Source organism: Oncorhynchus kisutch, linkage group LG19 (assembly GCF_002021735.2).
Source record: "Oncorhynchus kisutch isolate 150728-3 linkage group LG19, Okis_V2, whole genome shotgun sequence".
In the NCBI taxonomy this organism is placed as follows: domain Eukaryota; kingdom Metazoa; phylum Chordata; class Actinopteri; order Salmoniformes; family Salmonidae; genus Oncorhynchus; species Oncorhynchus kisutch.
Genome location: NC_034192.2, coordinates 27114425 through 27186513, shown reverse-complemented (window position 1 = coordinate 27186513; position 72089 = coordinate 27114425). Strand labels below are relative to the sequence as shown.

The window sequence follows — 72089 nt, the reverse complement described above, 5'->3', positions numbered from 1 at the left end:
AGCCCTTTGAAAGGCTTCCTGAGGCAGGTGCACTAGGAGAGCAGTTAAAAGTACCCGGATCCAGCTGCTAAGGGACGTTCCAGATTAAGCAAGGCCTGGCCATTTTGTTTGTGTTTACCCTACATTTTTGTCACACACACGCCAGCACCCACACACAATCCACCTGTTATGAATATTTGTTAGTGGTGTTAATACTGATTTATTGTGTGGGGTCTTTTTATTTGGTTTTAGAAAGGATGCTGAAACGTTTCTATTGTCAGAGTTTTGGCTGCACACATGTAAATTCTCTTGAATTTGTTGTCCTTGAGCCATTTTGCCACAACTTTGGAAGTATGCTTGGGGTCATTGTCCATTTGGAAGACCCATTTGCGACCAAGCTTTAACTTCCTGACTGATGTCTTGAGATGTTTCTTCAATATATCCAGATAATTTTCCTCCTCATGATGCCATCTATTATGTGAAGTGCACCAGGCCCTCCTGCAGCAAAGCACCCCCACAACATGATGTTGCACTCCACCGTGGTTGGAATGGTGTTCTTTGGCTTGCTAGGCTCTCCCTTATTCCTCCAAACATAACGATGGTCATTATGGCCAAACAGTTCTATTTTTGTTTCATCAGACCAGAGGACATTTCTCCAGAAAGTACGAACTTGTCCACATGTGCAGTTGCAAACCATAGTCTGGCTTTTCTTATGGCGGTTTTGAAGCAGTGGCTTCTTCCTTGCTGAGCAGGCTTTCAGGTTATGTCAACATAGGACTCATTTTACTGTGGATAATATAGAGCGCGTCTCCTTCCTGAGCGGTATGACGGCTGCGTGGTCCCATGGTGTTTATATTTGCATACAATTATTTATACAGATAAACGTGGTACCTTCAGCCGTCTGGAAATTGCTCCCAATGATGAACCAGACTTGTGGAGGTCTACAATAGTTTTTTTGAGATCTTGGCTAATTTCTTTTAATTTTCCCATGATGTCAAGCATAGAGGCACTGAGTTTGAAGGTAGGCTTTGAAATACATCCGCAGGTACACCTCCAATTGACTCAAATGATGTCAATTAGCCTATCAGAAGCTTATAAAGCCATGACATCATTTTCTGGAATTTTCCAAGCTGTTTTAAGGCACAGTCAATTTAGTAGATGTAAACTTCTGATCCACTGGAATTGTGATAGATTATTTCACTTATAATTCAATGTGTCTGTAAACAATTGTTGGAAAAATGTACTTGTGTCATGCACAAAGTAGATGTCCTAACCGACTTGCCAAACTATAGTTTGTTAACAAGAAATTTGGGGAGTGGTTGAAAAACAAGTTTTAATGACTCAAACCTAAGCGTATGTTGTCTACCGACTTCAACTGTATATATCTTTCATAATATTCCCTTAATGTTATTAGCCTACCTCCTCTCTCTCTCTTGTTGCTTCATTCCTTCCTCACGTTCAACAGTTAAATGAAATAAGTTTTGTTGTCCTTGTCTTCATCATTCTAATGACATCCTTGAATAATAATGGACTAGAATAAGTTGCAGAAGGCTTTCACTTTTCTTCACAAAGATTGAATGGTTATAGGTCTGAATAAATATCTGCTATAGCCTACCGTCATCGCGTGTTCCCTCTTCTATCAAGCTGTCCTTGAGTTCTTTTGGCTGCTATATTAACATTCAGTCAGTCTATTGGCATCATTAATTCACAAAATATAAGGCTAATACTGAATTTAATTTATTAGCTGAAGGCTGTAGGCTAGGCCATAAACCAACCTTGAACAGGATGATCTATTTTGGATGCAATTTGAATTGGAGTTGGAGTTGGAGACGATATTCATGTGAAAAGCTGTTTTAAAACTGCAGATGCAATTTAAAAAAGATATATCTTTATAATAAAAAAATAAGGTGACCCCGAAAGCCAGATGGAGATGGATAAATTAGACGTTCATTCAGTCTTTATATGACTGTAGCACAGACTATGCTGCAGCAAATGCAGCCCTGCCTACAGTACCTGTCACAAGAAAAAGGTTACCATGATGAGATAGGTCTAAATGCATTGTGAACTGCGCTCCATACTGAGATGGGCTGTCTGTCCCCACCCTGACCATTGATGATCCATCATCCAGAGGCCATAGAGAGGTCAGATATAGACATCTCGTATAATTTAACAGTTCCCTTTCCACCATGCTGTTCATATAAATAATAAGCTCAGTAACTGGGTTCCCGCCATTCAACCCTAGTACAAAACGTTATGTTTGGGGCAAATTCATCAAATCACTGAGTACCACTCTTCATATTTTCAAGTATGGTGGTGGCTGCATCATGTTATGGGTATGCTTGTCATCGGCAAGGACTAGGGAGTTGTTTAGGATTTTTTTTTTAACAGAATAGAAATAAGCACAGGAAAAATCCTAGAGGAAAACCTGGTTCAGTCTGCTTTCCAACAGACACCGGGAGACAAATTCACCTTCTAGCAGGACGATAACCTAAAACACAAGGCCAAATAAACACTGGAGTTGCTTACCAAGACAACATTGAATGTTCCTGAGGGGCCTAGTTACAATTTTGAATTAAATTGGCTTGAAAATCTATAGCAAAGACTTGGAAATGGCTGACTAGCAATGTTCAACAACCAACTTGAAAGAGCTTGAAGAAGAAAAAAATATATACATTTATATACGCAATAAATCGGAACATCACCCCAAAACCAAAAGAATAATGTTTGGAAAGTTGTTTTGGCATCTACAGGGGAAGAAATAAAGGCGAACTCAACAACAATAGATGGCATGAATGACTATTTTGAGCAAATGGCATAGAGATACAGGATCTCAGACCTTGAATTCCACACAGGGCAAGGGGCACTTCAGTCAGACATCCGCCAAGTGTGCGTCCTAAAGAAGGACCCCAATTCATTGAGCATATTGACATTCAATCAGCCCAGGCTCACAGTGTTTCAGCTCAATCACAACAGTCAGGACACAGTGTGATTCAGACAGCAGCTCACGGAGAGCATACTGCCGCACAAGACTCTAACCCAAGTCTGCAGGCCAATACAGGACAAGGCCCATCTGTGTTGACCAACTCACGTAGAGGGCCACAGGGAGAACAGGCAAGACTTCCAAATTCACAGGACGGTGCTCAGGACATTTCACAGGAAAACCTTCTCATCACCATTCTTCAAAGACAGAATGAAGTTACTGCTATGTTAGTTTAACAGAAACATCATTCCTTTCTGCCACCCAGAGACATTACTGTTTTTGATGGTGACATTTTACAGTACAGGTCCTTCCTTCAGTCATTTGAACAAGGTATAGAGAATAGAGCCCAAACTAGCCAAGACAAACTGCACTTCCTCAAACAATACACCAGAGGGCAGGCTTGAGAGCTAGTGAAGAGCTGCCAACATATGGCTCCAGATAGGGGCTATCAGAAAGCCAAGAGCTTATTAAAGGAGAACTACAGTAATTAATACAAGATTGCCAATGCATACATGGAGAAGGCCTTTAGCTGTCCTAGCATTAAAATCCGAAGACCCCAAGGCAATACAGGCTTATGCGTTATACCTTAGAGGTTGTTGTAATGCAATGGAAGACATGGATGAGATGGATCTGGCCTCCAACTTAAAGAACATCATCCTGAAACTACCCTAAAAGCTCAGGTAGAGGCAGAGGTCGGTTGCATCTGAGTTACAGGAGCAATGCCATGGCAGATGTGCTAGACTCCTTGATCTCAAGTGAGAATAGCCACACATGCGGTGTTCGGTGACATTCAAGATCCTACAGAATACAGAAGCAAGACTCAAAAGGCCACAGTCAAGGCTCATTCACACATCTATTTACAAATCCACAGTGGGTAGCTTTGCCATTAGCATGTCATCACCACAGCAAACACCCCAAACCCAATATATCAGATGTCTGTTCTGTAATGGCAGTCACAAATTGGAGCTGTGTCCACAACTTAGGAAAATGAGTCACAAGAAGAAGATTGGTTTCCTAAATGAAAAGTGAATTTGTTTTGGTTGCTTGTGTCGGCACATGTCAAGAGGTTGCAACAGACCTCTCAAATGCAGTGCATATAACCAAACTCACCCAAGTGTGCTTCATATTGATCAGAAGAACAGCAGAGCAGTCATCAGAAGCGCCAGTGAGCAGTGCATACTGGGTGACCAAGAATGTGTACTTGCTATTGTACCAGTAAAGGACAAGCACAGTAAAGGCAACAGGGTTATCCAGACATATGCCTTCCTAGACCAAGGAAGCACAGCCACATTCTGCACAGAGAGACTGATGACACAGCTTGGCATCACAGGAAGAGGAGCTAACGAGGTGTTGAAGACCATAAATCAAGTGAAAGGAAAGTCGATGCACACTCATGTTATCAGAGGATTGGAAATTTCTGAATTGAAGAAAAACAACTTAATCAAATTACCTGAAGTCTAAAGTCAGAACAACATGCAAGTGAGTACAGAAAAACATCCCCACAGAGAAAGACCTGTCCAAGTGGCCTTATCTGAGTAATGTAAAGAGTTTTGAAAATAATGCACAAGTAGTGACGTTGATAGGAACCAATGCTCCCAAGCTCATGGAACCATAGGAGGTGGTTAACACCATGGGAGGTGGTTAACACCATGGGAGGTAGTTAACACCATGGGAGGTGGTTAACACCATGGGAGGTGGTTAACAGCTGTGAAAATTGACCATGTGCTGTGAGGACCCTACCGGTTGTAGATGGTCCCCTTAGAAGCCATAATAATGAGGACAAGGGTCACTGTCCTACTGTTACAGCTAACAGAATCTCAGTTTCAAATCGGTAAGAGATGTTGATAAGTCAATACAACACAGATGTCAACGAGAAGTCCTACAAGGAGACAAAGGAATTGTCAGTGGAAGACAAAAGGTTTATGAAGATAATGAATGATTCTGTCAAGTTACAGGAGGGCCATTACAGCCTGAGGTTACCTTTCAGGAAGGATGATGTCACCTTACCCGACAACCGCCATGTGGCTGAACAGTGCCTCGCAAACTTGAAATGCAAGTTCAAGAGAAACAAACATTTTCATAAGGAGTATAAAGGTTTCCTCTCTGATGTCATTGATAAGGGGTACGCTGAGAGTGCCAGAAGAGCAACTAGAGCGTACAGATGGTCAAGTGTGGTATATTCCAACCATGGGGTAGATCACCCAAAGAAGGGGACAATCAGAGTCGTTTTTGACTGTGCTGCTACATACAAGAGCATATCACTGAACTCAGAGCTTCTTCAAGGCCAAGATCTGACTAACAGTCTTGTAGGTGGGCTCACACGATTCCGCCAGGAGCCTGTAGCAATGTCTGACGTACAAGCAATGTTTCACCAGGTAAAGGTATCACACAGTGATGTTGACATCCTGAGGTTCCTGTGGTGGCCTGGAGGTGACACTAACCTCTCACCTGTTGAGTATCGCAGGACTGTACATCTGTCTGGAGCTGCCTCATCACCGAGCTGTGCGAGCTACGCATGAAAGAAGACTGCAAAGGAATGTTGTCATCCGGAGGTGGTTGACACAATGATAAAGCATTTTGATGTTGATGACTGCCTGAAATCACTGTCCACTGAAGAGGAGGCAGTGCAACTTGCCAAGGACATCACGGCTACTTGTCATGAAGGAGGATCCCATCTCTCCAAGTGGGTGAGCAATAGTCGAACTGTACTAGCCTCCATCTCAGAAGTTGACAGAGCTAAAGAGGTGAAACAGTTGAATTTGGACAGAGACACACTTCCCGTTGAAAGAGCATTGGGAGTACAATGGTGTGTGGAGAGTGATACATTTACCTTTTAATGTTACCATAAAAGACCAACCCCACACACACGTAGAGGAATTCTATCCATGGTGAGTTCTATCTATGATCCACTGGGCTTCCTTGCTCCCTTCACCCTGCCTGCCAAACTGCTGTTACAGGAGCTATGTAGAAGAAGCTGTGGCTGGATAAGAATATCCCCACGTGTTTCTCTGAAAAGTGGATGAAAGTGATTAGAGATCTTAAAAAAAAAAAAGCAATTTTAAGATTGAAAGATGTATTAAGCCAACTAAGTTGGATCCACTCTCAGATGCCAGTGAGCTGGTTTATGGAACAGTAAGCTATGTGAGACTGATGAATCAAAGGGGTGATGTTCATGATGATGTCTCTTGTCATGGGGAAGGCCAGAATTGCACCTTTGAAGCAGATAACCATCACTCGCGTGTAGCTGGCTGCTGCAGTACTGAGTGTAAAGGTGGACAAGATGCTGCGTACAGAGCTACAGCTGAAGCTGGATGACTCTGTGTTCTGGACAGATAGTCCGTCAGTGCTCGAGTACATACCCAATGAGAATACAAGGTTTCAAACATTTGTGGCCAATAGGATCTCTGTTATCAGAGAGAATACATCCGTATCACAGTGGAGCTATGTGGATACTAGGCAACATCCTGCTGATGATGGCTCAAGAGGACTGAGTGGAAACAAGTTTCTGGAGTGCAAAAGGTGGATCCATGGCCCAATGTTTTTATGGAAACCAGAAGTGCCGTGGCCACTGGAACACATGAATTCAGTTTCCCTCACATTTGATGACCCTGAGATTAGAAATACTGTTGTTGTGTGCAGTGCTACTGTCATTCAGACTGAAAATCCCACCAACAAGCTGTTATCTTATTTCTCAACTTGGATGAAGTTGAAGACTGCAGTGGCTTGGTTCTTGAAAGTGAAAAAAGTGTTACAGTCACTTGTACAGGAAAGAAAATAAATCCAGTTAAATCTCAATCTCACCAGCTAACACACGCTCACAGAACCAGATGGTGAAAGACAAGTTTCAAGCCTACAAGACAACATGCGGTGGTCAAGCTGTAAGTCTGGAAGAACTGTTGAATGAAGAGGAGGCGATCATTCGCTTCACCCAAAGATAAAAGATTTCCTGAGGAGATCTTGACTTTGACGTCCTCTACAGTCAAGAAAGGAAGTAGCATTTATAAGTTGGATCCAGTGCTGATGGATGGAGTTCTTAGAGTCGGAGGACAGCTATGTAAGGTAGCCACGCCTGAAGTCAAGCACCCAGTCATTCTCTCCAAAGACCTTCACATATCTACACTTATCCTCTGCCACCTACATCAACAAACAGGACATGGTGGAAGGAATCACATGCTCTCACTTCTTTGTCAAAGGTATTGGCTCACCAATGCAAACTCCGCAGCAAGGAAGATCACCTCAGAGTGTGTTGTGTGCAGAAGGCAAAGAGGCAAGACTGGTGAGTAGAAGATGGCAGATTTGACACTTGAAAGGATCATACCAGACATCCCATTATTTCCCAATGTAGGTGTGACTTACTTTGGTCCTACAGAAATAAAAACAAGGAAGAGGAAATGTTAAAAGATATGGAGTGATTTATACAATTATGTCCAGTAGAGCAGTATACATTGAAATTGCTTACTCTGTTGACATAGATTTGTGTATATTAACACCATAAGAAGATTTATGTGTTGAAGAGGACAAGTACAACACGTAAGATCTGATAATGGGACTTACTTCATTGGTTCTGAGAGAGAACCCAGAGAAGCTCTACTTGCTTTAAACCAAGCCAAGATCAAAGATGCTCTACTCTACTTCAGGAAGGAATACAGTGGAGTTTCAATCTCCCTGGGGAGTCCCACCACGGAGGAGTTTGGGAAAGGCTCGTTCGGATGATTCACCAGGTGCTCCATTCTGTTCTGTTTACAACAGACACTAGATGAGGAGGGATTGCACACCGTGCTGTGTGAAGTGGAGGCTATTCTAAACAGCTGCCCAATCACCACGTTAACCTAGATCTAGAAGCTCTCACCCCAAATCACATGTTACTGTTAAAGTCAAAGCCTGTCCTACCCCCTAGAATCTTGAAAAAAAAAAAAGAACCTGTACATCAGACGGCGTTGGAAGCAAGTCCAGTACATGGCCGACTTATTTAGGAAGAGATGGACACAGGAGTACCTGTCACTCCTACAGAAAAGACAGAAGACATAGAAAAGTTCAGCACTTTTGTGAAGCATCACAGCACAGTCGAAAGATACATGGCAAATAGAAATCCAAAATGAATGGTGTTAAGAGATAGATGGGAGAGGTTGAATGGAGCTGAAGGGTGGGACTAATAACTAGATAACCGATGTAAAACATACGGGGTCTGTAAAATGTATATAGGTTCAGAAATGTTGCGAAATAGCACAGTTACAAATAGAAATCCAACTGGATGGACATCAGAAATAGAGGAAGGACTAAAAACAAACAAAATATAACTATTGAAAAATAAACTGAAGGTAGAAGCCTAAGTGTTATTGTTTATTAGTTTACTCCAATTGGGGTAAGAGTGGTAAGGGTTTGCGGAAAATAATAAAGGTATACCCTAAAAAAAAGTATGTATATCTATATAGGTATATGTATGGATATAGATACATACATATTTACCAAAAAAAGACATGGGGGATTGGAAATGATGCAGACTATTACATTGATGGAAGCAACAATATTTCTGTAATATTAAGCTGATCCACCCTTAAATAAAAAAATACATAAGTGGGGTAAAATTAAATGCAGCTTAGTGAAGGAGACCCCACGGCACCACATAGTACAAGGATACTTGGAAAGGTTCTTGAGACCAAGCCTGATTCCAATGAGTTAGTACGTGTAGTACGCCTGAAGACAAGAACCAACATTCTAGAAAGACCAATTTCCAAGAAATATACTCCAATAAGGTGCAGTATAAGAAGGGTCCTTCAAGTTAAGCTTTCACACCAAGTCATATTGGGGCCGGCGTGGAGTTGCTAATTGGCAGCGATGCTCCACAGGCCATCAACCCTGTTGATGACTACAGTGTTGGAGATGGACCCTACATCGCTGTAACCCAATTGGTAAGGGTCTCTTGACAGTCCCATAGGAGAAGGTGGTGACAACCCAGGACAGATTGGCTGCCCTGCTGTTACTACCCACCCCACCTACATATGAGACACGCAGGAATGACAAACTGGGTGCTACAGGATGCTGCCATAGACGACCCGTCAACCTACAACTGAGCTTACCATATTATAGGCTGAGCTGGGGCTAAGTGCTAGCAACCTCTGGCCCTGAAAATCATCCCTCCATGAAGACACATGCACACATACATTGTTGGCTCCTTTTTTTTGCATTTGTATAATTGTTTCTTTCCTAAGTCAGAGAATAATTTGGGGTCGGTGTGTAGGAGCCATTTTGGCCTGTTTATGAGTTGTGTATATGTTGTCTGTCACTGGTTATTTTTACTTGTTTTGTACATATGTTGGGGTCATGGGTCACTGGTCTCATGTGCAAAAAGGTAGCACAGGTGACCAGGAAGGGTTAGCACAGGTGAGAGGAGAGGACATAAAGTTCTTACCGTATCACATATATAGCTTATGGAATGCATCTCTCTGCACCTTTTGCATAGGAATGTGTGTTTTGGAGCTATTTATATACACAATAAAAGGGAACTTCACTCCAAAAGAGTAATGTCTGGAAAGCTGACTTTTGTGGACGGGTAATGGACCGCACTCTCCTGTGGCAGTGGCAGTTCATAGTGAATCGCCACGACACACGGTGTTACAAAGCTCTTAGAGACTCACCCAGAAAGCCTCACAGCTGTCATTGTTGTCAAAGGTGACTCTAACATGTATTCACTTAGGGGTGTGAATACTTTATAATTTTCAATACGTTTGTCAAAATAAAACAAAAACGTGTTTTCACTTTGTCGTTACGGGATATTGTGTGTACACGGGTGAGAAGAAAATCAATTGAATCGGTTTTGAATTCAGGCTGTAACGCAACATGTGGAAAAAGTCGAGGGGTATGAATACTTTCAAAAGGCACTGTATTTACTGTTAAGCAGGCGGACAGGCATCGAGGCATTCAGTTACTGTTCTATTGAAAGTTATAATGGGGAAAACGAGTGACCTAAGAGACTTTGAGTGTGGTATGATCGTCAGTGCCAGGCATGCTGGATCCAGTTTCTCAGAAACGGTAACCCTCCCTGGGTTTACTGAGAATTGTGTGACAAAGAAAAAACATCCCGTCAGCAGCAGTCCTGTGGCCGAAAACAGCTCGTTGATGAGAGAGGTCGAAGGAAAATGCCAAGAATCATGCAAGCGAACAGGCAGGCCACAGACAAATAACGGTGCAGTACGGCATCTCGTCGATTCTTCTCACGGATGGGTTATTGCAGGAGACGACAATATTGTTTCACTCCTTTAAGCTAAAAACAAGAAGTGGCTCCAGCGGGCACACAATCATCAACACTGGCCAATGAGAAGAGGAAAAACATTGCCTGGTCCTACGAATCCCAGTTCCTGCTGTGTCACGCTGATGTCCGAGTCAGGATTTGGCATAAGCAGCATGAGATCATGGACCCATCTTGTCTGGTATCAATGGTACAAGCAGGTGGTAGTGGTGTGGGGAATCCTTTCCCGAAACATGTTAGGTCCCTTGATACCAATTGAGCCATGAACATTTCCGACACCTTGTATGATCCATTCCGGGAAGAATTCAGGCTGTTCTGGTGGCAAAAGGGTGTCCAGCCCGGTACTAGATGGGTGTACCTAACAAACTAGCCACTGTGTATAATCTCTAGGAACTCTACTTTTCAGGTGTAAAGTGAAATGTGTCCCTCATTGTGGGGTATTGTTTGTAGATTGATAAGGGAATAAACAATTAAAACCATTTTAGAATAAGGCTGTAACGTAACACAATGTGGAAAAAGGTCAAGGGGTCTGAATACTTTCCGAATGCACTGAATATACAACCACTATCCCAAACATACCCCACCACCCCTTCCCGCTACTTAGGTCCCAACAGAACTTACTCCAGGCAGTTGGCCTGGGAGGCAGGAACACCTTTTCTCAACCCCCCCCCCCCTGTAGTTGTTCTGCACTAAAATCTGGCCAGCCAAACACTTCTGATGCTAAAAAAAAAAAAAAAAAAAAAGATCCACAGAATTTATGAACTAGGCCTTTATTACTCGGAGAAAAATTATCCTTGGTAAGAGCTTGACTGCTGCAGGAATCTTTGCATGGGAATTTCCTGCCATCTCTCACTGGCTAGCCGCAGGGCTGTCCCTGGCCAAAAAGCAACAAGCCCTCGCTGCTAGGTGCCCCCCCCCCAAAAAAAAACTACTAGCTAACTATTAGCAACCTGCAGATAATTGGTTCAAAAGTTGTTTCAAGTATGCTAACGTTACCATTATTCAGCTGGTTTTCAGAGAAACCCAGATTATCTACAGAGTAAGGTTAGCTAATGTTTAACAGTTGTCCCCACTAGGGCAATACACATTTAATTAACTGTTCAATTAAAGATTTAATTGTTTGAAAAGTAAGCAAATAAAAACAAATATTTGAACCCCTTGTTAAAATATTACATGTACTGTTCACATTCCACAAATGCTTATTTAGATTCCCATGATTTGATTCACTGGGATTGAACTGAATCCCATCTATTAAAATAAAAGTGAATCGTTCACATGAATCAGATACAAAATATTTTTTGGGGGTAGGAATGTGAAGCGGGGCATCTGTTTAACAGAAAAATATATATTATACTGCCTAAGTATGCCTATACCTTTCATATTAAATGAATGGCTATGACCATCTTTGATGCACTATTGGCAGTAGGTACAAAGAAGAGTAACAGTTTATCTTAATGTTCTTAAAGAGAGCTGAAAGAAAAAGAAAATGGAATCCCATTTGTTATTTACTACACATTTAATGTACACATGTTCAAAAGGCAATACAAAAATAAAACAAATACATGAAAGAGATTTAATAAATACAAAGAAAACTCTCTCCATCCATGCTTATTCATCCTCCAATCAAAGCTCAAGGCTAGGTTCAAAGTTGATACACTGGACCCTCACTCATACAAGGAATACTGTCAATAACAGTTAAGAAATTAAAACAAATATCATTCAATAATTGGTTGGTTGTACATAGATATATCATGTCAACTGAATTCAATCTTAGGCCATAACTTTTACTAATTTGGCCTAATTCCCAACTGACTTTCACCGCAGCACGTGACTGGAGGGTTTCAGCATCTGTCCAATAAGAAACCCGAAGGTATTAGAAGTCAAAAGATATACTCTGGTTGTTCAAGTGCATTCTGATCCATCAGTGGACGGATGATTCGGTTTGAGACGGCCAGTCTTTACTGAACTATCTGGGGCATCTCGCTCCAGGCTTTGGCCTTCTTTTTGGCCAGGGCCATCCATGGGGGCTCATCCTGGGCTAGGGCTGTAGGTGCGGGGTGAGCCGGGGCTCTCTTCCCCTCCTTCTCAACCACGGCAGGCTTAGAAATCTCAAGAGAACACAACACTATGGACAACGAGCAGAGAACAACATCTTTAGTGACACAATCACTCAGCATTGTCCTAAAGACACTGTAGGTGTGAAAAGTCCTACAACCAACAAAATGTTATCAAAATGGACTGAAATATTGGACTGAAATATTTTTGAAGTCTTAGGCATTCTCAGATACAGAACATTTTCAACAGGAACATTTTATTTGCATGTTTCTTCCACATGGGGGCAGCAGTGTATCAATCACACTCAGTCTTTTGAGAGAACAATGAAAACACTTTATAAGAAAGTGATGTGTGTGTGTGTGTGTGTTTGTGTGTGGTAGCAGAGTGGGATACTAAGGAGTCAAACCTTTTACAGGAGGTCCCGGAGGCTTGGCTTGGTCTTTGTTGACAGGACTCGTCAATGTAGGAATGGAACCTTTTCTGTTTGTCTCCCCCTGGAAATAGATGGAATTAACTGCTTATTCAGTCCAACATGTATAACCAAGTAAATCGCCCTTACACAACTTCAGTCTCATAAATTCTAGATATTGCATCAAAAGGTGGACCCTGTCGTGATAGCAGAATAAATGCTAACAAGAGCTAAGGACTGGATGGATGGTTGATTGACAAGTCAACTGTTTCTCTATGAAACAGTGGCTTCTCGTTAAGCAAAAGAACACAAAACAATATGCACCATCCCTACCTTCTCTGCAGGGACCTTCTTCTCAGTAGTTTCCTCCAATGAGTTCTCTTTGAAGATTCTTTGCTTTTGTCTGGCCACTGAGATCCAGCTTGGTGATTCAGATCCCCCGCTAGATCCAACACTAGGCACTCGACCCACAGACAGATCTGAAACAGAAGAACACAGGAGAATGTCTTCAAATGGTGCGAAATATGGTAGGAGTGGCCTGGTAATTTCATTTGGCAGAATCTTTTTGTTTAGAGTGGAAATGTAAGAGAGGTACGAACCAATGAAAGACAAATGCCGAAAACCAATAGCATTCAAATACAGCCAAGAGGGCACAACAAAGCCTATTCCCCCTCAGGAGCCTAAAAAGATTTGGCATGGGTCCTCAGAACCTCAAAATGTTCTACAGCTGCACCATCTGGTTGCATCACTGCCTGATATGGCAACTGCTCAGCCTCTGACCGAAAGGCACTACAAAGTGTAGTGCGTACGGCCCAGTACAACAATGGGGCCAAGCTTCCTGCCATCCAGGACCTCTATACCAAGCGGTGTCAGAGGAAGGCCTTAACAATTGTCAACGTCTCCAGCCACCCTAGTCAGACTGTTCTCTCGGCTACCGAACAGCAAGCAGTACCGGCGCGCCAAATCTAGGTTCAAGAGGCTTCTCAACATCTTCTACCCCCAAGCCATAAGACTCCTGAACACCTAATCAAAATGGCTACCCAGACTATTTGCGCACCCCCCTCTCTTTTACACCACTGCTACTCTCCGTTGTAATCATCTATGCATAGTCACTTTAATAACGCGACCTACATGTACATATTACCTCAACTGACCGGTAACCCCCCCCCCCCCCCTCTTTAATTACTTGCTACTTTTATTTCTTATCCATATTTTTTATAACTGCATTGTTGGCCAGGGGCTCATAAGTAAGCATTTCAATGTAAGGACTACACCGGTTGTATTCGGCGCATGTGACTAATAACATTTGATTTAGAGGAATCTCTCCTTGGTGTTTATAGGTCTCTTTTTAGATATCTCAATAAGTCTGCTCTCAACCGTACTCATGGACCCGTTTCAGTGTGAATTGTTAGTCCAGCAGGAGTCCAAATCCCTAAAACATACATAGACTAAATGTTTTGTCATTTGAAGACTATTGAGCTCAACATTGTGAAATATATATAAACAAGAGGTGGCATTGTGAGTGAAGGATAGGCCATATATATATCACACGTCTGTAAACACTGACTGGTGTGATGGTGACTAAGACTGTTTTAGTACCTGGTGTTCTCTTGGGCTTGACGATACCGTCCAGCTCGGAGGGCTTTCTGAGCAGGGCAGATTTGCTTTGTGGCTGAGGTTCAGTGAGCGAGGACCTCTGTGGTTCTATGGGAAGTGAGTGTGCTGGGGATGAGGGGGGAGTTTCACTCTCTGATCCTAAGCGCAACATACCCACAGAGGTCTTTCTCAGCCTAACACCAAACGGATTCTCAGGGGTCCCTTCCTCCTGGGCTGCAGGAACGGCAGGTGGAGTGTCTTTTGAGGAATGTGTGGGTGCTGTGGTGCTCTGTGTTCTGCTGGGACAAGCAGGGACTTCAGCCACCACAGGGCTAAGTGGCTCCACTCTACTTGGGGGATCTGTTTTTGCTGTAACCCCTGCTTCCACAGCCCCAGACACAGTGACAGAGGGGGAGGTAGCAGGGGAGGGAGATGTAGAAGGGGAGGTTGGCTCGTTGGTGTCCAACCTTTGCCAGGTGGGGGAAATTGTGAACCTTGCGCTGCTCTGTTCAGAGCCACAAGATGGCTTCCCATGATCCTCTGTTGCAGTTGGTCCACTACAGGGCTCCTGGGGGCTCTGCTCTGGGCCAGAAGCTGCACTGGGACTGGTTATACTGTACTGGTCAGTCGTTACACTGGGCTCTTCCTGGTCCTGTGTGGCATGTGTAGGGGACTCAGGCTGGTCTGGGGAATCTGGAGGAGGTGTACTGCTATTTGGCAGCTGGGAGACACAGACTGGTTCCCTAACTGTTTGGTCAGGCAGCTCAGTGGGGCACTCAGGGCTCTCACAAGCTCTCTCAGTGTCTGTGTCATTGTCTGGAACCTGCTGTGCATCATCCTCCACAGAGGTTGGCGTTACATCCTCTGGCTCCAATAAGGCTGTTTGCACTGGCACCTCTGAGATTGGCTCTGTTTTTTCCTCCTCCCTCCACACATCTTTCTTTTTTTCCTCTGCCTCGTCTTGGACAACCTCTGCTTCCTCTATTACCGCCTTTTCCTCTAACCTCGCTGTCTCCTCCCCATCTTCTTTTCCCTCTTTTTCCATATAAACTGAAGGAATGTCCTGATCTTCTTTTGTTAAGTATCCAGGGTTGATTTCATCTTGATCCTCCTCTTCCTCCTTTGGTTTGAAATGTTCTACCACATACTCCTCCTCAGACGCATAAGGCTCATCCTCCTCCTCTTGGGACTCTGCTGGGCAGTCAGGTCCATCACTGGGGAGACAGGCTTCTTCCTGTTGGGTCGGATCTGAATGAAGGGACAGAGGCTCAGGCTCATCAGCCAGCTCATCCATCCAGCTCTCAGAGTCTAAACCCTTAACATTCACCTCCTCGAGGGGCACAGCCTCCAGCCCCAGGACAGACGCCAGGGGACACTTGAGGGAGCGCAGCACCTCCTGGAGTAGAGAGCCACCCTCCTCAGCCACCTCACACCCATTAGGGGCCAGGAGGAAGTCATCGTAGTCTCTAGTAGGGGGCTCCAGAGAGTCCAGGGAGCCAGGCAGGGGTGCAGTCTTGGTCAGAGCCTTAGCCTGGCCTGAGAGACATTCCTCAGAATCAGACTCATTCTGTATGGAAGGGGATGAGGAAGAGACATCCTGAGACACTTCTGGTTGGTCCCCATGCTCATCCTCCTCCTTATCTGGGGCTGATCGCTCGGCCTGCTGGGATACCACGGCCCCATCGGTCTGCTCCTTCTCGGCAGCAACAGCCTGCTCACATTTCACATCTAGAACACACAACTACGTCTGAGCAGAGCCACTATAAGCAAGTCACTATAGCGTTATTATGACAACCATGCTTACTCAATACCATGAAACATAATCTTTCCAATATTGCATCAATATTTTGTGTAATGCTACTGTAATAAGGATAATTTATATTACCTTCCTCCTGGTCCTCCTCCACAGATTCTGGAATGACAACACTCCGTCTTTCCTCTTGGAATGACTCTCCCTCAGCCCTGCCATCAACCCTCTGAGCAACAGAAATATGGCAGAGATGAGTCATAATGTAATCTTAATGATACAGTTGATTGTAAAGACAAATTATCTGTCAAGCTTCAGTCATATCGGACATGTTTTACAAAGATCTGGTAGACTCATGAGCCATGCAAGTTGACGGCAGGCTGGCGCGTTGTGGTTGGGCTAGATGGGCTGGACACTTGGCTCATGGGATGGATTTTGATGGGGTTCTGCTTTGGTGATCAAAGGGGACTTGGGCTGGGTATGGAATAGAAGGGGGTGGGTTTGGTGTGTGTTGGCCAGGGGAGTCAGGGAGAGGGGTTGGTTGTGCTAGAAGGGGATGGGTATGTACGTTTGATGTCGGAAGTTTACATGCACTTAGGTTGGAGTCATTAAAACTCATTTTTCAACCACTCCACAAATCTCTTGTTGACAAACTATAGTTTTGGCAAGTAGGTTAGGGAATCTACTTTATGCATGCCAAGGCCACAGAATTTTTTTTTTTAAAGTAGACCTCCACAAGTCTGGTTCATCCTTGGGAGCAATTTCCAAACGCCTGAAGGTACCACGTTCATCTGTACAAACAATAGTACGCAAGTATAAACACCATGGGACCACGCAGCAGTCTTACTGCTCAGGAAGGAGACACATTGTGTAAAAGTATCTATGTCCACAGTAAAACAAGTCGTATATCGACATAATCTGAATGGCCACTCAGCAAGGAAGTAGTAACTGCTTCAAATCCGCCATAATAAAAAGCCAGACTACGGTTTGCAAATGCACATGGGGACAAAGATCGTAGTTTTTGGAGAAATGTCCTCTGGTCTGATGAAACAAAAATAGAACTGTTTGGCCATAATGACCATCGTTATGTTTGGAGGAAAAATGGGGAGGGTTGCAAGCCGAAGAACACCATCCCAACCATGAAGCACGGGGGTGGCAGCATCATGTTGTGGGGGTGCTTTGCTGCAGGAGGGCCTTGTGCACTTCAAAAATAGATGGAATCATGAGGTGCAACATCTTAAGACATCAGTCAGGAAGTTAAAGCTTAGTCACAAATGGGTCTTCCAAATGGACAATGACCACAAGCATACTTCATAAGTTGTGGCAAAATGGCTTAAGGACAACAAAGGTATTGGAGTGGGAAAAGCCCTGACCTCAATATTACAGAAAATTTGTGGGCAGAACTGAAAAAGTGTGAGAGCAAGGAGGCCTACAAACCTGACTCAGTTACACCAGCTCTGCCAGGAGGAAAGGGCCAACATTCACCCAACTTATTGTGGGAAGCTTGTGGAAGGCTACCCGAAACATTTGACCCAAGTTTAAATTGTTTAAAGTCACCAAATACTAATTGAATGTATGTAAACTTCTGAACCACTGGGAATGTGATGAAATAAATAAAAGCTAAAATAAATAATTCTCTAGTATTATTCTGACATTCCACATTCTTTAAATAAAGAGCTAATCCTAACTGACCTAAAACAGGGAACTTTTACTAGGATTAAATGTCAGGAATTGTGAAAAACTGAGTTTAAATGCATTTGGCTAAGGTGTATGTAAACTTCTGCCTTCAACTGTACATCTTACAGTGGTGGGTTTCCTCATCTTGGAGCAGGCCTTGTGTCGGACGGCCAGGCGGTGGCGAGCGGCGGTGTTGTCCAGGCAGCCCATGGGACTGGCAGGCTGGCTGAAGTCTACAGGCAGGGGGATCAGGGGACTGACCGATCTTGAGCTCGCCTCACAGGACATCTACACACACACACACATTATATATATATATATATATATATATATATATATATATAAAAATAAGAGAAAGAGAGAAAGGCCATTTTAACACAGTAAATAATATAATGATTACAAACTCTTACAATCTCAATGTCTTCAGACATCTGTCCACATGTCACATTACTCTCTGCTGAAGCCAGGTACCAGCTAAACAGATTCAAAAATGCTGAATTGTAGCTCAAATATAGTTTCTCCTGACACAGATTAACCATATCCTAAGATATGGGGGTGAGTTTCCTACTCAAGACAAAAGGAAAAGCTATAAGAAATGGAGAAGAGGGAGGACTGACTGTCTGTTCAGCTGGATAAACAATGTCAGGGACGCCATTATAAAGACCTCCTAGCAGCGTCGAGCGTCAGTAAAAATGTCCCAGGCAGACCAATGTCCTGGCATTTTTCTGCCTGGCTCCCACTGACATTAGCTGAACAAATACAGGCCTCCACTCTCAGTGCTCTGGAATGTAGGTAGGTTTCCTCTACTGTTTCTGACAGCAATTCCACCTCGGACTTAACAGCTTGCTTTCATACTAGAAATGGATTCTTATGATAAATAGCTATTTGTCATATACAATATAGATTTTACACAAACATTGACATTTTAGCAAATAGGATTGCTGCTATTATGGGTATCAAAATGTATTTGCCCTGTGTAACCAGAGACAGGTTGTCATAAGTGAAACTACCTCTGTTTGTATTGTATCCAGCAGAGTGGAATATAATAATATATATATATATATATATATATATATATATATATATATATATATATATATATATATATATACATATACACATACACACACAAATTTACTGAATATATACAGTAAATTAATGTATTGCGTTTGTTCTAATGCCAGAGCTCGCCTCCTGACTGAGTGGTGTAATATCCCCATTTGCAGAAGACAGCCTGACTGCCAGAGAACACCAATGGAATGCATTCAGACCACACGGGAGGACCCCCACCCACCTTCCTCTCTGAGTCAAACAATACATCCTGCAGAAACAGACCAGCAGAATGAAATGCAGCTTTATTACTGTCAGGTCATCATCTTCAGCTGAGGATTTGTGGTGGGATTCTCAGTGGTGCTTGCAGCTGGGAGACAAAGCAAGTGTACTGCCACCCCTTCCCATTTCAAAAGAGGTCAAACCAAAAGCACGCTGCCATTTATGGCTCGAAAAACAATCTCTAGCTTGTTACAGCTCCGGGCCCAGCTGAAGGCATGACAAGCGAGGCAAAACACAAGCGCGTGACAACTATTTGGAATTTAGAGAATAAACAAGTGCATCTGTGTGTGTGTGCCTGCGTTATGTTTGTCATTCAGGACGAACAGTCAGAAACTACTGAAAAATCACACATGGTAAGATGGTACACCAGTTCCTATGGGAACCCCCCCCCCCCATATCTTCCTGTCATCCCACGAGGCAGCAGTTGGAATGCTGAGTGGAGTGATTTACTCTCTGCAGGTTGTCCATTTTATTCTGACCCTTTTTTGGTGGAAAAGATAGCTCAAGAGAAAGGAAAAAAACAGTATACTATCATATATACAAAAACAATAGAAGCTACTATTGAACGTGCTATCAGAGGGCTGTGTAAGCCTTTTTAAGTCAATCAAATGCCAATTGTGGTTTTCCTTTTTTAGGACATTCCTTTCACAACTTCAGACGATTATTTGGAGTCCCTTGGCAGATTCCTTTCAATCAAATTCAATTGAGAAAAGCTTAAAAGATTCAATCAGCATTCATAGAAACTAGCCAAGTCTCTATTCATTCCAATGGTCCCATTATGTCGAGTGTGAGCGTGCCAGCTGCGATAATAACACCAACATACGTGCTGAGGCAGATACACTTCACACAGCATTATTCCACTGACGGTCTTGTTTACGTTAACGCATGAATAAGTTGCAGTAATTACATTTGATCATGAGACTTTTGCCAAATCATTCACAGAGAGGCAGAAAAGAGAAGTATCTAAGTATCCTAAATTCTGATGTGTATAACAAACCACTGTGTACATGTATGGTGTAAATATGGCCAACAACGCATGTAGCTGCTCTGAGCCTCAGTCGCATATGGTATGAAGCTCAACAATGCCTCCATCCTGACTCACTCCTATTGCTTAACACTGCATCTGACACGGAAGCTTTCATTTCTTGAAGAGTACAAGCTTCATCGGAAGACACACAGCTTTATACATCATCAAGGCAGATGTACTCCAAGACGTCAACACGTGTAATACATCTGGGGAACATTTATCCTTAAAATCAAATGACAATACAACCCAGTCATCTTGATCTATTTCTTCCACATCATACGATAGAGCCTCCTCTCTGCCTCTTTGGGCTAATGGCGCATTCTGATTGGTCATGGCGGTCAAATGACAAGGAGGATCATTCAATGTGTCCACTGAATAGGAAGCACATGACTATATTAACAAAATAGCATGGAAAGCGGGATATTACCTGGTCTTCATCGCTGTCTGTTCCCTCCAGACTCAGGGAGCTGTTCCTCTGTACCAGTTTGGGAGGAGAGAGACAGGATGAGTGACGGCGCAGTTATAAAAGGGTGATAGACAGCAATAGATCTGTAGACATAAGCACGAGTCATCCTCACGGTAGCTTTCATGAAACATGAATGTGTGGTATGTGCAGGTATCGGATGTGACAGGCATCATGTGACTGCAGTCACATAGTACATGCCACACAATTATAATAGGTACTGAAGACCAGAACTAGCTATGTAGCGAATTTGGTCCAATGATTGCAAACATGAAGTTGACCCCATGAACACGATGCCAGTCCTCACTGCATAATGATGCGTACCCTGTGGGACACCCCAGCCAGGACGGCGTGCAGGGTGGAGTACTCTGGTGGGCTGCAGGGAAGGCCGTCATCCTCAGACAGAGTCCCTGCGTCATCCCCCTTCACACACAGAGACGGAGGAGAGCCTAGCCGGATGGCCTGTTTCAGCTGGAGCTGCAGGACAACATACTTATCAACCTTGATTTTGCAATGTATTAATGTAAAACTTCTACAAATATGACTCGTGTGCAGCAATAGAGTACTAAAGATTGGTTTTTCACTTTCAGATCACATGTTCTGAGAGCATGCTACCCTACCTAGTGGTTGAGAACTCGTCAAAGTAGAATGATCAGTGAAAGTGAGTTAAGCAACAAATCGGTCCATACTAGCTGAAAAACAGACTTTGCGTGGTGAAAGAAAGCAGTATCACAGATAGTGTCCATTCAGTGTGTGTATCTGAATGAGCTCAGCTGCTCTCAAGGACAGTCTCAAGTCTGTCTCCTTCCAACAAAAGGTATTAGAAACCCTATCCTTCTCCAAATGGACTTATTATAGACTGAACACCACCAGCCAAACATCTGTCATCTCCTCCATTTTAGCATGTTGTTGTGCCTAGTCAACACTGTTGTGCATCAGTCCGCTGTATGTATTAGCATGCGCGTACACGCCGGCCCGTTGTGGCAGTCTGCCCAGAACACTCCAGGTAGTAAGACCTAAGGATGAGCCTTAGCTAGCTAGCGCCCAGTCTACCCGGCTTATGACCAGACTGGCTAATTTTATACCCAGGTTCTACGGACAGAGTGCCAAAGCTAATACCGATTTAAGAGAGCTGAATATCAGATACTAACACGAGCCACGGAGACACATTGTTTTCACTTGTTGTGGGTGTATGATATTGGACTATAGGTACAAAATCCAGAATTACAGCCAGTCCAAGTATGGAACATAGGCTTAACTACCCACCTGTAGAGACTTGACTTTTCCATGGATGTTATCCTGAAAGGCTCCCAGATCCTCGTTTACCTCTGACAGGGGCAAATCGGAGACAAAGACACTGTCATGTGACAGAGCCTTATTTCCCATGTAGATTTTTGACCTTGCAAAAAAAACAAAAAAAACAATTGAGTGAGATTTCATGTTCAAATGACAAATCAAATCATTTGGGGCCTCATTTACAAACACTACCACAAAACGTGCAGCACCTGTTCACGCAAAAGTTGGCATATATAAAAGAAATGTACTTGATGTGAGAACATGCTTAACTTCCCACACACCTTAGACCATATATGCACACAATTTTTGACGGTTGAAGCACTGCCTTGCCAGCAGGCAAGAAGTATTTTGTGCAAATGGGGGAAATGACATGCTTATTCATAAAATCCAAAAGACATGATGCAGTTATTTGCCGTTAGTGAGAATAGCAAAAAAATCTATTTTTTTTTCCTGATTATCTTTTTCCATGATCAATGCAGAATAAGTTCCTCACATTTCTGACTGAAATGGGTTCATACTCCCGAAGTAGCTAATACAACAAATGAAGATCCAATTTAAATGAGAGTTGGGATGAATTGTAACTACTTCACAGTAGTAAATAGATTAGCTATTTCGGTTATATTGGCTACAATAGAACGTAAAAATTTTAAAAAAAAAGTTGCCTATGGTAAGAACAGACAGTTCACCATACAATTTAAAATGCCTCGAGTAGGCCTAGATAATGTTTCAGAATTCGCGGGCAGTGCCGCATAGTTAGGTTGGGGGAAACAGTCAATGCAAAACATTGTTAAATAAAATGTTCAGCAAACAAATTTGCCATCAATTTTTTTTCCCCTTCAGAACTAGTCACAGACCTTTGCTGAATACTACAGCGATAGTATTCTGGCAACACACCTTAAATGCTATGGCCTATTTCCAAAAGTTTAAACTCAAACTGCAAATAAGGCCGTTATTGTCACCATAAAAAAAGATCACATGAGCATTTTCCAGGTGGCACTATAATGCTTGTTCACAATGCGCAATGTTTACGGCAGGTCTGATTTATAACAGGAAACACACGGATGTATGGCGTGATCAATATTTTTTGACGTATGCAGTCTTTTCAGAAATGGCACACATACACTTAGTGTGAAACTTAGAGGTTATAAATGAGGCCCCAGAGCTCTCCCCTAAGTAGCAGTCAGGCAGTGGCTGGGTCATCCATCCAATCATGTAGGAATACATCTAATAACATTTGTAGAAAAACCTAAAGGAGCAGTAATGACAAGTCACTAGCTCTAGTAATGTCCCAAATGGAACCCTACTACCAATATGGTGCACTACTTTTGAAACGGAACACCATGGATCCTGATCAAAAGTAGTGCACTGAATTGGGGAGCCATTTAGTACTCGATCCATGTCTCTGGGGAAGTTGTCTGCAGCAGGTAGCCTATGAGGCTGCATGTTTAATGAAGTAAAATTCGCTAGACTCTAAAATTAGCGGACAAGACTTGATTTATTATTCAGGTGACTAAGTGGTAGGCAGAACGTTAATTCCCAGCGGACCACTCTATTAGGACAAATATGTGCCTTTAATGTTGTAAACATACAGAGGAGAAATTCAGTGACACATTTGTTCTTTGTTAAGGATAACATTTCTTGTATTTTCTCATTTAACTGTAAGATGTAAATATTGTGTTTATTGTTCCTGAAGGCTGTTGCCATAGTGATGACCAAAAGATACCTGTGAGAAAAATATAAATCTTACCCAGAGCCCTCGTCTTTCTCAGACCGGATGAGGAATGCTGGTTCAGGGGCATTGACATTGTCACTGGACTGGCTCGACTTCAACCCATTGTCCCCGGCAGGAGTTGCAGCCTCTTTTCTCTTCTTCTTAGCAAAAAAGTTCTTGAAGGTCTGGAACTTGGACTTCTTCTTGCCTACAATGAAGATAGATATCATGGTTAAACATCTCCAGTTTACAATGGGAGCTAATTCCCTAACCATTTGTCTTTTCACTAGCAAACAAATAAGACTACCTAATGAAAGCTTTTAAACGAACATCTACTCCCTCATGTGAGCTCAAGTAAAGTGAGAGTAATTTACCATGTGTTGGTCAAAAACCCACGTACCTTTGCATTACCAAGTGAGAGGGGTAGTAAAACACTTCAACAGTTCCATTAAAAATGTAGCACCCGTTTAAAATCTCAACACCTCTTTTTAACTAAAAACTGTCCCGAACCCCAAATCTTGAGAATAATACAAGGCAGAGATCTTAACTGTTTGTTGAGGTGCAAAATCACAATACAGCAGACACTATTTTAGATTCAATATGACATTACGCCAAAATAGCAGAAGGTGAAACGGTGCAGCAGAAAGGCCAATTATCAAAGAGGTCAAGTTAGTTGGATCCATACAAATGTTGCCAATATTTGAGAAGGGATGACTACAACATGAACAATCCTAGGATGGAGACCTTTAGCAGCTAGGAATACAATTGTCTGATTAAAGAGCAAGCACTGCCTTGGAGAAGTGAAGGTTGGTAGTAGTGACTATATTTATATATAAAGCCACACAATCCTGTGGCTCACATGCTCTGGAAAACACTTGAGATCCAATTACAGACAAGGCCTTGAGCTGGCATCATCACACACACTTTGAATTGGGCCATTCAGTATGGCTGAAGTCAACAAATCAAGGGAAAACTCAAGTCCAGTAGGAGAGGGATTTAAAACTACAGATTTATGAATGTATATACTGTAGTAGCTGAACATGTAAGCGGAGACAAAGATATTTTGTGCAGAGTTTTTTTTTTAACCAACAGGCCAAATTTGGGCTTCGATGGGAAGATGGGACACATAAATAAACAAATAGACAAGAAACTCCCACTAAATATTCTCATTGATCTAGTGAGCACTGCCGTACCTAACAACTAATTACTCTCCTTGAGTTGATGTTAATTCTATTACAAACTGTAACCCTTTGGAAGAGGCATGGCCAAGACCCCTCTAATTCCACGGACATATTACACACGGGGCTTCTAATCTTGACTGCAGCTTAACCCCCTCCCCCTGACTATCAGGGTATGCCACATTATCCCCTGGCCCGGCACACCTCCAGCCATTGACAAATTATTTACTTTAATGGACTTCGCCCTCCACTTTAGAAGTTCAATCCGATAGAGGAGATTGTCAGTGTGACCTATTGCTGAAGGGAAGGGCTAATCCACATCCCAGCTAGCCCTCCAGAGACGGGGCCGAGCCTGACCTTGCAGTCCCTGACTTCCTCGTTCCCAGAGCACACACATCACAGTAGGGTTGAAGGGTTGGCGGATGGACATTTTTACAATGTTCTTTAGGGGTGGTGAGATGTATTATATTTTACTTAATTTCCTGCCAATAAAACTGTAATAATATCGCTTTCTTAAGCTTGGCCTGATCCTCCCTGAAGGCCAATGCTTTCTGAGAGAGCTAACAGCACACAGGTCTAGAAGAAACAAGAATACCTTTGCATAGATCATGTGGAGGGATTCTCACAATGATAATTGTATCACTTCAACTTACAATGAACCCCAAGGCTTCTCAGACATGGATCTATGCCTCTGAGGATATATGTAAACTGTGTGGACAATGAGTCATTTTGCCATTCCCTCCCTACAGACTAGATACTGTAAATCTGATCAGATAGGAAACTCTAGTCTGTGGTAGTGCTATTTACCAATGGCAAGATAATAGTGAAAATCCCCTTTAAAAGGGCTATCAAAGCCAGTTAGTGTGGGTTTACCTGTGCACTCTGTGGGGTCTGCAGGATCCTGTTTAGTCATCACATCTGATGGTCCAGAGGCCATGATGCTGCAGTCACTGCTGTGAGGGAGAGACAGGCATTTACTATGGAGACAGAGGGAAAGACTTAACTATATTACAGAGGGAAGCCTTCCAGGGATTTAGGATACTAATAAGACCATTGTCTATATGGACTGACTACAATAACACAGATTCAAATCAGGCACTGCATTTTATTCATCCCCATTTACTGTAACTCAGCTGTGTGAATCTCCTGCGATGGTAACAACCATTTTCATAACCCTGCTCTCTATTTGAGAAGAGATCAGGGAGGGGCTACCAGTCTCTCTCTACCACAACGCCCTACACGTCACCGCCCTGCCGTGGCACAGGAAGAGGCTGAGATAAGCAGCCTGTGCCTGGCTGGGGCAGATTACTGGAGGGGCCTGTCTGGAGGCTGGAGATCGCTCTGGTCTGGAGCACCCAGCAGGATAGCCTCAGACGCACCACAAGGAAGTCAAAGGGTCAGTGACAGCCAGTCCCAGCCCCTGGCCCCACAGAATGACAAAACAGGATGTTGAGGCAATTTGGAATTCGACCACACGTGCAAAACTAGTTACTCCATTAATAAAGATGATTCAAATGCAATTACCTCCTCTGCCAATTTTATTAAGGGCATGATGAGGGGTTAGAGCTTATGAGAATGGCTGTGCTTTGTGCAAGTCAATATCCCTGGTTCGGGGGCAGTCTTAAATAAAGGTCTTCAAATGCAATTACTTAGGAGTAACTTGTTAATTTCCACATGAACTTAAGTCTGGATGCGATGATTATAAAAACAAGGAATATCAACAGACAGTGAACGAAAGGGAGAGAAGTTACAATACTAACACTTTCAATCACACTCAGCCACATAGTACAAATACCCGAGGAGGTCTGAGAATAAATGGGTGGTTGACGTGCCACTGCTTTTTTTCACTTCAATGTGCCAAAAACATGAATAACTTACTTTAAATTTGTGAAAACTCAATTTTATGGTTATGAAGACACTGCGTTGTTTGGATCATCTAGACTCATACCATGAATACAATTTTTACAATGTTCTTTAACGAAATGTGACGCGTTTGTGTGTGTGATAAAATTCAAATATAAATTAAGAAAAATAAGCAAAACCCTTCTCTCCAATATGTGGCATGTTAACACAGATGTCTATTCGTGAGAATATTTCCCAAGTCCATCCATACTCAATTCTCTGAACAAATGTAGTTGATTATTAAAACCTTTATTTATGTCCACCGGTGTGGTGCAATATTGTGATATTAAAACAAGCTATTATCTGAAAGCCATTGAGGTTGAAGGATCCTTGCCCAAACAGGAAGTGCAGAAGACATGACTGGAGCACATGGCATGATCTGAGGGTGAGTTTTTGATTATGAATGTATCAATATATAGGACTTTTTTGATCCTCCCACATTAGTGTCCGTTTTATTTTCATTTGGTGCAACACCTTTTACATGAAAAAGCTTGAAATCATTCACCTGTATGACATAATATGAACATATTTTAGTGGGTACAGTAGTGGAATGCTAGCTAAACTCCAAGGCCCCAGATTGCCCAAACATCCTTTGGTGTGATGTTATGTCCGCTGGTGTGACACAAAAATGACACGGTCAAAAAATATGAACCCAGTATGGAACAATTTCAAAGATTTTACTGAGTTACAGTTCATAAGGAAATCAGACAATTGAAATAAATTAATTAGGCCCTAATCTATGGATTTCGCATGACTGGGAAAACAGATATGCATCCGTTGGTCACAGATACCTTAAAAAAAAAAGTAGGGGAATGGATCAGAAAACCAGTCAGTATCTGGCATGACCACCATTTGCCTCACAGCGCAATTTTTTTTTTTTTATAAAATAAAAAAATGCTCACAACCTCAACATAATCTTGTAATAAATCATGTGGAAATTGAGCAAATTGAGATGACTAAACGGCTTGGAGTAACCCTAGATTGTAAACTGTCATGGTCAAAACATGTTGATACACAGTATTATTTTTCAACATAATTAAAAAGGTTAACTAGTCAAGTTGGTTTAGAACAAATTCGTATTTACAATGATGGCCTACCCCGGCCAAACCCAGAGAACACTTGGCCAATTGTGTGCCACCCAATCACGGCCGGATGTGATACAGCCTGGATTCAAACCAGGGACTGTAGTGAAACCTCTTGCACTGAGATGCAGTGCCTTAGACCGCTGTGCCACTCGGGAGCCCAGTAGCTAAGATGGGGAGCAGTAAGTCCATAATAAAGCACTACTTTGCCTTAACACCATCAACACCTTGACTGTCAAACCTTAACTACTGTTCAGTTGTGTGGTCAGGTGCCACAAAAAAAGGACTTAGGAAAATTGCAATTGGCTCAGAACAGGGCAGCACAGCCAGCCCTTTGATGTAAACAGAGAGCTAGTATTAATAATATGCATGTCAATCCATCCTGGCTCAAAGTGGAGGAGAGATGAACTTCATCACTACTTGTATTTATGAGAGGTATTGACATGAATGCACCAAGCTGTCTGTTTGAACTACTGGCATACAGATTGAACACCCATGCATACCCTACAAGACATGTCACAAGAGGTCTCTTCACAGTCAAAGTCCAGAACAGTCTATGGGAGGCACACAGTACTACATAGAACTCTATTTCACATCAAGTAACTGATGCAAGCAGTAAACTTAGATTTAAAAAAACAGTAGGGACTGTGAAACAACAGACACATGCACACACAGATTTAGTACTGTAGATGTGTGGTAGTGGTGGAGTAGGGACCTAAAGGGCACACAGTGTGTTGTGACATCTGTGAATTTATTGTAAATGTAAAAAAAATTAAGTTGTATAAACTGCCTTAATTTTGCTGGACCCGAGGAAGAGTAATGGGGATCCATAATAAATACAATCTCCTTCGCATAGAGTTGAGCAGGCTGCTGATTGTGGCCTGTGGAATGTTGTCCCACTTCTCTTCAATGGTGGTGCGAAGTTGCTGGATATTGGCGGGAACTGGAACAAGCTGCTGTACCCATAGAGCCAGAGCATCCCAAACATGCTCAATGGGTCACATGTCTGGTGAGTATGCAACCCATGGAAGAACTGGGACATTCAGTTTCCAAGAATTGTGTACAGATCCTTGCGTGAATTATCATGCTGAAACGTGGGGATGGCGGGAGATGAAATGGCACAACAATGGGCCTCAGGATCGTCACGTATCTCTGTGCATTCAAATTGCCATCGTTAGGTTCCCCAGTTTCTGTGTTGTGGGTTTGTATGTATATGCGTTTCAGGAAATGGCTTCCTGGATTCCAAAGCAGCTGATTGGTCAGCCCATCACTAATTGGAGCTCTGACCCCACCCTCTTGTCAGGGGATACAGCTGTCCTCAATTACCAACTCCTTCTGCAGCTTGAAAAGCCAGTGTTTATTAGGGGCGCCAGGTGGTGCTAAGAAAAGTAACCAGTGGGTAAGCAGGTAAGGTAGGAGAGGGGGAACTTACTTTCTTTGCTTCTGTCTAGCTCCTTTTCCTTCACAAGGTGGAAGAATAAATTCCCTGTAAATGGTACATATTCTCTGCCTCGGTCATCCTTACCCGCACACCTTTTTTCACTCCACGGAGAGTTGTAGCAGGGTGTTGCGTTCCCTCCAACAGGCGTACATCAATAAAATGCATGTTTTGTCCATAGCCTATGCCTACCCATACCATAACCCCGCCACCATGGGGCACTTCGTTCACAACATTGACAAACTGCTCACCCACACGATGCCATACACGTGGTCTGTGGCTGTGAGGCCGGTGGGAGGTACTGCCAAATTCTCTAAAACTACGCTGAAGGTGACTTATGGAAGAGAAATTACCATTCCTTTCTCTGGCAACAGCTCTGGTGGACATTCCTGCAGTCAGCTTGCCAATTGCACACTCAACTTGAGACATCTGTGGCAAAACAATTGCATATTTTAGGGTGGCCTTTTGCCCCCAGCACAAGGTGCACCTGTGTAATTACCATGCTATATTTAAATCAGCTTTTTAATATGCCACACCTGTCAGGTGGGCAGATTATTTTGGCAAAGGAGAAACGCTCACTAACGGGGATGCAAACAAATTTGTGCATAAAATTGGAGAGGAGCTTTGTACATATGGAACGTCTCTGGGATCTTTAATTTCAGTTCATGCAACACGGGCCCAACATGTTGCGTTAATATTTTTGTTCAGTACAAATCAAGATCCTGGGTACATTGTTAGATAACAGGCAAAAAGAAAACAAGTGTCTGCTTAAGACGAGATGTGGAGTGCAGACAAAACATGAAGATACAGGGAGAGAAATGCTGAGAAAAGAGGATGTCCAGAGACGCAAAAAGTAAACAGAAAATATGAAAAAAAGCTTGATATTAACATAGTCCTAATCAGCGGTGAAAGTAAGTCGGGAACGGTCCGGTAGGAACGCTATTATTCCCGCATGTCAGTCAGATGAAAAATGACCGAACTCATGTGGTGTGGTTCAATGATAAAACAAATTGCCATTGCAGAGATGAGTGGCCGAGACCGAAACGCGCACGGACAGCAGTATATGCATCAATTCAGGTTACAAGACTTGGGTAGACCTAATGAATGATGACAAATCAACAAATGTCATTCATAACACTTTTTGGTGTTTTGTAAGTAATGTCTTTTTGCATATATCAAATGGCACTGTATGGATGCCGTAATTATTTTAGAATGGAGTAGCTTAATAGTTGGAATAGTAACTGAAGTCTGGACACTGAATGTAGGCCTTACATAGGCTATTATGCCATTAACCGCTGCAGAATTAAGTGTTCCTCACAGTACAATTATAGACCAAATGTTAGTCTCGTAAACAGGTGTGGAGAAATATTATTTCTTTCAGCATCTTGAGAGAATGAATAAAGACCTTTTGTGTAGAATAAACATGTAATTTCATTCAGCGACATAAAAGCTGACTATTTAATTTAACCACAAAATATATATATAAAAATAACACACACACACACACACACACACACCCCTACCTCAAAACTAGACGTTGAACGGACGTCTTTGCCCAGTGGGTAGTATCTCTAGACATCTGCGTTGCCAACCACAATTTTCAAATGTTGCCTAGGGGTCTGGTTTGAGACTACTCAAATACTGTAGATTCACCTAACAGGTAGATGTTGATAGTTTTAACTATAAGATACAGTACGCGTTTACACAAGCAGTAGTTTGTAAACAAATATACTTCATAAACATTGCTAAGTCAGCTTTGATTGAATCCTGAAAGCCCTCTAACAACCATTAATACTGTCCATCAAGATATCAAAATCATTTGATGGCCATTGTTATCTACATATTACTAATAATTTGACCGGGTAGGTCATTTTGTGCTCAAGGTCCTAAACGATATCTTAACCGCCATCGATAAGAAACATTACTGTGCAGCCGTATTCATTGATCTGGCCAAGGCTTTCGACTCTGTCAATCACCACATCCTCATCGGCAGACTCGACAGCCTTGGTTTCTCAAATGATTGCCTCGCCTGGTTCACCAACTACTTCTCTGATAGAGTTCAGTGTGTCAAATCGGAGGGTCTGCTGTCCGGACCTCTGGCATCTCTATGGGGGTGCCACAGGGTTCAATTCTTGGACCGACTCTCTTCTCTGTATACATCAATGAGGTCGCTCTTGCTGCTGGTGAGTCTCTGATCCACCTCTACGCAGACGACACCATTCTGTATACTTCCGGCCCTTCTTTGGACACTGTGTTAACAACCCTCCAGGCAAGCTTCAATGCCATTCAACTCTCCTTCCGTGGCCTCCAATTGCTCTTAAATACAAGTAAAACTAAATGCATGCTCTTCAACCGATCGCTACCTGCACCTACCCGCCTGTCCAACATCACTACTCTGGACGGCTCTGACTTAGAATACGTGGACAACTACAAATACTTAGGTGTCTGGTTAGACTGTAAACTCTCCTTCCAGACCCATATCAAACATCTCCAATCCAAAGTTAAATCTAGAATTGGCTTCCTATTTCGCAACAAAGCATCCTTCACTCATGCTGCCAAACATACCCTTGTAAAACTGACCATCCTACCAATCCTCGACTTTGGCGATGTCATTTACAAAATAGCCTCCAATACCCTACTCAACAAATTGGATGCAGTCTATCACAGTGCAATCCGTTTTGTCACCAAAGCCCCATATACTACCCACCATTGCGACCTGTATGCTCTCGTTGGCTGGCCCTCGCTTCATACTCGTCGCCAAACCCACTGGCTCCATGTCATCTACAAGACCCTGCTAGGCAAAGTCCCCCCTTATCTCAGCTCGCTGGTCACCATAGCATCTCCCACCTGTGGCACACGCTCCAGCAGGTATATCTCTCTAGTCACCCCCAGAACCAATTCTTTCTTTGGCCGCCTCTCCTTCCAGTTCTCTGCTGCCAATGACTGGAACGAACTATAAAAATCTCTGAAACTGGAAACACTTATCTTCCTCCCTAGCTTTAAGCACCAACTGTCAGAGCAGCTCACAGATTACTGCACCTGTACATAGCCCACCTATAATTTAGCCCAAACAACTACCTCTTTCCCAACTGTATTTAATTTTATTTATTTATTTATTTAGCTCCTTTGCACCCCATTATTTTTATTTCTATTTTGCACATTCTTCCATTGCAAAACTACCATTCCAGTGTTTTACTTGCTATATTGTATTTACTTTGCCACCATGGCCTTTTTGCCTTTACCTCCCTTCCCACCTCATTTGCTCACATTGTATATAGACTTGTTTATACTGTATGTCTGTTTTACTCCATGTCGTTGTATCTGTCGAACTGCTTTGCTTTATCTTGGCCAGGTCGCAATTGTAAATGAGAACTTGTTCTCAACTTGCCTACCTGGTTAAATAAAAAAAATAAAAATAAATTACAAAAACGACCCAGTGAACGTTTGATAAAGCACATTTCTATAACTGCAAAGTGTTTAGAGCTTCACTATTCCATTGTCATCGCTCAAAGCCCCTCTCTGCCAGTGTGTGGCCTATCCCTCCAATGAGATGAGGAATGATAAAGAGCAGGATGATGTTAATGTAGGTCATCCTGTAGCGAGGAGCCGCTAGGAGCAGGGATACTGGCTAATGACATTACGGCAGGATAGGAGGTGGTTATGATCAATACCAGCACTTCATCATCAGGCCTCTCTGCCTGCTCACACACACACACACACAACACAAACTGAAATACTATCAGAAACATGTTGGATCCATTTCCACAGCTTTTAATTTCCTTAAAACCGGTCACTCATTTGGAAAGCTCCCTGGTCACCAAATGTCCTTGCTCTGTGAAAGAAGCAGAAATAAAGACAACTATCGATGTCCACTAGATTGCTGATGATGCATTGATCAATCTATCGATTTCTGACATTCTAGTGAGCAAGGCTTTATTTAGTATTCTAGACAAGCATCAAGTAATAACAGAAGAGAACATATTATTATAGCCAAGTTGATTAGCCTACTATATGTCAATAATGATCAGAAAAATATCTAGTGCATTCAGAAAGTAGTCAGACGCCTTCACTATTTCCACATTGTTACAGCTATATTCTAAAATGAATTAAACTGTTTTTTCCCCTGTCAAAAATCTACACACAATACCCTATAACGACAATGGGCTAATTAGGGTTATCACATTTACATAAGTATTCAGATCCTTTACTCAGTACTTTGTTGAAGCGCCATTGGCAGCGACTACAGCCTCGGGTCTTCTTGGGTATTACACTACAAGCTTGGCACACCTGTATTTGGAGAGTTTCTCCCATTCTTCTCAGCAGATACTCTCAAACTGTCAGGTGGAATGGGGAGCATCGCTGCACAGCCATTTTCAGGTCTCTCCAGAGATATTCGATCAGGTTCAAGTCCAGGCTCTGGCTAGGCCATGCAAGAACATTCAGACTTGTTCCGAAGCCCCCCCCTGCAATGTCTTGACTGTGTACGTAAGGTTATTGTCCTGTTGAAAGGTGAACCTTCAACCCAGTCTGGGGTCCTAACCTGCTCCAGAAAGCTTTGCGTCAAGGATCTCCCTGTACTCTGCTCCATTCATCTCTCGATCCTGACTAGTCTCACAGTCCCTGCCGCTGAAAAAAACATTCCCACAGCATGATGCTACCCCCACCATAGGGATGGTATTGGCCAGGTGATGAGCGGTGCCCGGTTTCCTCCAGACGTGACGCTTGGCATTCAGGCCAAGGAGTTCAATCTTGGTTTCATTAGACCAGAGAATCTTGTTTCTGATGGTCTAAGAGTACTTTAGGTACCTTTTGGCAATCCACAATCCTGTCTCAGAGCTCTATGGACAATTCCTTCAACCTCATGACTTGGTTTTTGATCTGACATGCACTCTCAACTATGGGACCTTAGACCGGTGAGTGCGCACACGCGCCTTTCCAAATCATGTCCAATCAATTGAATTTACCACAGGTTAACTCCAATGACATTGTAGAAACATCAAGGATAATCAATGGAAACAGGATGCACTGGAGCGCAATTGCGTGGTCTCATAACTAAGGGTCTGAATAATTATTTACATAAAAGGTTTGTTTTAGATTTTTAAAACAAATCGAAACCAGTTTTCCCTTCGTTATGGGATCGTGTGTGTAGATTGAGGGATTTTTTGGGGATTGAATCCATTTTAGAATAAGGCTGTAATGTAATACTTTCCGAATGTACTGTAGATTGGGCTTAAAACCATTTTATTTCTGCAACGGGCGACTTTGCGCCGTCCCTGAGTAATGTGCACAGGTAGCCTACAGTACAGCCTTTTGAAGTAATTGTTTGACAATCAGGTAACATGACTGGTTGTGTTAATGCAACTTTATGCCAGTACATTTTAAAAGGTTAAAGACAAATCTTACCATTAGGCCCATAGACAGCCTATTACATCATTAGGGACTATTTGTATAATTCTATGATTATGCCCATAAAAATTAAAAATTGTGCACACACATAGGAGGTCCCCATAATGGGAAGAAATGAAATCTTTCACCCCTGATCCTAATTGAGTATTTTGAGAATGTATATTTTTTTTCTTATAGATATCTAAAGCAGAAATCCAGGGGGGAAATTGAAAGATTTAGAATGAAGTCTTTGCGACCATCACAAAGAGAAAAGCTTTGGGAGAAATGGAAAGAGGTATAGAGAAAAGAGAAGTTTAGAACTATTTAACTCACTTCAGTAAAATATTAAGATGAATAAATTCAAGAATAAATTTTTTTTTTAAAGAGCATTAGCATGATTTACATGTTCACTTTTTAAGCATTGTTAACAGGTGATTGTTTGAACACCAGAAATGTTTTCACTTCATACCTGTTTTTATTTAACTAGGCAAGTCAGTTAAGAACACATTGTTATTTACCATAACAGCCTACCCCGGCTGACGCTGTGCGCCGCCCTATGGGGCTCTCAATCACGGCTGGATGTGATGAGGCATGGATTCGAACCAGGCACTGCAGTGACGCCTCTTAGCACAGTACCTTAGACCGCTGGCCACTCGGGAGTTGCTTAATGTTCTTGTTTTTTGGGTGTGTTTTACAACAGTTTATATTTTGTGAAATACACTTTTTTTTGTGCAAAATTCTGACTGATTCTTTTCTTTCATCCTGTGTCAAGACATGTCCTTTGGTGTGACATTAGAAATGGTATAATTATATATTTTCCCTGCATGGAAAAACATAAATCATAATGGAACATGTGGCAAGTGATCTCAGGAAATCTGCCCCATGAGCAGATTTGTAAAGTCTGTCCAAATTAAAATGTAAACCCCCCTAATTCTAAATGTGATACATTTTATGAGCACCACCAACACAGTGAATGGGAAATTGATTCAAAGGGAACTCCCTTTGCTGAATGTGTAATCCTAAAGTAAAGCTGCGTTTGGTTAATTACCTATGTCAAGTTCTATGTATGAAATGGGTCATATCATTAAGTACCAGAGGCCACTCTGGAAGTTAAGCAAATTCAAAAAAAGGTTAGTTGAGATACTTTTAATAATGATTTCATAGGATCCCCATTAGCGACAGCTAGTCCTACTGGGGTTCAACACATAACGAAAGACCTTAGACAAAAGGCTTTACAATTTTAAACATGTAGCGTGCGTGTGCACTGTATGTAACTGATAGAGGCAGTGGGAAAGTACTCAGACCTTCACTTTTCCACACTCTTATGTTAGCCTTATTCTAAAATTGAGGAACATTTATAATTTTATACATTTTCCTCAATCTCTACACAATGCCCCATAAAGACAAAGCTTAAACAGATTTCCAAATTGCTTAAAAATAAAGATAACTTACATAAGTATTCAGACTCTTTGCTACGTGACTCGAAATGGAGCTCGGGTGCATCTGGTTTCCATTGATCATCCTTGAGCTGTTTCTACAACTTGGTTGGAGTCCACCTGTGGCACATTCAAGTGATTGGACATGATTTGGAAAGGCAATGCATGTCAGAGCAAAAACCAAGCCATGAGGTTGAAGGAATTGTCCGTAGAGCTCCGAGACAGGATTGTGTCAAGGCACATATGAGGAAGGGTACCAAAACATTTCTGCAGCATTGAAGGTCTCCAAGAATAGTGGTCTCCATCATTCTTAAATGGAAGAAGTTTGGAACCACCAAGACTCTTCCTAGAGCTGGCCAAACTGAGCAAATCAGGGGAGAAGGTCAGGGAGGTGACCAAGAACCTCAAAGCACCAGAGTTTCTCTGTGAAGATGGGAGAGCCTTCCAGAAGGACATCCATCTCTGCAGCACTCCACCAATCAGGCCTTTGAGGTAGAGCGGCCAGACGGAAGCCACTCCTCAGTAAGGCACATGACAGCCCGCATGGAGTTCGCCAAAAAGGCACCTAAAGACTCAGAGCATGAGAAAGATTCTCTGGTCTGATGAAACCAAGATTAAACTGGCCTGACTGCAAAGCGTCACACCTGGAGGAAACCTGGCACAATTACTTCGGTGAAGCACGGTGGTGGCAGCATCATGCTGTGGGGATGTTTTTCAGTGGCAGGGACTGGGAGACTAGTCAGGATCGAGGCAAAGATGAACGGAGCAAGGTACAAAGAGATCCTTGATGAAAACCTGCCCCAGAGCGCTCAGGACCTCAGACTAGGGGCGAAGGTTCATTCTTCCAACAGGACAACAACCAAGCACAAAGCCAATACAACACAGGAGTGGCTTCGGGACAAGTTTCCGAATGTCCTTGAGTGGCCCAGCCAGAATATCTCTGGAGAGACCTGAAAATAGCTGTGCAGCAACACTCCCCATCCAACCTGACAGAGCTTAAGGGGATCTGCAGAGAAGAATGGGAGAAACTCACCAAATACAGGTGTGCCAGGTGTTATTACCCAAGACTTGAGGCTGTAATCGCTGTCAAAGGTGCTTCAAACTACTGAGTAAAGAGTTTCAATACTTATGTAAATGTGATATTTTTAATAGTTGCAAAAATGTCAACCTGTTTTTGCTTCTTCATTATGGGGTATTGTGTACAGTAGATTGATGAGGGAAAAAAACGATTTAATCAATTTTAGAATAAGGCTGTAACATAACAAAAAACGTGGCAAAAGTCAAGTGGTCTGAATACATTCCAAATGCACTGTACATGTCAGTACATACACACAAAAAGTAGGTCACATTGATGCGCTACATGAGATGGGAGTTCCAGTCAATCATGGCTCTGTATAATACTGTACGTTTCTTTGGATTCGTTCTGAACCCGGGACTGCGAAAAGACCCTTGGTGGCATGTCTGGTGTCTAAATTGACTACGCAAACAATTTGGAATTTCCAACACATTTCTTATAATAAGTGATGATAAGAGTTGTGGAACGACTGACATGCATATTATTGATATTAGCCCTCTAATTACAATAAAGAATAAAACGTGCCGCTCGGTTCTAGGCCAGCTGCAGCTTAACTAGGTTCATCTTTGCAGTACTTGACCATATGACTGGATAAAAATTAAGATTAAAAACTAGAGCCTGCAGGACTTGCTTTGTGGAGTCAAAAAAGCATAACATGTCTTTATCACGGACAGACCTCACCCCATCTTTACAACCATTGAATCAATACGTTTTGACCATGACAGTTTACAATCTAAGGTAAAGTTAAGTAATTTAGTCTCCTCAACTTGCTCAACGGTTACACCTTTTATTACCAGATTCAGCTGGGGTCTTGAACTTAGGGAATGATTTGTACCAGATACAATGCTCTTAGTTTTAGTGATGTTCAGGACCAGTTTATAACTGGCCACCCATTCTAAAACTGACTGCAACATTTTGTTTAGGGTTGCAGTGAATTCACTAGCTGTGGTTGATGACTCGTATAGTGTTGCATAATCAGCTGTTAGAATGGTAAAGTGGCCTTTACTGGTTCTTGGGAAGTGGAAGGACTTTAGCTTCCCTCCAGGCCAGAGGACAAACACTATAGGAGTGGCTATAAATTCAGCTACCATCCTTTGTAGCTTTCCATCCAAGTTGTCAATGCCAGGAGGTTCCTCATTATTGATCGATAACAATAAATTTGTCCACCTATCCCATACAAAATTCTACCTTTAAAATTGCATTTCTTTCATTATTTGTTTTATGCACAAATAAGTACTCCAAGGTTTCCCCCATCATTCTTCCTGTCACTGATCTTGGCTTCATACAGTTTCTTCTTCTTTGTTGAGTTTACTCACAATTTCTCAATTTGACCAACAAATATTTTTAACAGTCACAACAAAATCTTTTGTATGATCTCTAATTCGCTATTTTAGGCCCAGATTTTGGAAACCTGGCTTTTTTTATTTAACCTTTATTTAACCAGGCAAGTCAGTTAAGAATAAATTCTTATTTTCAATGACGGCCTAGGAACAGTGGGTTAACTGCCTGTTCAGGGGCAGAACGACAGATTTGTACCTTGCCAGCTCGGGGGTTGAACTTGCAACCTTCCGGTTACTAGTCCAACACTCTAACCACTAGGCTACCCTGCCACCCCTGGATAGTAATGTTGAATTTAAACAATTATCAGAATCTACACATACTGCATATTTGAGAAAACACTGTAAGGAGTATATTGACACAAAGATGTCTGTATCATGTACGGTTCACAGATCATAGGGCCTTACGGGAGACATGTATAGGTCTAAAAAGGGCCTAAAATGACTTCATTCGTCATGATTGGTGATAGAAATGTAAAAAGCATGTCAAACATCCTTCCTCCCAATGAAGTTTATATGTAAGAATTGCCTGAACAATTGGAGATCCCAAAAATATTTTCCACTCCCGCGGGTGTGGAATCGGCCGGTTGAAAAATTCCACAGCGTTCGTCAGGCGACAAAAGCAGCAGAGTCGTTGACTTTAACACATGAGAGCAGAGAGAGGCAGAGAGAAATCTGATCTAATGAGCCTGACTTCTGGACAACAGCCATCTTTACCATTACTCTCCCATCTGATACTGCCTATTCATTTCCTCTGTCATACTCTGAGGAAATGTTCCAATCGCTGCTTCACAGATGAATAAAGCTTCAAAAGAGCGAGGCATTATTACCTAGGTGGACAATGTGACTGACAAAAACCAACAACACAAAGAGATGTACATTTACAACACAAACACCACCCACAGTTGATTTAGACTACATGATAAATTAGATTGGTCTAGTCTATACAGGTCCACACAGGCCAAAGGGAATCATAAGTTGTACTTATGACCAACTGCATTCTGGGCGGAATATGCCACCTGGGGTTGTCACAGTTAGCCTATGGACCATAACCTCCCAGGGTTTGACCACGTGACCAACCAGTCACAAACTACTCAATGGGGCAGCATGGTTCTGGGGCAGCAGATTTCAACTGGGCTAACGGACTGACCTTGGACTGCCTCCAATACTGGCCAGCAGCGATGACGTCCGCCGTTTCATGTTTTAACTTTTCAGGGGGAGTTGAAAGGGAGGAGAGAGAGAGAGAGTTGGTGGAAAGGAGCAGCATTAAATGATAGAAACAAGACTGTTAGATAAACAAGCCATTACTTAGAAGATGGAAAAAGCATTTGAACACAGGCAGTTATGGGGAATTTAAACAGAGGAGTCTGCCAATTCCATATAGGGACACAGCCAGGTTTGAGTATTGTTTTTGTACTGGAGCTTGCCTATTTCAAAGTCAGATGTGAGGAGTCACCTATGTTACGCAATCAAGGATTAGAGGATAGCAACTAGCAAGGTTTATGAGACAGACAACACGTCGATTACAACTTCACACACTCTTCAGCAGAGTCAGTAGAGAGCCATCTGGTTTTCGCATCCAGACTCTAAATCCACATTTGCTGAACATATCGTGCGATTGAAGCCTTATAGTGTCCTTTGAAACTGTTTTCTAGTCAACATCCAGGATACTTCTAATATTTGTGGAATAGGAAGTAAAGTCCAATGCAGCAGTTCTCAAAATCAAATAATTCCTGGGTAACAATTAAGTATCTTACTGTGATTGTTTTCAATAAATATATTTTTTAAAGGTAAAAGATCTAAGCAAAGAGCAATTTCTCAAGGAAGAGTTTTGCTACGACTGTATGGGAGTGGTCTGAGTGGAGAAGGCAAAACTGAAAATGAGCTGTTATTGGTTTAGGACTTATTGGTCTATTAACTCATTTACCGGCGATGTCGCCAGGCTGGCCAAAACAGGCAGACATTTCAGGCAGTCTATTCAAACAGAAACACACACATTAGGAGGGGCTTTCCCACTGTGCCACAATTTCAATGAAATTATGCCGAGCCAAAGCGGAATAGACATTGTGCACAGGGTTATCATAATTTCACATTACTTCTCAAAACCTCAGCGTGGAAATATTATATATATAAAACACAGGAAATTCATGTTTGACTACTGGAACTGCAACAAACCTAACGCAATGACAAATCTTAGCGCACCGCAACAAAAAGAAAATACTAGGCTCCCGTAAATTGTATTGAATTTGTCACTCTCTCAATAAGCAAGATATAGCCTAGGCCCACCGTTGACGTGGTTGTTACATGACTGAATCATTTGAATATGTTAGGCGGAGCGGTCTTTGGTAACCGGACAAGAGAAGGTCTTTGGAAATGGGGTTGGATACAAGATGAATGGAGTGCTCACTGCAGGTAGGCCTTTTGTAAATCGTAAATAATGCAAAAGCATGACGGCAAAACCTCACGAGTAGACCTTTTATAGATTACTTTTCAGTCACTGTGGAATTGCTCCGGCGTCTCAGATTTTTCACTTAAAATGTATGTACACTGAATATTTGACAAAAACATTTAAAAAATAAACATTTACTGGAAGAACTGTGCCGATGTAAAGTTTGACAGAATTTCGGTAAAATCTCACTCAGTTTATATGCTCCAAATTAAGATTCAAAGATGTCAGCTTTGACATGCCACAGTGAGTTTGAAAAAATAAATAAAAAATTGGTTATTGAACTACAGGAAGTGGATTTACACATGGTAACATAATACACAAATGTGTAATTACGGATATGTCATTCTCTTCATGGTGATGCATCCCAAAATGAGGTACACTAAGGTAGAAATATGCAATATTCTTTGCATATTCAGGTATTATTCCACAAATTGGCTATTATTTTAATGCACACCTTCAAACTTGGATGGTCTAGACCAAATCTACACAATAATTGTTCCCATTTGTCAAAACTTGAACAGATTTCCAAAATAACTGGTGATTTTAGTCTTTGACCAAAAACAAGTCCCATTTTCATTATGCAAAAAACTTTGGGTGGGGCAAAACAATCACTCGGGGCTGGTTTGGATCTGTAATATAGAATTATCCGTCTGTGGAACCAGTGCCAACCATCAACTGGGTTAAAGAATTGATTACATTATCTTAATTAGGGATGGGCTACAACACATTTCCACAGTTATGTTGAACACATCCCCTGAAACTGCAAGGCCTTCATGCCTATTTTTTTTTTTTAAAGGTAAAAATAAAATACTCCATGTGAATATAGTTACTGAACGGTAGTGCCAAGCAATGACACTGGGCGTTTTGTTTGGTAGTTTATACTTTACTTTCAACTGGTGAGAAAGTTCTCTGGCAGTCTAAATTATACACAGCCAGTGGAGTACTGAGGACAGATATAGATTGTGTGCAAGTAAAGTTAGTGGTGTGTGTACTAGGCCAGTAGCTCAACATAAAATGTTCATACTGAATGCAATGCGGGCAAACGGATCCCAATCATTTTCCTCGCGTCCATTTTCAGCCCTGGGCAGGAAACCATCTATTCCACAGAACTGAACTGTGTTTGTATCATGTCAAGAGGGCCACAACAACCAAACAGGATATCCAATAAAACATAGTAAGAGACGTACAGTAACCAGGACATTCCAAACAAGGCTACTGCAGGGCAAAGCTGCCTGGAAGGAAGAACTACTATAGTATTTCCAATGGGTGGAATTTTAGGATATCATGAAAGGAAGTGTTGTCTATTTTATTGAGGTTGAACCCAACTTTATTTGCTATGTTGAGTGAACAGTTTAAAAAAAATGGGTGGAGCCCCCATACGAGGCTGTATTTCTAAAGTGGTGGGTCAGCTCGTCACAGCACAGTTCTTCTTTACCAAAGTAATTTCAGCTGTTGAGTAAAACCTCACACCTTAATGTTTGTCTAGAACCAGAGGCACAAAACCATGGAATACTCTTTACTTCCAGTGCTAAACTAAAAAGGAGTGACCAAGTCGGACTACGAAATGGGTATCATGAATTTACAAGTTGCATCAAGGGTGCAGTCACACAATTAGACACCTGCCAACAAAAGGGTTAGCCTACACATCTGCCCCAAATTACAAGGCGTACGGCAAGAAAGACATTGTGTGCACAAGCATTAATCTAGTTTGTTAATCCAACAGGGAGAAAATAACAACAACATTAGGTGATAGCACAGATCAAAACAGCCCTTCTTACTGACTTGGGAGTATTAGCATTAAACCAGATCAATCTGGAAATGGTAAGAAGGCGTCAACTGTCCAGAGAAGACTGCGTAAAAGAGCACCATGTGAAAGAGTGCAGGTGTCCCACACATCTTAGCCGAGTTGTTTACTTTAGGATGGTATGTTGTGTACTCTACTGTGCTTGGTATCCATACTGTATATGGTCTCAATTTCTAAGTCAGTTTGTGTACAAGGTGTCACCTGAAAGCCAGTACTTAGCCAGACTGCTGCTAAGGGGAACTTAGTTGGGACAGCTGACACCATGAAATGGGTGTTTGGGTTGTGGGGTTGGAAGGATGTGAATAAACCGCGGCAGTCAGTTACTCACTCTGGGGGAGAATAACTGATCCCTTTCAGGCGTAGTTACTGTTAAGTGAGTCAGTTCACAAGGTTAACAAAAGGGCTGCCTGGCTCTCATTTTTTTTCAATGAACTAAGCAAGTGGTCAATAAAGCTTTTATTGTCTTAAATGTCATGAGACCGAAGGATAAAGGGTTTCCACTAGTTTCTACAGCCACAAAGTCAAAACTGGCTATATCATGAAAACAAAAATGAGCTTTTTGGTCTGAATTTAAGGTTAGGCATACGGTTAGCAGTGTGGTTAAGTTTAGGGTTAAAAATACAATTTTAAAAAGACACATTTTACAAATAGGCAGGGTTTAAGACTTTGTGGATGTAGAAGCAAGTGACGACTGGATTAAAGGGAGAGATCGTTCTCTGACACTGCAAACAAACAGCCCATTTACAGATGATTCACAATCCAGTCCACGCTACAGTTTCAAATTAACCATTTATTCATATGCTAGGACTTGCAAAACCAATGCACGCCTACTGTGTCCTAATATTAGGATTAGTAAAATAATTATAGCCCTTATCTAAGACACATGTACAACCAATGATTATGTTCCATTCAGACAAATGCTCTGGCGATCGATATGTTTGATATCCTGCCAGGGTCTGATATATCTAACCAGAAAAGCAGAGCACACTTACTTCTTCCCCCGCAAACATCCGTAAAATCCAGCCATGGTTTCTAGATGGGAATGCTCAAGCAAAATAAATGGCAGCAGATTCGCTCTTTAGTACATCCTTTACCAGCTTGTCTGAGTGCTGGCATGTGGAAGTCCCTGTGCATGCTCCAACTGCAATGTTGAAGGCCACCAGTCCACTACACAAACACCCGCCTTCTTAATGCACATGAATTAAGACAGAACAGCAGAAAGGGCAGCTGGTGGCAAGACAAAGATACAGTGCTATCTTTGAGTGGAGGCTGCCTGCCCTCCCAGTGACTAGCCTACAGTGGGAGGATACGAGTGTGAACTAACAGCCCGCCCCACGCTGCTCTTCCCACCCCCATCCACCTCCCACTCCCTCCCCGTTACATAGCTTAATCCTGAGCGGCAGCCTGCAGCTATTGTCTCAATCAGGCAGCTTACTTCCAGCTGATCTGACCCGTGTCTCTGATAATTAGCTAGGGGCGTCGTGGGGATTGTCCTGGCTGGGAACTCACTCATCCCCCATCAGAAAAACAAAAATACCCTAACAAACAGTGCCACCTTGCCATTGAGCCGGAGTCAACAGGTGTCTAAATCTCAACCTCTAGGTTCAACCTTTGTCAGTCATGTTGGGATGTCAAGTCATATGACTAAGGATGACGAAGTAGAAAATCAATATGGGCTATTAATGAACAGGTTTGATAATAGGCCTAGTTCTCAGATAAGTATGTTATTACAGAATGCCAACATGCAAAACAATACAAATGTGAATTGAACAACTACAAAGTCAGAGGAGCCTGAAAGTTAACTAAATAAACATCCCTATGTGAGATCCGGGAAAATATTTGGTAAAGCTCGATCAGCATTCAACCATACAAAATGCCAGATCTGCTCGGAACAAACCAAGTGGCCCATTTTCCTGGGAATAAAGAATGTGTTCATGTAAACAATCAACTCAAACTCTTAACTCCAGACCTTGGAGGCTCCTTTTCAAAATGAAACATTTCCCTCGACCTAAAAGTGTAAACACAGTAGAAGACTGTGTACACAGACAGTGATCACAGCACTTCTACCCAAATAACTTCTTTTTTTTGGGGGGGGGGGGGGATTATCAGTCTGTTAAAGACACTTTCCGGAGATTTGAAAACTACCTCATTTTTTAAACCGCCCGTTTTGGACTCGACGTGTGAATCAAATCAAAAGCTCATACATGCATAAACGATCTACAGTCCTCTCCCAGTGGACAAATGCACCGAATCCTTACATTCTATCCTGCCATCATTTAGTGTATGAGACCTACATGCTCGTTCCCGACGTGTTATGAATTATGAACACGCTCTCTGAAGCAAGTGGGATGAGTGGCTGCATGCGCTTACCATTACAAGAGCAAAAAATACATTGAATGCGTCGATCAAAACATCTGATGCATTCACAACAACACACATATTAAAGCAAACTTTTACCCACTTTTTAGACAAGAACATATCGGCCTACCTTTCTGTTGTGTCAACCATCCAGCCATCCAAATAAAATAATTTAACGTGTCCACCTTTTGTACTTATACACGTTCACGCAGATATTCCATGATGTGGGGTAATAATCAAACACTGCAGTTGATTGTCTGCGATCATCATTCATCACGTAAGCAAATGCTATATATAACCAATGAATGACTTTCAAGGAGTAGGACATTTGACGCTAATATATATAGGTAACTGCCAAAATAAAGGAAACACGTGTGTAAAAGAGAGCAGGTGCTTCCACACGGGTGTTGTTCCTGAGTTAATTAAGCAATTAACATCCCATCGTGCTTAGGGTAATGTATAAAATGCCCAGTTTCCCATTATGTTGGCTACCATGGCTAGAAGAAGAGACCGCTGTAATTTTGAAAGAGGGGTCTGAAAGGAGCTCGCGTGTTTTTTTCTTGTGAGGATCGGAACATTTGACCAGCTGTGGCAATTTTTAGTCCCCACAATGTCAAACGCTATTTGTAGGTGGTTTGAAACTGTTCTGGAGGCCCAACAGCCTCCAGAACAGTGTTTCCTTTATTTTTGGCAGTTACCTGTAAGTAGGCATAACTTTTCCATTGTATAAAATTACATTATCACAATCGCTTGCTTGCCGAACTAGCCACAACCGAACATTAGGAAAATGTTGATTGTCACGTGGAATGATGTACAATGAGGTTGCAAAGTTAGTGGGAGGCGGGATCAGATCGTCACAGCATTGTCAAATGGGGTTGCGGGGTGAGCAAAGAGACAGTGCGCTGCAGGGGGCTCGAGAGCCGTTTCGCCACGACGTTGTATACAATTTATAGGGTCTCTTTTTGTTTCTTGGGCGCTACTTTCGGGAGTACTGGCTAAAAAGTATACAAAACTTCCAGAAAACCTCTTTGTAAAAAAAAAAAAGGGTCCAATGGTCTCAATATCAAACTATTTCTGGTTAACAATTAAGTACATTACTGTGAATGTTTTAAATTAAAATGGTCAAAAACAAAAACAGTTTCTTAGCAAACAGAGAATTTTGCTAGGACTGTCAGGGAGTGGTCTGAAGAATCATGTTTTTGAGTGCACTGGGCCTTTTAAGATGTCTACTGTACACCAATTGCAATCACAAGCAGCTTTCATCTTAGTATTCAAACATCCAGACAGACTACATCAGAGTAGAATCTCACGCATGAGACATCTACATTCATACAAACTATGTGGACTCATTTGAAAAACATTATCATATATCCCTCTGGTTTTTAAAGATGGGAGGAATGTCGGTCAGTTTTCCTCCTTGAATTTTTTGGGGGTATTTCCTGAAACATTTTTTTTTTCACTGGCCCTACAGAATCTCTTACTTGCTTGGCTCATAACGGAGAAAGTATAGAAACCCCTGATAAGGAGAGTATGTACATTGGAGTTAATTTATGAGAACTTGCAAAACAAATGTAAGGAGTGCTCAGTGCTTGAAAACACACCGATTGTCATGAACTTTGTGGTTCACCAAAATACTGTAGGGTAAAAGAACATGCTGTTTTCAACTCTAGATAGTTACTTATAGAAACCTGAATTCTGACGAGTTAAATCTGTGCCCATGATTGAGCAAGAGGCCCCTTTTCCCCTGTTCTCTCGAATCCCTCAACAGTTTGCTCTGACTCAAGTTTCTTTAGTCAACTCCTGCAGAGCTCTGTTTCTTTTCTTTACAAAGCGCTTGGAATTCCTGCTCACATCTGGAACACATCTTCTGCGAGCAGTGAGCTCTCTGGCCCAACTCTAATTAAGGCCATGTATGCAGAACTGTAAATAACCCAAAAATTATACCCCAGAGCTGAGCTAGGGAGCACCCCTAGCTGGGTGCGAGGGTGAGGCTGAATGTGTCACAGATAGACAGGGATGTGTATACAGCAAAAACAACACAGTCCTCCTCTCTGCCTGCCTTTGGTTATCTTCTCATGGTGCTGGAAACCTTTCAGGGCTGACCCTTGAAATGACCCACTCTGTTCTCACACTCTCCACATGAAAAGGGATCCTGCTGGGTTTTACTGCTTGATAAAACTGCTAAAGGGCCCTCTAGTCTGCCATTTACCTACAGTTGGGACCATTTTCATAAGGCATTTCTTACACTGCAAATCATTTGCTGCAGAGTATGTGTGGGTGGTGAGGGCATGCGAGAATACATGTATCTGAAGGATTTAATTGCATGGTGATAATCAAATAATTGTGACTTTAATTTTTTAAGTGTTTTGCTCTTCGACGTATCCTCATTTCCCAGTTGGCCCATTTAAAACATGTAATTAGTGCTATGACTCAATCTGGTTCATCCTACTGGTCAGCTGTGTCTGGTTTACAAGGCTAAGGACAACTGTGACCACTATACTAACCACTGTTAGACTTTGTGACATTATGCTTGGATATAATGCTATGCATTATTGTAAAAAAACAACAACAACACTAATGGTCAAGAACAATTCAGAAATTGGTTGCATTCAATTTGTACAATAACCTGCTATAATAATCCAAAGGGCACTGGGAGACTAAATTTGAGCACGTTTATCCTTTGATGTCACTATATAATTCCATCATTATAAAGAGATATACAATGGTATATTTATTCAAGATTTGCAGATATTTGTAATAACAAAACTGGACTGGACACACCATGCATCATCAGATGACTTTTTAAAAGCGCTAGGATGGAATTTCAATGTATTTGTCATAAGAGTGCCACCCAGTTCTACTGACATGCGTATAGGTACAGTATTTAGGTATTCTATAGGTATAGATATTTTCTTTATAAAGAAAAACTCCAGGTAGGAGCTCGTGCATTTGGTGACTAAAACATCTGCAGACAGATTTGACTATTTCCTTTGTTTTTACTCCACACATTGGCTCAAGTCAACCCCTTTCTACGCTGCACCAAACCAGGGATATAAAGTATATTGATTGATGTGCATCAAATAAGGAATTATGTAAAGTTATTGATGCACATAGCATACCAGATAGCTGCTGGGAATAAGCAACTGATGTGGACAAAATATTGACTATCTTAACCACAGCCTATTGAAAAAGTGTAAAAACAATCACCATTATCCTTATGTGTTGTCAAAGAGGATAAGACAATTATAGCCTGCAGGCCTTTGAAAATCGGAATAAATGTTTAAGAAAGCAATAGCTAATTGTCTTTAAACACTAAATATAAGTAAAATATATTTGTAAACAAAATCAATTCAAGAAGAGGATGAGTCACATTATGCTAAAGATAACACATCGGATTATGTGGGAGTTCCTTCAAGTGAGAGGTATAATTCAACAACATCGTATCCGTAATAAAGAGGAGCAGTTTAAGGTAACTTCTTCCAAGAAAAGTTGGAGGCCACCACCATCTGAATTCAACATTTTTTTTGCTAACCCTAAAAGCAACATAGAAAAAGCTACTGGTGCGAACCATTTGGAATCTTATCAAACAATATGTCTATGTAAGTTCGTCATGAAAGAAAGTGATACTTACAAACTGAGTTAGGCGCTATATTTTAAAGTATGCAGACATCCATCAATGAAGTCAAAAATACGTCGGTGATTTGTGGTGATTAGATCTCGCCCATTGAAGTGTCTTTCTTCAACTAGCCTTCAGAAGCACTAGAGTACCGCGCATGCTTTCTCTGCGAGGAAGTAACACAATTGTGTTCACCAGTTGACTCACTGAGACGTTGCCGTCAAAGATCTATAGATAAAGATCAACTTTAAATTCAAGCTAACATTGATGGTGTATTTTTAACAACTCCATTTAGGTATGCTTTGCTTTATATGCTCAGTGTATGGTGTAGGATACTTCTGATCCCTCTGAAAAATGAACCACCTGATTGGATACAATATTGCTGTCCTTGACCAAAACCCTTAAAATAATGAAACCAATTTTACAACTACAGGAGTCGGATCAATGATACACCATTGGCTTTGTGTTATAGCTCAATTCCATTGTAATTTCTGTAACAACATGTATCTTTCAAAACGATTTTCTGGTCAAATACCTTCATTTTATGTCCATAGATTAAGTCAAATCTTTTGGGGGGGGGGGGGGGAATTTGAGAATTGAGGGGGAAATCTGTGGGCAGCAATGCTCTCTAGTGGTAGCTTTTTTAACGTATTAGAACAGGTATTCACAAACTGGCGTACTCAATGCCGTCTGGGGTACGCCAGATGAAAATGTGAAAAATAGAAAAACATTTTTTCTTCACATTTTCAAACAGGCCATTTATATTTTCTAACGTTGCTATTCATTTGGGATAGGTTTTGTTCTCGCCTGAGTAGCCTCGTTTCACTGCCAAAAATAAAATAAAACCATCTAGTGTTCATCGTAATAATAACATAGTATAAAATACTGGTAATTAGCCTAGTCAAATAATGAACATCCAATCACATTAACCGTTATTCTCTCATGGGAATTCCACGAATGGTCCGTATGTAGCCAAACGTAGCTGCTGCTTATTCCGTTTGCTCGAAAATGGATAAATGTTTTTTTTTTTTTAAGTAAGACCCGCGTCCACAGAGACACATACCAGCTCTACTGCTACTACCAGCAGTACTACACTTGCAACTGTCGACGACACAAGTTGTTCTGCTTCCACAAGCACATCAGATGCTAGCATCAGTAATTCTACATTTGTTGTTAGCCCAGCTAGTATGGACACTGACAGATGTGAATCTGATGCAGGCGAAGAGCTTACTGCCCCCTTACCCGGGAAAGCACTGAACTGCAAACAGGGACGCTGGACCATCGAAGAGGCATAAATATGATGAGAACTACATTGGGAGTAGTGCCTTTCCTCAGCCACAGTGTGTTATATGTGCAAAAGTACTATCTCACAACTCGATTAAACCTTCACAATTGCGCAGACATTTAGAAACAAAACATGCCAATTTGAAAAATAGGCCCCAAGAGTTTTTAAAGCGAGTATTAAGATGACTTTTGAGTAGTAAGACATGTATAAAAGCAACATATACAATGAATTAGAAGGGTCTAGAAGCGTCTTATATGGTGAGCTACCGAGTGACTAGGACAGGCAAGCCCCATACTATTGTGGAGGACTTAATTCTTCCTGCTGTCGCGGATATGGCTGGGACAATGCTGGGGGAAAAGGCCAAAAAACGATTGAGACAATGTCTTCATCAAACAACACTTTCAGGAAGCATCGGTGACATGGTTTTGTAACAATTACTGCTTCACATACAAGCAAGTTAATTATATGCGTTACAGCTGAATGAGTCAACAGATGTGATGGGCCTGGCACAGCTCCTAGGCTGGCTCCTGGTATATATCCGTTACGTTTATGGGGGGTCAATTAAGGAAGACATCCTCTTCTGGAAACCAGGACAACAGGAGAGGATACAGCTTTGTGACATCAAATGGACTTTGGTGGTCAAGATGTGTTGGTATCTGTACTGATGGTGCAAATGCCATGACCGGAAGAAATAGTGGAGTGGTAACGCACGTGCAAGCAGTTGCTCCAGACGCCACTTGGGTACACTGCATCATGCACTGAGAGGCTCTTGCTGCCAAGGGAATGCCTAACAGCTTGAAAGACATTTTGGACATTATGTAACGCTTTTACAACATACAGAAGTGTGCTGGTTATCAAGGGGCAAAGTATTGACACGGTTTTTTTTTAAATTGAAAGATGAGCTTACTTGTCTGACCGCTTGCATGATGACGAGTTTCTCACACGACTGGCCTATCTGGGTGATGTTTTTTCTCGCCTGAGTGGTCTGAATCTAGGATTACAGGGTCTCGCCGCAATGATATTCAATGTGCGGGAAAAAATTGAGGTCTGCATTAACAAGGACAAAACACAGGTCTTTCCATCATTGTATGATTTTTTTTGTGTGCAAAGGAACTCAGGGGTGGCAGGGTAGCCTAGTGGTTATAGCATTGGACTAGTAACCGAAAGGTTGCAAGTTCAAATCCCCGAGCTGACAAGGTACAAAATCTGTTGTTCTGCCCCTGAACAGGCAGTTAACCCACTGTTCCTAGGCCGTCATTGAAAATAAGAATTTGTTCTTAACTGACTTGCCTAGTAAAATAAAGGTAAAATTAAAAATTAAAAAAATTAAAAAGTTTACGGAATGTGTCAAATGTGATATAGCGTAGCACCTGAGTGAGTTGGGTGCGCAATTAAGCCGGTACTTTCCCGAAACGGTTGACACAAACAACTGGATTCGTTATCCCTTTCCCTGCCGCCAGTCCACTTACCGATATCTGAACAAGAGAGCCTCTTTGAAATTGCAACAAGCGGTTCTGTGAAAATTGAATTTAATCAAAAGCCACTGCCAGATTATCAGGGTATCCTGCCTTGGCAAATCGCACTGTTAAGACACTGATGACCTTTGCAACCACGTACCTATGTGAGAGTGGATTCTCGGCCCTCCCTAGCATGAAAACGAAATACAGGCAGACTGTGTGTGGAAAATGATTTAAGACTGAGACTCTCTCCAATACAACCCAACATTGCAGAGTTATATGCATCCTTTCAAGCACACCCTTCTCATTAACCTGTGGTTAGTTATTTACCATTTTCGATGAATAATTAAGGGTTTATATGTAAGATGGTTAAAATTATTATTATTATATTATTATTTGTGGCCTGGTCCTATAAGAGCTCTTTGTCACTTCCCACGATCCGGGTTGTGCCAAAAACTCACACTCTCATTCTTATGTTTAATAAATGTATCATATAAGTGTGTGTGTGTGGCAGGCTTACAATGATGGCAAAAAAAAAACATTTGAGAGTGCGCTGACCCTGGTGCTAGAGGGGGTACACAGCTGGAGGTTGAATGTTTGAAGGGGTACTGGACTATAAAAAGTTAGGGAACCACTGCATTAGAGTATGTTTGCTTAAAATATAAACAATAATGTTGACCAGTGACCACACAATGACATTTCATTTCATGTATTTAGAAAATATAATGTATTTCACTGCTTTGATTTATTCAGAAAATAGAAGACATTTTACTGCTTTGATTTATTCCAAAACACGTACTGAATATTTTCACCATAGGTAGAATCAAAGACTGGAGTATATAATGAAGAGAGTCTTCAATAACCCTGTCTTTTGAACCATTGAGATCTGGCAACAACATCATTGGAATAGTCACCCCCAGTGGTGCCCACGTCCATTCGCTCATAGGTGCGGACATTTTTGTCCCCAGCATTGTAGGCTGAAATTCCCCCTGAAAAGATGTACAATATGTTTTTGCCGTGGTATCCATGCATTTGCATACATAACAAACATGTAACTCCTCGCTTCTATCAAACTACAGAGTTTAAAGGTGGGTGAGCAATACGGCACCTTTCAGCTGGTGCTCCTTGGGCCACGCAGGGAATTTAGCCTGGATCCTTCGGATAAACTCATTGAGAATCTCACTGCCTTGACTGATATGCTCCTCACTGTCCCATGTCCCCACTATCTTGTGGTAGCGCTTGTCAACCTATGAAAATATATTTTTTTGAAATAAATCACACCACTTCTATTGCATTGTAAAAATAGCCTATAGTACAATCTAAAAGAGGAAGGGGAAGATGCTATTAAACTTCTCAGATTTCAACAGAAATCCCCTTGGTAAGTTCTGCTTCCTCTTTCTCACACACAATCAACGATACATGTACACAAATCTTGTGCCAACTAACTGCCAACCAACCTGCATGAGCCCAAATCCATTTCCATGATCTCCCCAGCCATGGTCCAGCACTGCCCCAGCCCGGGACTCTCTGGAGATGATGCCAGCGATGATAGCTGGGTCCAGGCCATGCTTCTGCCCCACCCTGGTGATGAGCTTCTTGTACTTGTTCATCCTCACCAGGTCATGCTCAGCCAGTTTATGAGAGGCATCCACCCCTTTAGAGGATTAGGATTGATAGTAAAATAAATATAAAATATTAACTTTGCATGTAATTTCTTTCCTATAAAATTATATAGAGTCGATGGATGTATTATTATTGATTATTGGAAGGTTCTGAATACCGGTCAATCACATACCTTGGACAGTTAGCTTGTCTTGTCTAGCGGTTATCTCTGAGGCCCCACTGGTGTCAACCTTTGTAATATCTCCAAAACAAGAGGCTAAAGTCAAGAATGTAATGAATCCACCAATTCCAACTCCAACTCCAACTCCTACCCGAATTAGACAAATACAGATACCATAGGTTACTTTAGCTGGTGCCCTTCTAAAATAATCTATGTGAAATAAATATAGTTTTATGATTACAAATGATCATACAGTTGAACAGAGCTCACCCATGTTGATGTCTATCGCTTGGTGATTTCCTGTAAATGAAAGTTCCTCAGACTGATCTATTGCACGTGACAGTTGTGGTTGAGCAATGTGGGGACTGACGCGGAAAGTGCAGAAGAAATATCAGCTCCCTGAGAAAAAGAAGCACGAGATTGAGTTTTCCCTGTTTCCCTTTACTGTGGCAATTGTGATCGAATCAATGCAGTATTATCCACTTTCAATGCAACATTCCCGAAACAAAACGAACTATGCAAGAGATGTTGTTGTAGGCAGAAGACATCGGAATACAGTATGATTATATTGCGCACGACTCAGCCCATACTCTACACAGACCAGTGCAACATAACTATAACCAATCAGAACTGCAGTAGACTTATATGGATCTGTGTCATTTACTTTGAACTGGACTGTGTTTAGAGATGAGGTTGTGAGTAGATGCGCTTGTTTTGAGATCATAGCAAGAGCTGCATGTAGCCAGGTGTGCACATTTTGTTCATATCCTTTGCTGGTTAGTGAGTTATTAGCCCAGTTAAAGATAATTTGTAGTCAGCAAAAGAGGAGTGATTGCTTCATACAAAAGTACAAAATGTATACATTTGTAGACATCTTAGAAAAGCAAGTCGGGTAAAGAGCTTTTTTTTAAAGGGGCAGTGTTGTGTTTTGACACAGGCTTGAATAAGCTAAGTAGCCAATAGTCAGAGGACACCATCATTTGTCTGATTCTCTAATAATGGTATGAGGATAATAATGCATTTTCATTTGTAAAGTATTTTCTTGCATCAAACAACACAATAACTTTTCAGTCACCTCCTTGTCTGAAGGACAAGTGGATAAACAGGTTCATGTCAAGGCCTGCAAGTTTTTTTCAAACATGTCATGGAATGTAGGCCTATATTGAACACCACACATTGGCTGCTGCTGTAGGCTGAATGATAGAGCAGCTATTTCCATGTTAGAATGTTATGGAATGCATTTTCTATACTTTTTTTTTAGCGGTAGGCCACACTGGCACTGTAGGACTACATTATGATCAAATAGCTACAGTAGTCTACTTGGCCACAGTTAAAACTGTATTTTAAAGCGGGTACAGAATTTTCACAACGTTCAAGTTTGCACTCAGCAGACCTGACATTTGCTCAGTGCTGAAGAAAATTAGAGGGAACATTGGTTGTGAGGTTGCTGCCGGGAAATGGATGGAGGGGAGCCAACTGCATTTGACATAAATAGGAGAAGCAAACACAATGGATGAGTTGTAGATGTGTGTGACACTGAGTTCTTAGTGCATTCGGAAGTATTCAGACCCCTTCACTTTTTCTACATTTTCTTACATTACAGCCTTATTCTAAAAAAGGATTAAATATGTTTTCCCCTCATAAATCTACACAAAATAAACCATAATGACAAAGCAACAACTATTTTTTAGCTGCTCAGCTATTTTCAGGTCTCTCTAGAGATGTTCGATCGGGTTCAAGTCCAGGGCTCTCACTGGGCCACTCAAGGATATTCAGAGGCTTGTCCTGAAGCCACTCCTGCATTGTCTTGGCTGTGTGCTTACGGTCGTGGTCCTGTTGGGAGGTGAACCTTCGCCCCAGTCTGAGGCCCTGAGGGCTCTGGAGCAGGTTTTTATCAAGGTTCTCTCTGTACTTTGCTGACCATTGGGTTCTTGGTCACCTCCCTGACCAAAGCCTTTCTCCCCCGATTGCTCAGTTTGACAAGGCGGCCAGCTCTAGGAAGAGGCTTAGTGGTTTACAACTTCTCCACTGTGTTCTCTGGGACTTTTAATGCTGCATACATTTGTTGGTACCCTTCCCCAGATCTGTGCCTTGACACTGTCTCAGAGCTCTATGGACAATTCCTTTAACCTCATGACTTGGTTTTTCTTCTGACATGCACTGTCAACTGTGGGACCTTAGAAAGACAGTTGTGTGCCTTTCCAAATTACTTCAATTTAATTTGTCAGTGTATTGTGATGTTGAATCAACGTGGAAAATACGATGGATTTGAAAAAAGCCATCAACCAGTACAGTTTTCATCTCATTTCAACCAACGTTGTAAACATTGAAATTAGCGAAAAACTTAAACTTAAATACATTTTTTAAACATGACTAACAGGTTGTTCCATCAATCTAATTTCAACATAATCATCAGAACTGTGTATATGTTGAAATTGCGTTGAATTCCACATTGAAACTAAAATAATATTTTTCATCCTATATTCAATAAACATAGTTTTCTATGTGTTCACAGTTTTCCGTGTGTTCTTCATACACACAGAAAACTGTTGAGTGTGAAAAACCCAGCAGTGTTGAGCGTGAAAAACCCAGCAGTGTTGCAATTCTTGACACAAACCGGTGCGCCTGTCACCTACTACCATTCCACATTCAAAGGCATTTCAATCTTTTGTTTTGGTCATTCACCCTCTGAATGGCATACAGTACATACACAATCCAAGTCTCAATTGTCTCAAGGCTTAAAAATACTTATTTAACCTGTTTCATCCCCTTCAGCTACACTGATTGAAGTGGATTTAACAAGTGACAATCAATAAGGGATCATAGCTTTTTCCTGAATTAATCTGGTCTATCTGTCATGGAAAGCGCAGGTGTTCCTAATGTTTTGTACCCTACTTTAATGTAGCATTAAGACTTCCCTTCACTGGAACTAAGGGGCCTAGCCCGAACCATGAAAAACAACCCAAGACCATTATTCCTCCTCCGCCAAAATGTACAGTTGGCACTATGCATTCGGGCAGGTAGCGTTCTCCTGACATCCGCCAAACACAGATTTGTCCATTCCCACTGCTCCAGAGTCCAATGGCGGCAAGCTTTACACCGCTCCAGCCGACGCTTAGCATTGCGCATGGTGATCTTAGGCTTGTGTGCGACTGCTCGGCCATGGAAACCCATTTCATGAAGCTCCCGGCAAATAGTTATTGTGCTGACTTGGCTTCCAGAGGCAGTTTTGAACTCGGTAGTGAGTGTTGCAACTGAGGACAGACTATTTTTCAACGCTACGTGTGGAAAAATACGCTACGTGTGGAAAAATACGCTACGTGTATCTTTATAATTGAGGGATGAGGACAAACTTTGACCCTGCTTTTCTGTTAGACAAAGTGCACAGTTGGTTGCCAGACTGATCCCCTGCTCATGAATGGATGCCGTGACCTACCAAAAGGAGCAAAGATGGGTGTCATAACATGTCCAGCAATGTGATTGCAATGATTTATCGACCTCCAAAAATAATTTAATTCACTGATCACTTGCTATTTTCACAGCCTGTCAAGCATAGAATATAGTGTGTCATGCGACACAAGTACCTTTGTGAGTCCTCACGCTATCATGAGTTCTCTGATAGTGACCGAGTTACTGCCCTGGTGACACAGACAGCTTCATCAACAACGACGGGTAATGCGTGTTATGAAATGTGAAAAGTTGTATTAAAAAATAACCGGTTTGATAAACTAATAAGCTAATTCCCCAACCAAGCAGATACAACTTTCAGAGTAATTTCGGTTGTGAAGTGCATTAACAAAAAACTTTGTCCTTTCTTTCGAACAAAATGCATATTACCACTTGGCTGTCTATTATATCACTCTGTCACATACCACCGTCCGCCCACCCGCCTGTCCGTCCGACCAACCGACCAGTATCTTTAATGAGCGGCCAGGAGCTTATCTACGCTGCTATACCCTTCAAAGGACTCAGGTTAAGTCTGACCTGTTCAAACTTCAACATAGTATATGTTTGTGTGTTAGATATCACCTATCCCTAACTGCCATGCTTGCAAATATGCAGAGTGGATCTCAGTAATGTATTGGATTGGATTTGCCCCAAACATACCCCTTTTTATTCAAGACAAAAAGGCCAAAGGCAATTTTTTTGGCAAACAGGCTTCCTTCTTTTCACTGTCAATTAGGTTTGTATTGTGGAGTAACTACAATGTTGTTGATCCATCCTCAGTTTTCTCATATCACAGCCATTAAACTCTGTTTGAAATCACTATTTCCCTCATGGTAAAATCCCTGAGTTTGTTCCTTCCTCTCCGGCAACTGAGTTAGGAAGGACACCTGTATCTTTGTAGTGACTGGGTGTATTGATACACCATCCAAAGTGTAATTAATAACTTCACCATGCTCAAAGGGATATTCAATATTTGGGGCGGCAGGTAGGCTAGTGGTTAGAGTGTTGGGCCAGTAAACAAAAGGTTGCTGGATCAAATCCCCAAGGTAAGAATCTGTTATTCTTCTCCTGAACAAGGCAGTTAACCCACTGTTCCCCGGTAGGCTGTCATTGTAAGTAAGAATTTGTTCTTAACTGATTTGCCGAGATAAAAAAAATATGTTTTTTTTGTGTATATTTTTTTACCCAAACACCAACAGGTGACCTTCTTTTGAAAGCATTGGAAAACCTCCCTGGTCTTTGTAGTTGTATCTGTGTTTGAAATCCACTCCCACCTTACAGATAATTGTACTGTATGTGTGGGATACAGAGATGAGGTAGTCATATTTTTTTTTAAATTAAACAATATTATTGCACACAGATAGAGTCCATGCCACTTATTATGTGACTTATTAAGCACATTTTTACTCCTGAACTTATTTAGGCTTGCCATAACAAAGGGTTTGAATACTTATTGTCTCAAGACATTTCAACGTTTCATTTTAAATTATTTGTCAAAGAAATAAAACATAATTCCACTCTGACATTATGGGGTTTGTTTGAATTATTATTTTTATTTTATTTAAATTTTATTTAACTAGGCCAGTCAGTTAAGAACAAATTATTATTTACAATGACGGCCTACTCCGGCCAAACCCAAGATGCTGGGCCAATTGTGCGTCACCCTATGGAACTCCCAATCACAGCTGGATGTGATACAGCGTGTATTGTGTGTATAACAGTGACAAAAAGGTCAATTTAATACATTTTTAATCCAGGCTTTAGCACAACAAAATGTAGGAAAAGTCAAGGGTTGTGAATACTTTCTGAAGGTATTGTAGAGCCATGTCATCGTGGAATGCTCTGCCATCATAGGTTACCCAGGCAAAAAGCGAGTTTAGCTTTAAAAAAAATATATTGCATCACAGTACCTCTCATCTTTCTAAATATTTAATTGAACTGTACTGTGTATAAGAATATGAATACAGTACCTTCTGAAAGTATTCACACCCTTTGACCTTTTCCACATTTTGTTATATTACAGTAAAACTATTTTGCAAATGCGTAACATATAATACGAATTGTAATTCGTAACATATGCGAATTGTAATTCGTAACATATCATACAAAATGGGTAACGGACAACCACAGATTAATACATATCATACTAAATGGAATTTCTTGGGTTTACGTACAGAATAATACGAAATGCTCTGAGAGCAGGTTGTTTTACATGGAAATGACCTTAATTGATCCTTGGCAGTGGTAGCTAATATATTTTGTTTGCTCATCTGTCACTGACAAACATTTAGCATGCAATAATGTAGCCTAAATCAAGTGCATTATTTTGCTCTTGATTCGCTTAGTAGCCTTATTTAAATATAAGCTATCCACCATTGAGTTGTGAAAGCGCATTCTGTTTTATCCCCTAATGTAACTTAGCCTACTTCAATATAATCAATCATTCATTCATGTCATTACGAGTCATTCATGCCTTTAAGAACAATCAAGCATTTTATTCTGAAATTAAATAACAAATGGAATCTTGAATAATTAAACAATAAATAAAGAACTATATTTTCTTCCAAACAACTATTTAAATAATCACTCAAAACTGCCGTGTTTTGAATGCATGTTTGATTAGGAAAATATTTGGATCAGTTAGTTTACAAGGTCCAGCAAGGCACATTAGCAGGCCAGTCATAGGTTGTATTTTGGTAGGATGTATCGGTGTTAACAGATGCTATTGGAATATGAGCTTCTCCTGATGCTGAGATGTGCTGACTGCGTGGTCTTGTGGATCATTATTCTCCTGAGAGCACTCCACTCCAGCCTATTCATATTGCAATTTGAAATATTTCAGGCAAACGAACAAGAAATCAAAGGAAATTGATATATATTTGGGAATGCGGCCGAAAGGTTTTTGGATCTCCTGGGCCCAGTTTTTCAAATGTTAGCTATCCGTATTTTGGCTTTTGGATAGGATTAAATGTATAGAAATATAATATAATTTAATCCTATCCGATGGCCGAAATCTGGATAGATAATTTTGGAATACTTTCTAAAGATGTTCTTCCCTCTAAATCAAATCAAAATCAAATCAAATGTATTTATATGGCCCTTCGTACATCAGCTGATATCTCAAAGTGCTGTACAGAAACCCAGCCTAAAACCCCAAACAGCAAGCAATGCAGGTGTAGAAGCACGGTGGCTAGGAAAAACTCCCTAGAATTACCAAAACCTAGGAAGAAATCTAGAGAGGAACCAGGCTATGTGGGGTGGCCAGTCCTCTTCTGGCTGTGCCGGGTGGAGATTATAACAGAACATGGCCAAGATGTTAAAATGTTCATAAATGATCAGCATGGTCCAATAATAATAAGGCAGAACAGTTGAAACTGGAGCAGCAGCACGGCCAGGTGGACTGGGGACAGCAAGGAGTCATCATGTCAGGTAGTCCTGAGGCATGGTCCTAGGGCTCAGGTCCTCCGAGAGAGAGAAAGAAAGAGAGAACACACTTAAATTCACACAGGACACCGAATAGGACAGGAGAAGTACTCCAGATATAACAAACTGACCCTAGCCCCCCGACACATAAACTACTGCAGCATAAATACTGGAGGCTGAGACAGGAGGGGTCAGGAGACACTGAGGCCCCATCCGACGACACCCCCGGACAGGGCCAAACAGGAAGGATATAACCCCACCCACTTTGCCAAAGCACAGCCCCCACACCACTAGAGGGATATCTTCAACCACCAACTTACCACAGAGCCTAAGTAGACATTTTAATCTGACTAAAGGTGTACATTGATATTGGTTTGTATTTTTTTCCCTATTCCCCCCCCCCTTTTTTTCATTTTGCAAAACTGCTGATATTTGTAGGACTGACTGACTGACTGGGAGTTCATGGTTGATCAAGGCTGGGATGTGGGTGTGAGGATGGCAGAAATTAGGTAGAAAGGGAGACGTGGTCAATTTTCAAGAAGGGTGTTAGAGAAGTACGATGATGGTCTACCGAAGGTGTCGTATGCTGAGGCAGTGAAGAAAGTAGAGCATGATGGGTCAAGGGTGAGGATCCATGTGAGTAGTAAATCTGTGCTAGTACAGAGGGATAGGCCAACAAATGATATACACTTCAGTAAGGTTGGCTCTTAGCATTAATAGCAATGGTTATCAACTGTACTGCAGAAATGAAATGTAAAATCACAGAAAATACATGCTGTGGTGCCAGCTGCAGAGAAGTACTTGGGTATATGAGATTTCACTTCAGAAGAGTTACAGGGTATGTTGAGTGGTAGTGTCCCGTCCTCCCTGGAGTAGGATCGGATAGGGTCAAAGAGGTGGTGGGTTTTTTCATGTGCAGGTTTAGTTGGCAGGGTAATTTTATTTTTCCCCTTTTTGTATCAGTGTAATGGATTTACACTCCAGTCCAGTTGGACAACAGAAATCCCCTTGGTAAGTTCTGCTTCCTCTTTCTCACACACAATCAACGATACATGTACACAAATCTTGTGCCAACTAACTGCCAACCAACCTGCATGAGCCCAAATCCATTTCCATGATCTCCCCAGCCATGGTCCAGCACTGCCCCAGCCCGGGACTCTCTGGAGATGATGCCAGCGATGATAGCTGGGTCCAGGCCATGCTTCTGCCCCACCCTGGTGATGAGCTTCTTGTACTTGTTCATCCTCACCAGGTCATGCTCAGCCAGTTTATGAGAGGCATCCACCCCTTTAGAGGATTAGGATTGATAGTAAAATAAATATAAAATATTAACTTTGCATGTAATTTCTTTCCTATAAAATTATATAGAGTCGATGGATGTATTATTATTGATTATTGGAAGGTTCTGAATACCGGTCAATCACATACCTTGGACAGTTAGCTTGTCTTGTCTAGCGGTTATCTCTGAGGCCCCACTGGTGTCAACCTTTGTAATATCTCCAAAACAAGAGGCTAAAGTCAAGAATGTAATGAATCCACCAATTCCAACTCCAACTCCAACTCCTACCCGAATTAGACAAATACAGATACCATAGGTTACTTTAGCTGGTGCCCTTCTAAAATAATCTATGTGAAATAAATATAGTTTTATGATTACAAATGATCATACAGTTGAACAGAGCTCACCCATGTTGATGTCTATCGCTTGGTGATTTCCTGTAAATGAAAGTTCCTCAGACTGATCTATTGCACGTGACAGTTGTGGTTGAGCAATGTGGGGACTGACGCGGAAAGTGCAGAAGAAATATCAGCTCCCTGAGAAAAAGAAGCACGAGATTGAGTTTTCCCTGTTTCCCTTTACTGTGGCAATTGTGATCGAATCAATGCAGTATTATCCACTTTCAATGCAACATTCCCGAAACAAAACGAACTATGCAAGAGATGTTGTTGTAGGCAGAAGACATCGGAATACAGTATGATTATATTGCGCACGACTCAGCCCATACTCTACACAGACCAGTGCAACATAACTATAACCAATCAGAACTGCAGTAGACTTATATGGATCTGTGTCATTTACTTTGAACTGGACTGTGTTTAGAGATGAGGTTGTGAGTAGATGCGCTTGTTTTGAGATCATAGCAAGAGCTGCATGTAGCCAGGTGTGCACATTTTGTTCATATCCTTTGCTGGTTAGTGAGTTATTAGCCCAGTTAAAGATAATTTGTAGTCAGCAAAAGAGGAGTGATTGCTTCATACAAAAGTACAAAATGTATACATTTGTAGACATCTTAGAAAAGCAAGTCGGGTAAAGAGCTTTTTTTTAAAGGGGCAGTGTTGTGTTTTGACACAGGCTTGAATAAGCTAAGTAGCCAATAGTCAGAGGACACCATCATTTGTCTGATTCTCTAATAATGGTATGAGGATAATAATGCATTTTCATTTGTAAAGTATTTTCTTGCATCAAACAACACAATAACTTTTCAGTCACCTCCTTGTCTGAAGGACAAGTGGATAAACAGGTTCATGTCAAGGCCTGCAAGTTTTTTTCAAACATGTCATGGAATGTAGGCCTATATTGAACACCACACATTGGCTGCTGCTGTAGGCTGAATGATAGAGCAGCTATTTCCATGTTAGAATGTTATGGAATGCATTTTCTATACTTTTTTTTTAGCGGTAGGCCACACTGGCACTGTAGGACTACATTATGATCAAATAGCTACAGTAGTCTACTTGGCCACAGTTAAAACTGTATTTTAAAGCGGGTACAGAATTTTCACAACGTTCAAGTTTGCACTCAGCAGACCTGACATTTGCTCAGTGCTGAAGAAAATTAGAGGGAACATTGGTTGTGAGGTTGCTGCCGGGAAATGGATGGAGGGGAGCCAACTGCATTTGACATAAATAGGAGAAGCAAACACAATGGATGAGTTGTAGATGTGTGTGACACTGAGTTCTTAGTGCATTCGGAAGTATTCAGACCCCTTCACTTTTTCTACATTTTCTTACATTACAGCCTTATTCTAAAAAAGGATTAAATATGTTTTCCCCTCATAAATCTACACAAAATAAACCATAATGACAAAGCAACAACTATTTTTTAGCTGCTCAGCTATTTTCAGGTCTCTCTAGAGATGTTCGATCGGGTTCAAGTCCAGGGCTCTCACTGGGCCACTCAAGGATATTCAGAGGCTTGTCCTGAAGCCACTCCTGCATTGTCTTGGCTGTGTGCTTACGGTCGTGGTCCTGTTGGGAGGTGAACCTTCGCCCCAGTCTGAGGCCCTGAGGGCTCTGGAGCAGGTTTTTATCAAGGTTCTCTCTGTACTTTGCTGACCATTGGGTTCTTGGTCACCTCCCTGACCAAAGCCTTTCTCCCCCGATTGCTCAGTTTGACAAGGCGGCCAGCTCTAGGAAGAGGCTTAGTGGTTTACAACTTCTCCACTGTGTTCTCTGGGACTTTTAATGCTGCATACATTTGTTGGTACCCTTCCCCAGATCTGTGCCTTGACACTGTCTCAGAGCTCTATGGACAATTCCTTTAACCTCATGACTTGGTTTTTCTTCTGACATGCACTGTCAACTGTGGGACCTTAGAAAGACAGTTGTGTGCCTTTCCAAATTACTTCAATTTAATTTGTCAGTGTATTGTGATGTTGAATCAACGTGGAAAATACGATGGATTTGAAAAAAGCCATCAACCAGTACAGTTTTCATCTCATTTCAACCAACGTTGTAAACATTGAAATTAGCGAAAAACTTAAACTTAAATACATTTTTTAAACATGACTAACAGGTTGTTCCATCAATCTAATTTCAACATAATCATCAGAACTGTGTATATGTTGAAATTGCGTTGAATTCCACATTGAAACTAAAATAATATTTTTCATCCTATATTCAATAAACATAGTTTTCTATGTGTTCACAGTTTTCCGTGTGTTCTTCATACACACAGAAAACTGTTGAGTGTGAAAAACCCAGCAGTGTTGAGCGTGAAAAACCCAGCAGTGTTGCAATTCTTGACACAAACCGGTGCGCCTGTCACCTACTACCATTCCACATTCAAAGGCATTTCAATCTTTTGTTTTGGTCATTCACCCTCTGAATGGCATACAGTACATACACAATCCAAGTCTCAATTGTCTCAAGGCTTAAAAATACTTATTTAACCTGTTTCATCCCCTTCAGCTACACTGATTGAAGTGGATTTAACAAGTGACAATCAATAAGGGATCATAGCTTTTTCCTGAATTAATCTGGTCTATCTGTCATGGAAAGCGCAGGTGTTCCTAATGTTTTGTACCCTACTTTAATGTAGCATTAAGACTTCCCTTCACTGGAACTAAGGGGCCTAGCCCGAACCATGAAAAACAACCCAAGACCATTATTCCTCCTCCGCCAAAATGTACAGTTGGCACTATGCATTCGGGCAGGTAGCGTTCTCCTGACATCCGCCAAACACAGATTTGTCCATTCCCACTGCTCCAGAGTCCAATGGCGGCAAGCTTTACACCGCTCCAGCCGACGCTTAGCATTGCGCATGGTGATCTTAGGCTTGTGTGCGACTGCTCGGCCATGGAAACCCATTTCATGAAGCTCCCGGCAAATAGTTATTGTGCTGACTTGGCTTCCAGAGGCAGTTTTGAACTCGGTAGTGAGTGTTGCAACTGAGGACAGACTATTTTTCAACGCTACGTGTGGAAAAATACGCTACGTGTGGAAAAATACGCTACGTGTATCTTTATAATTGAGGGATGAGGACAAACTTTGACCCTGCTTTTCTGTTAGACAAAGTGCACAGTTGGTTGCCAGACTGATCCCCTGCTCATGAATGGATGCCGTGACCTACCAAAAGGAGCAAAGATGGGTGTCATAACATGTCCAGCAATGTGATTGCAATGATTTATCGACCTCCAAAAATAATTTAATTCACTGATCACTTGCTATTTTCACAGCCTGTCAAGCATAGAATATAGTGTGTCATGCGACACAAGTACCTTTGTGAGTCCTCACGCTATCATGAGTTCTCTGATAGTGACCGAGTTACTGCCCTGGTGACACAGACAGCTTCATCAACAACGACGGGTAATGCGTGTTATGAAATGTGAAAAGTTGTATTAAAAAATAACCGGTTTGATAAACTAATAAGCTAATTCCCCAACCAAGCAGATACAACTTTCAGAGTAATTTCGGTTGTGAAGTGCATTAACAAAAAACTTTGTCCTTTCTTTCGAACAAAATGCATATTACCACTTGGCTGTCTATTATATCACTCTGTCACATACCACCGTCCGCCCACCCGCCTGTCCGTCCGACCAACCGACCAGTATCTTTAATGAGCGGCCAGGAGCTTATCTACGCTGCTATACCCTTCAAAGGACTCAGGTTAAGTCTGACCTGTTCAAACTTCAACATAGTATATGTTTGTGTGTTAGATATCACCTATCCCTAACTGCCATGCTTGCAAATATGCAGAGTGGATCTCAGTAATGTATTGGATTGGATTTGCCCCAAACATACCCCTTTTTATTCAAGACAAAAAGGCCAAAGGCAATTTTTTTGGCAAACAGGCTTCCTTCTTTTCACTGTCAATTAGGTTTGTATTGTGGAGTAACTACAATGTTGTTGATCCATCCTCAGTTTTCTCATATCACAGCCATTAAACTCTGTTTGAAATCACTATTTCCCTCATGGTAAAATCCCTGAGTTTGTTCCTTCCTCTCCGGCAACTGAGTTAGGAAGGACACCTGTATCTTTGTAGTGACTGGGTGTATTGATACACCATCCAAAGTGTAATTAATAACTTCACCATGCTCAAAGGGATATTCAATATTTGGGGCGGCAGGTAGGCTAGTGGTTAGAGTGTTGGGCCAGTAAACAAAAGGTTGCTGGATCAAATCCCCAAGGTAAGAATCTGTTATTCTTCTCCTGAACAAGGCAGTTAACCCACTGTTCCCCGGTAGGCTGTCATTGTAAGTAAGAATTTGTTCTTAACTGATTTGCCGAGATAAAAAAAATATGTTTTTTTTGTGTATATTTTTTTACCCAAACACCAACAGGTGACCTTCTTTTGAAAGCATTGGAAAACCTCCCTGGTCTTTGTAGTTGTATCTGTGTTTGAAATCCACTCCCACCTTACAGATAATTGTACTGTATGTGTGGGATACAGAGATGAGGTAGTCATATTTTTTTTTAAATTAAACAATATTATTGCACACAGATAGAGTCCATGCCACTTATTATGTGACTTATTAAGCACATTTTTACTCCTGAACTTATTTAGGCTTGCCATAACAAAGGGTTTGAATACTTATTGTCTCAAGACATTTCAACGTTTCATTTTAAATTATTTGTCAAAGAAATAAAACATAATTCCACTCTGACATTATGGGGTTTGTTTGAATTATTATTTTTATTTTATTTAAATTTTATTTAACTAGGCCAGTCAGTTAAGAACAAATTATTATTTACAATGACGGCCTACTCCGGCCAAACCCAAGATGCTGGGCCAATTGTGCGTCACCCTATGGAACTCCCAATCACAGCTGGATGTGATACAGCGTGTATTGTGTGTATAACAGTGACAAAAAGGTCAATTTAATACATTTTTAATCCAGGCTTTAGCACAACAAAATGTAGGAAAAGTCAAGGGTTGTGAATACTTTCTGAAGGTATTGTAGAGCCATGTCATCGTGGAATGCTCTGCCATCATAGGTTACCCAGGCAAAAAGCGAGTTTAGCTTTAAAAAAAATATATTGCATCACAGTACCTCTCATCTTTCTAAATATTTAATTGAACTGTACTGTGTATAAGAATATGAATACAGTACCTTCTGAAAGTATTCACACCCTTTGACCTTTTCCACATTTTGTTATATTACAGTAAAACTATTTTGCAAATGCGTAACATATAATACGAATTGTAATTCGTAACATATGCGAATTGTAATTCGTAACATATCATACAAAATGGGTAACGGACAACCACAGATTAATACATATCATACTAAATGGAATTTCTTGGGTTTACGTACAGAATAATACGAAATGCTCTGAGAGCAGGTTGTTTTACATGGAAATGACCTTAATTGATCCTTGGCAGTGGTAGCTAATATATTTTGTTTGCTCATCTGTCACTGACAAACATTTAGCATGCAATAATGTAGCCTAAATCAAGTGCATTATTTTGCTCTTGATTCGCTTAGTAGCCTTATTTAAATATAAGCTATCCACCATTGAGTTGTGAAAGCGCATTCTGTTTTATCCCCTAATGTAACTTAGCCTACTTCAATATAATCAATCATTCATTCATGTCATTACGAGTCATTCATGCCTTTAAGAACAATCAAGCATTTTATTCTGAAATTAAATAACAAATGGAATCTTGAATAATTAAACAATAAATAAAGAACTATATTTTCTTCCAAACAACTATTTAAATAATCACTCAAAACTGCCGTGTTTTGAATGCATGTTTGATTAGGAAAATATTTGGATCAGTTAGTTTACAAGGTCCAGCAAGGCACATTAGCAGGCCAGTCATAGGTTGTATTTTGGTAGGATGTATCGGTGTTAACAGATGCTATTGGAATATGAGCTTCTCCTGATGCTGAGATGTGCTGACTGCGTGGTCTTGTGGATCATTATTCTCCTGAGAGCACTCCACTCCAGCCTATTCATATTGCAATTTGAAATATTTCAGGCAAACGAACAAGAAATCAAAGGAAATTGATATATATTTGGGAATGCGGCCGAAAGGTTTTTGGATCTCCTGGGCCCAGTTTTTCAAATGTTAGCTATCCGTATTTTGGCTTTTGGATAGGATTAAATGTATAGAAATATAATATAATTTAATCCTATCCGATGGCCGAAATCTGGATAGATAATTTTGGAATACTTTCTAAAGATGTTCTTCCCTCTAAATCAAATCAAAATCAAATCAAATGTATTTATATGGCCCTTCGTACATCAGCTGATATCTCAAAGTGCTGTACAGAAACCCAGCCTAAAACCCCAAACAGCAAGCAATGCAGGTGTAGAAGCACGGTGGCTAGGAAAAACTCCCTAGAATTACCAAAACCTAGGAAGAAATCTAGAGAGGAACCAGGCTATGTGGGGTGGCCAGTCCTCTTCTGGCTGTGCCGGGTGGAGATTATAACAGAACATGGCCAAGATGTTAAAATGTTCATAAATGATCAGCATGGTCCAATAATAATAAGGCAGAACAGTTGAAACTGGAGCAGCAGCACGGCCAGGTGGACTGGGGACAGCAAGGAGTCATCATGTCAGGTAGTCCTGAGGCATGGTCCTAGGGCTCAGGTCCTCCGAGAGAGAGAAAGAAAGAGAGAACACACTTAAATTCACACAGGACACCGAATAGGACAGGAGAAGTACTCCAGATATAACAAACTGACCCTAGCCCCCCGACACATAAACTACTGCAGCATAAATACTGGAGGCTGAGACAGGAGGGGTCAGGAGACACTGAGGCCCCATCCGACGACACCCCCGGACAGGGCCAAACAGGAAGGATATAACCCCACCCACTTTGCCAAAGCACAGCCCCCACACCACTAGAGGGATATCTTCAACCACCAACTTACCACAGAGCCTAAGTAGACATTTTAATCTGACTAAAGGTGTACATTGATATTGGTTTGTATTTTTTTCCCTATTCCCCCCCCCCTTTTTTTCATTTTGCAAAACTGCTGATATTTGTAGGACTGACTGACTGACTGGGAGTTCATGGTTGATCAAGGCTGGGATGTGGGTGTGAGGATGGCAGAAATTAGGTAGAAAGGGAGACGTGGTCAATTTTCAAGAAGGGTGTTAGAGAAGTACGATGATGGTCTACCGAAGGTGTCGTATGCTGAGGCAGTGAAGAAAGTAGAGCATGATGGGTCAAGGGTGAGGATCCATGTGAGTAGTAAATCTGTGCTAGTACAGAGGGATAGGCCAACAAATGATATACACTTCAGTAAGGTTGGCTCTTAGCATTAATAGCAATGGTTATCAACTGTACTGCAGAAATGAAATGTAAAATCACAGAAAATACATGCTGTGGTGCCAGCTGCAGAGAAGTACTTGGGTATATGAGATTTCACTTCAGAAGAGTTACAGGGTATGTTGAGTGGTAGTGTCCCGTCCTCCCTGGAGTAGGATCGGATAGGGTCAAAGAGGTGGTGGGTTTTTTCATGTGCAGGTTTAGTTGGCAGGGTAATTTTATTTTTCCCCTTTTTGTATCAGTGTAATGGATTTACACTCCAGTCCAGTTGGTGGCAGTAATGCACCTTTTTGGTTTTCAACTGCCATTTAAAAATCCTGAACAGTTTATTTTTTCAAGCAGACACGCTGCTATGTTTAGACAGAGAGACACCTTGAATACTTCTCGCGTGTTTTTATGCTGTTTATTTCCATGAAATAACATTCTAGACCATGCACAAGCTACATTAGCTTATGTTGCCTTTGTCTGTCCAGAAATGTATTTGCGTCCTGAGTTGTTGTATAATTAGTAAGTAATTTCACAAGTTTTCCTAACCCAACATTAACCTAGTTGATACATTTTTTAAATACTTATTATATATAGTGTACAAACGTATTGCCAAATTCTAGCTCAGTAACACACTGTTGCAATGTTGTTGTGTTGTAACTATAATGTAGCTATGTTGCTCAATGTCTGGTGTGTGTTCAGCGGCTTACTACGTTTCTACTTCGGTGAGGTTTAACGGCGGTTAGCATCCAATATGTTGCATTACCGCACCTAACTGAAATGTAATGGTAGTGTCCCGTCCTCCCAGGCCTCTGCCTGGAGTAGGATCAGATAGGGACAAAGGGGTGTTTTTTTTTTTAAACGAGTGTAGGTTTAGTTGGCAGGGTAATTTTTTAAAATCCATTACACTTTTCGATAGAAAGGGGGAAACGGGATTTTTAAAATATATTTTTTTATTACCCTCCCAACTTTCCCTACACTCATTAAAATCAACGACCTGAGAGGACGGGACACTACCACTCAACGCACCCTGTAACTCTTCTGAAGTCAAATGTTGTACCCCCAAGTACTATTTTGCAGCTGCCACCACAACATATATGTCCTGTGACTTGATAACCATTGCTATGACGCTAGGAAGCCTGGTCATAACCATGGCCATCAATGCAAGGCACAGGCTCCAAGCTCCTCACAACACCATCTACCCCTTCCATTTCACCTACAGGAACTCGAACTGGCGTCAGGCTGTCTGTGTTTGAACTTGGCACCAAGCTTCCTTGACATACCCTCTCCCTTGTTATTGCTAGCTTCACCAGATACAAACCCATCCTCTGCCTGCCTCAGTCTTTTCAACCTCTTCTCTCTTTCCCTGCAATCCTCCTCTCCCTTAACCAATTACCCAACTCCTTCTGAAAATATTCAACTTTTCCAAGTCTAAATCTCATTTTAGCCTCCTTGAGGGACACGTTGAGCCCTGTACTCCATCCACTTCCGCTTGCTACATTTGTAGCTGATTATGGTGGGGCAACATTGTAACACTCATTTGTTTTCTTTTAGACTGACAAAATGTTAATTTCATCATAGCTGATGATATGAGACCAACATTAGGATACTACGGGGATCCTGTTGTGAAACAGGACATTGATCATCTTGCCTCTAAACGCAATGTCTATCTTAAACGCATATGCCCAGATAGGCCTACAGCAGATACGTGATGTAGTTATGTAGCCCAAGCCAACTTAAGTTTGCAATCCATTGTAATTGTATAATTGAATCTATTTTCTTCTTCACAATTTTTTCTTTCTTTCTGTCATTCAATTTGTAGCAAGCAGTGTGTGCACCAAGTCGGACCTCCTTACTAACAAGTCGTAGACCTGACACAACCAAGTTATGACTTTATCTCCCACTGGAGAGTCCATGCAGGGATCTACACAACTCTCCCTCAGTGCTTCAAGTTCAAAGGGCTACACCACTATGCCAGTGGGGAAGGTCTTTCATCCAGGTAAATATCCTAGCCATTTTTCTAGACCTACTTAATGTTTTTAGTGGTTGGTGAATTTTATTTTATCAGTCTACTTTGAAAAATGTGTTAACAATTCTCTGGTTTTCTGCACTAATATCCACTCTTTTCAGTTTTTTTCAAATATCTCCCTGCTTATTTGGTGCAGGATCTCATGTGAGAGCTTTCAAATAGCTAGAGGCTGTTTCAGTTGCCTTGTTAATACTTGTCCCCTTGAGTCATTGTGTTGTGCTACTATCACTGTTTTATGTGCTTGTGTTGAAGGCATAGCCAGCCGCCAATCACTCAGATGATTACCCATACAGCTGGTCTGTACCTCCTTATCATCCTCCCTCTTTCAAATATGATAATAGGAAGGTCAGGGTTTGCCTTGACTGCTGCCGTGTCTCCCTAGTCTACAGATGCTCTGGTCATGTATGACTTAAATGAATGTTTGTATATTTAATGGGTACTATTCAGTATAGTGAATGGATTCAATTCAGTATACAAACATTCATTTAAAGCTGGAATCCTTAATGGTGAAACTGCCACGTCTGTTTGCGATATTACAACAAAGAAGTTAATTGTGTAGATGCTACTCTAAGAAAACCAGGGTTTCCATTAGCCGGTACTAGCCGGGTTTTGGACAGTATTTTTTTTAAATAGTTTTTTTTAATGTATTGTTGAAAAGCTGATAAATAAAATTGCTGCCAGTCAATTGTCCACCGGGAGAGGAAAAAGCCCATTGCGAAATGCTTTTAAGCCTATTAATTGATGTAAATACCAGTGGATGTAAATACATTTGACTGTTCATGCGTATCGGTCTATAGGTTAATTTGCATAATTTGGTGGAACTAAATTGGCCCATGTGTACAGTATATTAGTTTGTCTCTTATCACGAGTACAGCATACACATACAGAGCCTTTGAGTGGAATACCTGTCAGACAGAGCAAGAGCTGCTGCTACAGCATCTCAAACAGCAAATGCATAGACAACAGGAGGCAGGCTTCATCAGCGCATCACACACACCACTTTGCAATGAGCTGGAGGCAGTATGCATTTTGAAAACATGTACTTAATTGTTTGAAACCTGAACATTTTACTGCATATTATGAGGCATATCTTAC

At 41.5% G+C, this 72089-nt stretch overlaps 2 protein-coding genes and 1 long non-coding RNA gene across 8 annotated transcripts in view; 1 reads left to right on the top strand and 2 right to left on the bottom strand.

The window, feature by feature from the left end:
* Positions 1–11702: 11702 nt before the first annotated feature.
* LOC109864500 (uncharacterized protein KIAA1211-like) lies at positions 11703–48751 on the bottom strand. Of its 6 annotated transcripts, none has more exons than XM_031797131.1 (13): positions 43597–44066; positions 39502–39558; positions 25570–25649; positions 23555–23726; positions 21778–21910; positions 20836–20988; positions 20476–20523; positions 17816–17977; positions 16151–16241; positions 14269–15993; positions 13003–13148; positions 12667–12754; positions 11703–12330 (listed from the first exon to the last, which is right to left on the bottom strand). In XM_031797131.1, exons 2-13 carry the CDS (start codon positions 39549–39551, stop codon positions 12164–12166), a joined length of 3015 nt encoding a protein of 1004 aa, XP_031652991.1. In that variant the 5' UTR covers positions 39552–39558; positions 43597–44066; the 3' UTR covers positions 11703–12163. The 6 variants fall into 6 exon arrangements, with proteins under 6 accessions (XP_031652991.1, XP_020307937.1, XP_020307936.1 ...); XM_020452348.2 differs by having other exon boundaries at positions 14440–15993; positions 43597–43876; XM_020452347.2 differs by lacking the exons at positions 39502–39558; positions 43597–44066 and adding an exon at positions 48594–48751.
* A 3262-nt stretch (positions 48752–52013) lies between these two features.
* lygl1 (lysozyme g-like 1) lies at positions 52014–61899 on the bottom strand. The gene is made up of 8 exons (XM_031798287.1): positions 61660–61899; positions 61402–61536; positions 61064–61260; positions 53374–53494; positions 53116–53250; positions 52778–52974; positions 52429–52567; positions 52014–52309 (listed from the first exon to the last, which is right to left on the bottom strand). Exons 1-8 carry the CDS (start codon positions 61661–61663, stop codon positions 52176–52178), a joined length of 1062 nt encoding a protein of 353 aa, XP_031654147.1. The 5' UTR covers positions 61664–61899; the 3' UTR covers positions 52014–52175.
* Positions 61900–69305: 7406 nt separating this feature from the next.
* Positions 69306–72089, top strand: part of LOC109864501 (uncharacterized) — a 5969-nt gene continuing 3185 nt past the window's right edge. Inside the window, exons 1-2 of the long non-coding RNA XR_004204311.1 lie at positions 69306–69487; positions 70788–70964. This is a non-coding gene — a long non-coding RNA (uncharacterized LOC109864501). The remainder of the gene's footprint in view (positions 69488–70787; positions 70965–72089) is intronic.

What these genes read in the sequence shown, in the direction of transcription:
- LOC109864500 (XM_031797131.1), bottom strand. Translation starts at nt 39,551, where the DNA reads ATGAAACGGCGGACGTCATCGCTGCTGGCCAGTATTGGAGGCAGTCCA. An exon ending in AGACCCCACAGAGTGCACAG is followed by an intron (nt 23,727 to 25,569) that starts GTAAACCCACAC and finishes TCTTCATTGTAG; the next exon opens with GCAAGAAGAAGTCCAAGTTC. An exon ending in CAAGCCCAAGAGAACACCAG is followed by an intron (nt 13,149 to 14,268) that starts GTACTAAAACAG and finishes CTTCTGTTTCAG; the next exon opens with ATCTGTCTGTGGGTCGAGTG.
- lygl1 (XM_031798287.1), bottom strand. An exon ending in ATGGATTTGGGCTCATGCAG is followed by an intron (nt 53,495 to 61,063) that starts GTTGGTTGGCAG and finishes TCAGGGAGCTGA; the next exon opens with TATTTCTTCTGCACTTTCCG. An exon ending in ATGGATTTGGGCTCATGCAG is followed by an intron (nt 52,568 to 52,777) that starts GTTGGTTGGCAG and finishes ATATTTTCATAG; the next exon opens with GTTGACAAGCGCTACCACAA.